This window comes from Amaranthus tricolor, chromosome 4 (assembly GCF_026212465.1).
Source record: "Amaranthus tricolor cultivar Red isolate AtriRed21 chromosome 4, ASM2621246v1, whole genome shotgun sequence".
In the NCBI taxonomy this organism is placed as follows: Eukaryota; Viridiplantae; Streptophyta; class Magnoliopsida; order Caryophyllales; family Amaranthaceae; genus Amaranthus; species Amaranthus tricolor.
In genome coordinates, this window is record NC_080050.1 from 16,766,907 (window position 1) to 16,838,995 (window position 72,089).

General features: G+C 33.7%; 3 protein-coding genes across 5 annotated transcripts in view; all 3 read left to right on the forward strand.

The window, feature by feature from the left end:
• The first annotated feature begins 20,598 nt into the window (after positions 1-20,598).
• Positions 20,599-22,061, forward strand: LOC130810788 (uncharacterized). Its single transcript, XM_057676914.1, has 3 exons — positions 20,599-21,262; positions 21,357-21,706; positions 21,903-22,061. Exons 1-3 carry the CDS (start codon positions 20,599-20,601, stop codon positions 22,059-22,061), a joined length of 1,173 nt encoding a protein of 390 aa, XP_057532897.1.
• Positions 22,062-39,377: 17,316 nt separating this feature from the next.
• Positions 39,378-48,282, forward strand: LOC130809684 (glutathione S-transferase zeta class-like). Of its 3 annotated transcripts, none has more exons than XM_057675448.1 (9): positions 39,378-39,751; positions 39,955-40,011; positions 45,958-46,043; positions 46,484-46,555; positions 46,905-46,967; positions 47,067-47,142; positions 47,380-47,441; positions 47,527-47,586; positions 48,007-48,282. In XM_057675448.1, the coding sequence occupies exons 1-9, from the start codon at positions 39,643-39,645 to the stop codon at positions 48,115-48,117; spliced, it is 696 nt and encodes a 231-aa protein (XP_057531431.1). In that variant the 5' UTR covers positions 39,378-39,642; the 3' UTR covers positions 48,118-48,282. The 3 variants fall into 3 exon arrangements, with proteins under 3 accessions (XP_057531431.1, XP_057531432.1, XP_057531433.1); XM_057675449.1 differs by having other exon boundaries at positions 46,918-46,971; XM_057675450.1 differs by lacking the exons at positions 39,378-39,751; positions 39,955-40,011 and adding an exon at positions 40,018-44,322.
• Positions 48,283-71,209: 22,927 nt separating this feature from the next.
• LOC130810789 (uncharacterized) overlaps positions 71,210-72,089 on the forward strand; it is a 1,542-nt gene continuing 662 nt past the window's right edge. Inside the window, exons 1-5 of the mRNA XM_057676915.1 lie at positions 71,210-71,218; positions 71,391-71,429; positions 71,513-71,697; positions 71,797-71,938; positions 72,034-72,089. The exon at positions 72,034-72,089 is cut by the window's right edge and continues 415 nt beyond it. Coding sequence (XP_057532898.1) covers positions 71,210-71,218; positions 71,391-71,429; positions 71,513-71,697; positions 71,797-71,938; positions 72,034-72,089 — 431 coding nt within the window. The remainder of the gene's footprint in view (positions 71,219-71,390; positions 71,430-71,512; positions 71,698-71,796; positions 71,939-72,033) is intronic.

Sequence of the window (72,089 nt, forward strand, 5' to 3'; positions counted from 1 at the left end):
TTAACGTTAATATATGGCGGGTTTTTGAAAATACAATTTATGTGGGCAAGGCACAAACCGCAGCAATTAAGTGAAGAAGTGTGTTATTTGCTGCGGGTAGTGAAGAACCGGAGCAATTGCAAGAACGTTTTTTTCTGCGGGTATGAAACAAACCGCAACAATTGAAGCTGCTCATATGTATTTGCTGCGGTCAAGGCCCAAAACTGCAACAATTAATGGTTTTTTTTTTCTAATTCTTTTTCCTACTTATTGCTGCGTATATACGAAAACCGCAGCAAATAATTAGCGACAAATACATTTTTTTCTACTAGTGTTAGAATTGAAAATCATAGTCATATGCTTAAAATTACTTGCTAAGTTGTGAGTTTAAGGGTTTTTAAGCTTTTCTGGCACTTTCGTGCATAAAGTAGCTCAAACTTAGTTTGTTTTGCACGAAACTTGGCACACAACACTATTTGGTATATGTTATTGTGTTGAAATGGTTAGAATTGAAATTACGTTCCTATGTTCTAATATGTTTCTCTTCATACTGATTCAGGTACTCATCTACAATGCATCATTTCAGAGACGAAATTGTCCCCAAGATTGAGATCTCGGATAATGAGCATCATAGTTATGACACTGAAGAGGACCAAATTGTTAGATATGAGCGTATGGCTGAAGACACTCCACCACTTAACAATGATTATGACACTGAAGACGCCCCACCAACAGATGCTCCCATTACCACTATAACCATTGGTTCTAAGAAAAGAAAAGGGCGAGGTCCTACGAAAAACCTCAAAGTCACAGAACTCATGCATTGGGAATACAATGCATTGGGTCAACCCTGTGGGAAATTGCGTAGGCAATATGGAAAACAAGTGGGCCTATGTATTCGTAAGATTTCCATATCATACGCATGGAACGAGGTTCCAGAGCGTTTGAAGAACTCTCTATGGGATGATACTGTGGTAAGCAACTTTACTATTTTTATTCATTTAGTTTCATTTTTAAATTAATTTTATTAAAACTAATAAATATAATTTTTATTTTGTAGAATCTTTTTCACATCGAGAACGATGAAGAGAAGAAGAATGTGTTTCTTTCAGCTGTTGCTGAAAGATTCAGAGATTTGAAATCCAAGCTAGTAACTGACGGAAAGAGTCCAAAAGGCTCTAGGAGAGAGATCGGTTCCTCATCAAAGGTGTCGAGTGGGTCAAAGTCGGTGGCAATCACTCCAATTTTGACTGATGCGGAACTAAAAGATCTCTCGCGAGATTGCAAATGGCTGCACACATGTGCATCTCGCCATGCGTGAAGAGGACCAAATCGTTCTACCCCTGCAGAAGGAATAATTTTGCTTTGTTGAAAGCCCTTTTTTAATTATTGGTCCTAGTGACATTGGGTTATTTTTGAGAGGAGAAATGTTGAATGAAGCTCTTATCTATGTCAACATGAGGTGATGTTCATTATCTTACAATTTATTCTTTATTGTTTAATTGTTTTAATAACTGAATTACAGACAAAATTTTCTTAATCGTGAGTTTAGTGCGACTTACGAGGAACTAAATTCTTGCCAGCCTCCAATAAAAATTGTATAGTTTTGTCCTGAATCGATTTCAGATACTAAAAGCGTAAATGATCCAGATGACGTCAAAGCATACATTGAGACTGCTTTGAATAATAATTTTTCATCTAAACACATGTTTATTATGGCTCCATATGTGGAAGAGTAAGTTTTATTTTTGAAATTGAACTTATCTTTTGACTTTTAAGTTCACATAAGCGTTTGTAGTTTGCATTGGATACTTTTGGTTATATGTCCTTTGAAAAATACTATGCACGTCTTCGACTCATTACATAAAGCTCAAAGCCCGCCTCGCAACACAAAATTCAAAGCCTTGTTGAATGTGTAATTTTATAAATTTTACCAATTTCATAAAAGTGTTATATATATATAAATAGTATTACATTAATATTATTACATGTATTGATATATAAATAGTTATACTTTTCCCATGCGTTTCAGCACAATGAAGAAAATGTGTGGAGAAATGGGATCTATATCCAGAGCCACATATCCAAAATGGACAGCAGTAAAGGTATACAACACTATTCGAAATACGTTTCATTTAAGTATTTTTGGCACTTTCGTGCATAAAGTAGCTCAAACTTGGTTTGTTTTGCACGAAACTTGGCACACAACACTAATTGGTATATATTATTGTTTTGAAATGGTTAGAACTGAAAATCATAGTCATATGCTTGAAATTACGTGCTAAGTTGCGATTTTAAGGGTTTTTAAGCTTTTTTGGCACTTTCGCACACAAAGTAGCTCAAACTTGGTTTGTTTTGCACGAAACTTGGCACAATGAAACTTGGCACACAACACTATTTGGTATATATTATTGTGTTGGAATGGTTAGAATTGAAAATCATAGTCATCTGCTTCAAATTATGTGCTAAGTTGCAATTTTAAGGGTTTTTAAGGGTTTTTAAGTGTTTTTGAACTTTCGCGCATAAAGTAGCTCAAACTTGGTTTGTTTTGCACGAAACATGGCACACAAAACTATTTGGTATATATTGTTGTGTTGAAATGGTTATAATTTGTAATCATAGGCATATGTTTGAAATTACGTGCTAAGTTGCGATTTTAAGGGTTTTTCTGCTTTTTTGGCACTTTCACGCATGAAGTAGCTCAAACTTGGTTTTTTTTGCACGAAACTTGGCACACAACACTATTTGCTATATATTATTGTGTTGAAATGGTTAGAATTTAAAATCATATTCATATGCTTGAAACCACGTGCTAAGTTGTGATTTTAAGTGTTTTTAAGCGTTTTTGGCACTAACATCTATTTTCTCTTAATGCTTTCAACAAGATAAAACCGTTGATTACGGCTACTACACTCTCAAATACATGGACGATCTCTTACAATCCGTGAAGAACGTTGGAGTCAAAAATGTTGATGCTGTAAGTATTTGTTACGTTCTTAAATTCTAATATTATATATTTACTATTGGTAAATTATAATATAATTTAAACTTTTTTAATTATTTCATAATATTATATTGTAGGTTTTATAGGACACTCCAAGGAAAACACGCCCTTTGAGAGAAGAGGAAATGCGCAAATTGAAAGACAAGATTGTCGTATATCTTGCTAATATATATATATATATATATATATATATATATATATATATATATATATATATATATATATATATATATATATATATATATATATATATATATATATATATATATATATATATATATATACATATATATATATATATATATATATATATATATATATATATATATATATATATATGTATATATATGTATTGGTTTATTACGTATTATATATACGATCGAGAGTGTATATATATATTAGTTGGTGATAATTGGTGACAATTGGTGATTATCGGTGATTATCATTGGATTATTACATTGTACATTAATCATTGGATTATTTGTAAAACGAAAAAAAAAACAAAAAAAATAAATTTTCTCTTAGTGCTTTCGACAAGATAAAACCGTTGGTTACGGCTACTACACTCTCAAATACATGGACGATCTCTTACAATCCGTGAAGAACGTTGGAGTCAAAAATATTGATGCTGTAAGTATTTGTTACGTTCTTAAATTCTAATATTATATATTTACTATTGGTAAATTATAATATCATTTAAACTTTTTTAATTATTTCATAATATTATATTGTAGGTTTTATAGGACACTCCAAGGGAAACACGCCCTTTGAGAGATGGGGAAATGCGCAAATTGAAAGACAAGATTGTCGTATATCTTGCTTATATATATAAATATATATATATATATATATATATATATATATATATATATATATATATATATATATATATATATATATATATATATATATATATATATATATATATATATATGCATATATACAAATACATATATATACATACATACATATATATATATATATATATATATATATATATATATATATATATATTTATATATATATTTATATATATATATATATATATATATATAAATATATATATATATATATATGTATATATATATATATATGTATATATATATATATATATATATATATATATATATATATATATATATGTATATATATATATATATATATATATATATATATATATATTATATATATATATATATATATATATATATATATATATATATATATATATATATATGTATGTATGTATATATATGTATTTGTTTATTACGTATTATATATACGATCGAGAGTGTATATATATATTAGTTGATGATAATTGGTGATAATTGGTGATTATCATTGGATTATTACATTGTACGTTAATCATTAGATTATTTGTAAAACGAAAAAAAAAAACAAAAAAAATATATATGCTATATGATGCGGTTCACCCAAAACCGCAACATAGAGTGTATTTTTGATTTTAAAAAAAAATAAGACTATATGCTTCGGTTTTGGGTGAATCGCAGAATATAGTGCACTTTTGTGCAAAACCGCGGCATTTAAAATAGGCCATCCACTGCTATCATTAATGCTTGGGGTCGAAACCGCAGCATATTATGGCCAAAAAACCGTTGCAATTGATTTTTTTCCACTAGTGCCACCACCTCTTTTCATCTCTTTCCAGTTAAACTGCATTATTTTTTATTAAACTTTTTAGAGTTATGTTAATTTGACTTGTATTATATAGTGGGCAATTGGTCAAATTTTGTTTATAAAGGGGTAATTTGCGTTTGATAGACTTTGATGCTAACATTTTCATACAATTGATGCCTACTAAGTACTAATATCTAAATCCTATTGCTCTGTTTTTACAAAAACTAAAAAAATAGATTATAATTAACTTTAATTGTAGAATATTACATTTTAAAAACAATAAATTTAGTAATTTGGGTCAATGATGGTTTTGTATTGAAAATCTTGAATTTATTTTTGTTGATTAACAATTGTTAATGGTGGAGAAAAGGAATGAAAAATGGATATAAAATTGGAAAAAATATTCAATGATACATTAAAATTAGATAAATTAAATAATTAATCCTCATTTAAGTACTGAAAATAAAATCCCACAGCCCCTCTTATTTGATACTCAAACTTGATTAAATAATTAATCAACCTACATCATATTTTAAGCTCAAACTTGAAACAAACTCGAAAACACCATTAATCAACTTGGATATTTGTATGAAAGATTGATGAATATGGCCTCACTTTATGTATGATGAATAGAAACTCAGAATAGAGTACACATTTAAAGTTGGACATTATATGTTGAAACCAGGAAAGAAAAGAGAAAGGAAAAGAAGGAAGAAAGAGATGAAATGATTAGATGGGGTTGGTTTTTGGAAGTACTACATATATTAATATAGAGAAAGAGAAACTTCCGCCTTTTCTTCTCTTAATTTATATTTGTGTCAGTACATAGTATTAATAGGGCAATGTGTGGAAAACGCTGATAAAGACAATGTTTTTCATAAATAAGAAAACATTGTAGCGTTTTTTCCTTCAGCTGACCAAAAACCAATTTCCAACTCATTCGGGTACAAAAACACTGTCCCTGACAACATTTTACCTTAAAGGTTATTTTTGCAAATAGTTTGGGTGACACTTGTTTCTCCAAATACTTTCAAAATTAAACTTAAATAATTACAAGATATTATAAAGTAAATACTTAACAAAACAAGAAATTTGGGACTGAAGGAACTTCTTAGAGCAATCTATATTTGAGCGAAGCGAAAGCCATCATCTATAAGGAATTTCTTTGATCAAACTATCTTCATTGAAGAATCAATTGAGTTGGCAAGATTTGGAATAAGAAGGGGGCCAATGGAAGGAATTGTTCCAGAAACTCCAACATTTAAAGGCATGTTAAAAATTGTTGTAGGTTTTTGTTTGTCTTTATAGGTTTTTTTATTTTCAAAGCGATATCATATATGTCATATATTGTAGGAAAGAAGAATATTTCTTAATAAAGGAGAAAAATTTTGAGAATATTTTCTAAATATTTAAGGGAACTTTTATTATGTAAGTATTTACTTCCTAGTTTAGCTTGTCAGCTCTTGTATAAATATAGGGTTTCAATATCATTTTAATTCAATACAAACCAAGTATTCCAAACCCAAATCAATTTTATTTCCGCATTATTAATTTCTTCATGGTATCAAAGTCATAAGGTTCAGTTCTGGAATCCGATAATTATTTTGGTTCTCATCATCTACCATAGTACCCCACCTATCATGGAGACAATCAGAAGTTCCTCAATAAAAAAAGACCTAAAACCCATGAACCCACACTCCAATTTCGAAGTAGACCAAAATAATTCCCCAGCCCAAACCCCACATGTGGCCCACTCTAAAAAATTCCAGCCTAATTTTTTGCCCTCTTCACAAGGTGTGGGCCTCCTTTGCAAGCCAAATTCTGAACCGTAGATTTTTTATTGCGGGGCTATGGATACAATGACCTTTGACTCTTCTGATCTGCGCTCAAATGTTCCCAGTAATCGCACCTACATTCAAACTACTAATGGGGAGTGTATTAGTGTGACTCAAAGTGCTACTGTTGATATTTCCTCCTCTATTCATTTAAAAAATTGTCTCCTTGTTCCTATCCTATCCTATAAATTTTTATATGTTAGTCAATTGAATAAAGAGCTTAATTGCATTGTTTTATGTATTCTACTAATTGTGTTGTGTAGGATGCTCGGATGGGGAAAATGATTAGACGTGGTACCAAAAAGGAAGGCTTGTACTAAGTGGATGAGGCGACTCAATGTCTAGGTCCCTTCAATTGAGGATCTAAAGCGTCTCTTTCCATCTCTCGATAAATGTATGTACCCTAAATTTTGAAACATGTGCTTTAGCGAGGAGTCATAAGCACCTTCCCAAACACTCCACAACAAAATGTGGTTGCTGAGCGGAAAAACCGTATACTCTTTGAGATATCCCGAGCACTTATGTTTGAAGCTCATGTCCCAGCTCATTTTTGGCCAGAAGCAATTGCCACTGCCACTTACCTAACTAACTGCCTTCCCATTATATCTCTCCACTTCAAAACTTCCTTGGAAACACTACAAACCCATAGGACTATTCCATATTCTTATTCTTTACTTCCTCGAGTGGTTGTTTTGTATATGTTCACTTTCCCAAACAAGCTCGGAACAAACTTGAACCTCATGTTGTTAAATGTGTTTTTATTGGATATGAGGTGACTTATATGGCTATCAATGTTTTGATCCAATCTACAATAAACTCTATATCACCATGGACTGTCATTTCTTTGAGAGTTCATACTACTACCCCCAGCTTAGTCCTCAAGGGGAGACTGTAAGTGATAATGACTTAAACTGGCTAACACATCCTACAACTATTAATCCAGATCTTATAATTGATCATGACCCTACAGAGCAAGTAGGTACTTCCTCCTTCTTAGACTACTTCTGTCTCGTATGAAGCATCTAGAGAGCAATCCGAACAAGAGGTAATTCCTAAGCCTTTGAATGATATTACTAATGATGTTCCTAGTGTAATAGCCCTATTTTTAAGTCTCTTTTGATCTTAACGTAAACAGCTTTGAGTATGGATTAGTACTAGTAACCAATTTAGTTATTTATCCGAAAGTGCCAAATATAATGAGAGCTTTTTTTTTTAAACTTTTAAATTTGAATAAACCAAGTCTTGTTTTGTTTAATGTTATTATCATACTAAAGAAAAATTTTCTAATGTACTAAGTTTTATTAAAGTTTATTTAATTTACTAAAATAATACTTCCTCCGAACAAATTTAGTTGTCCAATTTCCTTATTTGGCAAAGTCTTTTTAGTTGTCCCATTTCTATTTTTGTCAATCTTTTTTTACCTAAATATCCTTAGTTCACACAAGTAATTACGAATATACCCTCATATACCTTACTTACCCAACTACCCTTCACTATTTACCCTTCACTACTTACCTTTTACTACTTACGTTTTACTACTTACCCTTTTTAATGGACCCCACACCATCCTTAATAACCGTGCCCAAGCAAATGGGACATCTAAATTGGTTCGGAGGGAGTATTAATTTCCTTCTAAACTTGGTTGATTAGATAAACATATCAATTTGGTTTCTTATGATAAAACTTTATAGTATTTGCAAATAATTTCATAAACTTTGTTCTATGTGATTTAATAAAAGTAGTTATATTTTTGAATATAAAGAAAAAAAAATATTTATCTAATTAGAATATAGTATGAAAAAAAGGCTTTTATAATGATATTATTGTTATTTAGTATTCAAAAACAAGTTTTGGTTATGGTGTTATATTGTTTTCAAACAAAAGTATACTTTTTCCTAAAAACAAGTATTTCAGAATTTTTCCCAATACTATTATCCTACTTTTAAAATTTTTTTAAAATAGTAAATGAGTATATTGTGACCTCATCTTTTACCACATCATCCTCATGCAGTTTTGCATGGTTTGAAAGATATCCTAATTTACCTAAGCTATACCCTATGTAATTGAGTGCTACCACTTGTAAACTTCTCCTAACACTCTAAGATTTCTATAAGTACCTTATACGCCCTTATATCCCTCCAGAAATGAGAGATCCATCCCCATCTTTCTACCCCTTCATCTCAACAGTTTCTGGCAGCTTATATACCTTAGATAAATCATCCTTTTTCTCCCAAATTCTCTTAATAAGTGTCTCATATTTTTATACTATGATATTTTATACATCCTAAGCTTTCCATTGATACCTCACATGCACATATATAAGCTCTATAAGTCCCTCATCCTCAAGCAAACATTCACAATATGTTGTTCTTTTTTTTGCCAGTTGTATACATGGACACAATTTAAAGTGTTTACCCATCTTTCTCTTCATGCATGTATAAATAAACCTTATAGTGATCTTATACACAAAATTCCTTACATTTTAGACCCAAGAATTGCATCAATTGGAGCATGAAATATTATGTTTTGCCCTTAAATATTTTGGACAACTAAGAGTAAGCTAATTTCGAACACCTTCTGTTTTGTGGATTTTCGATCATATTCTACTCATTTTATGTAACCGCCTCGAATTATAAAGGCAAGCACTAACTGAAATTTAGTATTAATCAAGCGGAAGCTTACTTTTGCCAACACAATTAAGGAGGTACTTAAAGGTCAAACTAATATCAAAGTATAATACTTGAACCAAACCAAAGCAATATAACAGAAGTCTTAACTGTCCAAAATATAGGAAAATTACAACCAAATCGAAATAAGTCCAAAGTTCAAATTACATCCTTAAATTAGTCTAAATCTAAACTAATAGTCTCTCAAATACAATAAAGAGATCTAAACAAAAGGGGAGTCATACTCCAACTCGGGTTCATCTTCCGCTTGCATATCCATTCTCCGTCGAGGTGCCATAGGGGTTTACTCTTAACCATTGGAAAAACATACAAAGCATAGTATCAGCAAAAAGGCTGAGTATAAACACACTGGTGTCTGTCAAACAAGTTATTAAACATTTTTTTATTTGAGTAAATTCATTTTGAAATATGCTTTTTCATTGGATAAATCATATTATGATTCAAATTCAATTCAATGGCTATATAGTCATTTCAATTTCTCATTTTTCATCATAAATCATAAGATCTCAATGGATCCAAATCAATTTCAAACTCATATCATAAGTTTACATGGGTACTTTGTGAGTCATCCTGCGACTCGTTTGGTAGTCGGTCCACCGTCCGCGACATGTTCGACAAGTGTAATACAATGGTATTGTGAACAATACGCGCTCAGCATTGGTGAGTCGTTTAATCATGCACACAACATTTGCTGTGGCATATGCACCCGTCATTTAGGCTAAAACATTTTTTGTACATAATATATATCTTGTAATTTTAATAGCATTTGAAAGCCAAAAATATTAACTTTTTCCATATCATAAACATCTTTTATTTGCACATAGCAAAACATACTTTATTTGCGACTTAACAAAATCAAATCATAATATTTCCCACATGGGTAAAACATGCTTAGCATAATCATATATTATTAAACATAACCTTTATATTATATTGGGGCATCACTAGCATGTATGGAAATGCATTGTAACAAAAAGTAATTAAAGTTCAATACGATATTTTTAAGGAAACCACTAAAATGTTTTGTTTCAATCCTTCTTAAAGTAAATATAACTTAAAAGGGTTTTGAAATTCATTCAAAACAAATAGAATATGATTCATAAGTCTATAAAATCATTATGACAGAAGATTTCATAAAACACTATTTTCTTAAATACGAGATAGTTTTGCTGGTAATAAAATCGATAATTGATTTACAAAGTACATATTAATTCTCCAACAAGGCCCAAATTAATCAAGCTATTATAATGCCTTATTTAAAATGAATTTAAGGTTGTCCCATCAGATTATGATTGGTTATGCGAATTTATAACAATCTTACAATTATTTTCGACAAATTTGGGTATGTACTGTTATTTAAATGGTGTCTTAAATCTGTAAAATTTATAAACCATCTAATTTAAACTTAATTTATACTATGAGGCAATAGGTTATTAATATAATTAAACATTTTTTTATATAGGTCTATTTTTACCCAAATTTAATTAACAATATTACACTTTTTAATAATACATTTTCTATTAATTTGATAAATTAGTAAATAATTAATAATTTATTTTGTAAAATTATACCAAAGTTTCAGAAGTCATATAGCATGTTTATTAGGCCATTTGAACTTATAAAAATCATGTATGATGTTTATTATTTTGTATAGACATTTTATCGATAAATTGAATAAAATAGGTTTAAAATTATTTGAGTCCGAATAAAATATTATAAAAAATTATATGATATTTCAGAAGCTATTTAAGGGGTATAAAGTTTTAAATAACCATTATAAATCATGTGGGGTATTTTTTATAATTAATATCGTTATTTTACTGATAAACCGAATAAAACTGGTTTAAGTCCATATATGGTCACGAAAATCCATATAAATTTTTGAACATGTGTCTACTGTTTATATAAGTGTCTCATAAAATTTTCATGTCCAAAAGAAGTCATTTAGTATTTATTTTATATTTTACCGTCTTCCAACTTACCGATTATTAATAACAGAGTAAAAATTATTAAGGTCCTTAAATATCAACGAAACCTTCCCAAGCTTTTACCAATTTTACCTACTGTCCATATGAGTATGTGATACAAATTTCAAGTCCATAAGTCTTTGTTTGGTAATTATTTTATATTTTACCATTTTACAATTTACTATTAAACAATTTAACGATCATTCAAAAATAATAAAAAAATTCCAAACAAAATATATTCTGGCCAAATCTTGTTGGATACATTATAATATGGTTTTATTAATTATTTTTGATGATGAAGAGTTCATCTAATATCATGTTTTATAATAAGAGTATTTAACACCTTAAAATTCATTAAAATATCAATTTAACGAATAATCTCAACAAAAAGTATCCATGAAATTTTCTTAACATATAGCTACTGGAAATTTCTTTGAAAATGAATTTCAAATATTTTCAAACATATAATCATTTTCATCACAATAACTTTCACAAAGTAGTGTTAAACATGCCTTTAAACATACAATAATTTATAAAATCAACATGCATGATGCCCACAATAATAATACATGTAATAAATTATACCATACTCAAATTTATCATTTTGACATCAGTTTTCAAGATTTAAGAACTTCTCTTTGGGAATTTTATTTTTTTTTTAAAAAAAACAAGTTTATACACAAACTTTCCCAACTTGTTGTTAAATCCTTTAAAAATCACCCCCTGTGACATACCTCGACTCCAAGCCTATATAATTATTCCGTAAGCTCCTACGCGTTTTTAGAAGTGGTTCTAAGTTCGGTTCCTTGCCCTTCAAGTCTCAACTCCAACTCTTCAACTAAACATATTGCATTCATCCAAAAATCAATAATAATTTTTGATTTCTAAAATGCACTTAAATTTTTCTAGTTAGAGTTGTTAGACTAATATTTGTGATGATTTTAACATATTTGGAGTATACTTATTATGTTGAGCAACATACTTAGTTAAGTCCCATAATTTTACTTGAATCCTTTAAGTAACAAAATTTATATGTTTGTGGAAATACATCTTCTTACTTTCTATTATGGCCTATTGTTATAGATTTATAAGTGATGATTTTCTTAGTTTAGAGATAAAATACTCATTTTATAATGATCTTAGTTTATAGAAAGATTCATGTCAAAAAAATGTTTTAACAACAAGTTTTAACAAAAACTAGTGCAATAAAGAAATGAACATAACTTATACTATACTTGGTGGATTTCTTCAAGTTTGGTGTCTATGGAAAGCTCTTAAGATGAAGATTATTTTTATGGGAGATTTGAGTTCATAAACATAAATTTTCAGAAGTTTTAGATGGGTTTTCAAAGGATACTTGACGAGAAAAGAAGGTGTTTTAATTATTGAAAGTTTGAAGGATTCTAGTGTTTGTTCATGGATGAACTTGGGAGCAATGTGTTGGGGTTTATGGTTGAATAATTATTCAGAAAATAGAGTGTTTTTGCTTCAAATATTTGCCTCTTGCATGCTTGTAATGATGCACAAGCTTTGGTTAGAACAAATTGGGTTATTGGGTAGAGTTTTTAGCTTGTGTATGTAAGTATACAAAGGGCTATAAGAGGGAGTAGGACAGCTTTAGCATGGCTGGTTGGGGTTGTTTTTTTGGTGATTTTTGTCCATCATTTGATCTATTATCGTGTAGCAAAGGTTTATCTAAGATAGTTCAAGGTTTGGGTAAAAATTGTTGTACATGTAACAAGTTATGTAACTTGTACTTCATGTTTAAAAATCACTTGTATATGTGTGAAATATTTAATTTACTCCCATCATGGTTATATAATATGTTTGGGTAATAATTAAAATTTTTTTCGAACTGTTATGGGTAGTTGCTCAACTTTAAGTTTTACCTCCAAAGTTTACGTTACTTGATAGGATTCATAATCACGTTACGAATTAACAAGTTTCTAATCATTGTAGAGATTTTTCAAATTACTACCATCACTAATTAAATTATAATTAGTAACGAACAAATATATAAGGAAAATTTGGCGCTAAAAACGACTAATGAAATCTCCTAATAATACGAGTGTTTCATTTTAACACTATAGTTTGTTCTTAAGAATATAGGTCTTCGAGTTATGAGCATTTAGACACATGAATTATGTGATTTTGAGTTCAGAGCTAATAGTTATGAGCATTTTAGTAAGACATGCCGAAAATGGACTTATGATGGCGAGAGATTTGGACGTTAAGTTGAATGTGGAATTTATAATTGGGATTAGAGATAAAGATAGAAAATAGTTTTATCATTTTCTAAGCCAAAATCATCAACTTTTTTAAGGTTCTAGTATTATTATTTTAGGAGTTTGGATTATTATTCTTGAAACCTTGAAGATTATTCTTGGAGCTTATTTTCTCGTATTTTGGAGTTTTTATTTCTTATTATTTCTCTTGCATCCTTGGTGGCTCATGGTACACACTTCTTAACCTTCTTACTATATGACATTTATATTATATTTACTTGAGTATGTGAAAGATATGACAATATGTTAGATTGATCAAATTTTATCTTGCATGTTTACTTAAAGTAAGGATAACACATTTTTTTGTGTTAAAAGTAAAAAAAACTGAAGTGTTTACTATTAGTTTTATATGCATGTTATAAATTGAAAACTTATGATATTTTTATATATATTAATGTTAGAAATGTTATTTATATGTTTATATTTTAAATTTTCAAGTATTGTGATTATTATCCGAAATCGGTATTACATTAAAGTCACAAAAGAAAAATACATAAATCTGAAATTTTTTTATTTAAATGATTTTATTGAGGGATATATGTTTTATTATGTGTATTTTCACTTTAATGTTCATGCATGTAAATTTTATGAAAATCTATTATGTAAAAATGCATAAGAACGGTATTTTGTGATGTTTTTGTGAAGTTCTTGTTGTGAACAAATTTTGTGTGAGCTTAGTAAGTTTAGGAATGTATTTTATATGAACTCCAAATTAGATAAAATTTTGAAAATCATCTAGGTTCATTTCCTTTTAAGTTATTTCATTAAAATGATTATTTATGGAATTTTAAGTAATAAAATTTGTTCTACTATATAATAGGGGGTTAAATATAATTTTAATGGATAAAATAATTTATAAAAACATTTTATCATGTTTCCTATAAGTTTGGACCAGAATATAAACTTTTGGTATTTTTCTATGAATTTTTACTATGTGTTTTACTACTTACCGATAAAACGTAAAATGTTAAAATATAAAATAATTACTAAATGAAGTTATTTTGAGTTATAATTTTTATGAGACTCTTATATGACCAGTAGGATTATAATTTGATTGTTGGATAAGTTTATTTGACTATCTATGAACCATTGTAAATTTTAAATAAAACGATAATTCTAATAACGATAAAATATGAAACAAATACTACATGGACTATTTTGGACTTGAAAGTTTTATGAAACACTCCCATACACAATAGGATCAAATGAGGACCCTTAGACAAATTTTGCGTGGACCTTTGAGGACATTAATAATTTTATGTCGGTTTATCAGTAAATTGACCAAACAATTTAGTTAGAATCCATAAGCTTGTTTTTCTTTAACTTTATGGTCTAAAACTAACTTCATATAGCTTCTGGACCTCTAATATATTTTAGATATATTTTATTGGTTATTATGAATTTTTAATTAATTTACATGTTTAATCGATGGAAATTCCTTAATAATGATTATGAAATACTTTCCTTTAGTTTTATAAGTTTGTATAGTGTTGTAGATAACTTAAATATCCTCTAGAACCTTTTTATAATTTATGAAATTTTATTTATTGATAATGTCTTAATTCTTGAATTAGTAAATATGTGGACTTTTCCCTATGAGGATGTTGACTTGGAGTTTGACTACACTAGGGTCGACTTATATCAATGTGAAATAGATAACATGGAGTCTTGTTTGAACTTATGTGTACTTGGATGAATGACTCTGATAGTAAGGAAATGTCGAACCATGGACCGACGTGTAATCTGGCGCTCGTGTTTCCCGGCACGTAGAAATGCGGGGTTAGACAGGGGGACCGACAGATTCCTATCTTATAGAACTCGAGCATAAAAATTGATAGAGCGACGGCTTCCATCACAGTTAGAGTTTGGAATATGTTCCTCTTCTAGCCAGACCCTTACATATATCAGAAAGTCATTATAATGTGTGTTGTGCAAATGTGATTTTAGATCTAAGTAGATCCATTGAATGAACCTTATAGTTACCAAGTGTAAGTGACTATAGCAAAGATATTTATTTACATTCATGTGATGAATGTGAAAAATTGTTGAAAGTATTCGAGGACTGAAAATGAGAAACGAGAACCGAGGAACTTAAAATCAAGGATTGAAATGTAATTTGCATATCTTGTGAACATATTATGATTGTCATAGTATTACATTGTTAAGGAGTTTGTACTTGGCGTTAGGCGCTGATTCCGATTCAAACGACTGTCATCCGTATCATGCATGACAGTATTTTGCAGGAGGATTTAGCTTCAAGATAGATCCAGGCTGAAATATTTATTTTCTTATCAAGGATTTAGTTGCACTTTATTTTACTTATTGGTGACTTTGTATTTATGCATTTATTATGTTTTGAGAAAACAATATGTGTTATTCTCTCTATTCTAATATTTTAAACTTATGTTTTTAAAAGATTTAAAATTTTAATGGATTTTAGCAGTTTGAAATTTAAGACTTTCACATTATTTATTGTAAACATAATTATCAGTGTGAATTATATACCGAAACTGTTGCGCCTGTTACACCTAGTGTTGACTCACCTCGCAGATATGAGTTACCCCTAAGGAGTACGAGGGGTATTCCACCAAGGAGATATGATCTTGAGTTTGAAGCACAATGATCTCGATACCCTATCAATCAGGGTAGTGTTGATAACCCATCCCAGACAACTGTTGCTTTTAATACCTCTCTATATTCAATTTCTATATCCCAAAACACTTAAGAAGCACTCTAGAATGCGAAATGGCAAAGGGCTATGGAAGATGAGATACCATCCCACAAAAATGACAACACATGAGAGAAATGTATGTTACCCAAAAAGAAGAAAACAGTAGATTGTAAGTAGGTGTTCTTGATCAAATATCATGCTAATGGGACCATTAAGAGATACAAAGCCCAAATTATAGCTAACAGGATAGACTACTTAAAAACTTCTCCCTGGTTACCAACATCAATACAATCAGAGTCTTGTTCTCAATAACTATAAATAAAGATTGGTCGTTATACCAGTTCGATGTAAAAAATCCCTTCCTCTATAGTGAAATTGAAGATCAAGTCTATATGAAAGCACCATCGGGGTTCTCAAATAAGTATGGATCAGGAGAGGGTTGTAGACTAAAGAAAGCATTATATGGCTTGAAACAATCTCCGTGAGTATGGTTTGGTAGGTTTACTACAACAATGGAGAAATTTGGTTACAAGCAAAGTAACTCTGATCACACTTTGTTCTTGAAGAAAGAGAAAGGAAGGATTACCTACTTGATAATCTATATTAATGATATGGTCATCACTAGGAAAAAATAAAGAAGAGATCACTGACCCAAAGAAGTTGTTTATGGCGTTTGAAATGAAAGACCTAGGAAACCTAAAATATTTCCTTATTGGGATTGAAGTTCTAAGGTTAAGATGGGGAATCTTCATCAATTAGAAGAATTATATACTTGATCTCATAACAGAAATTGGGATGCTTGATTGTAAGCCAGCTGAATCACCAATTATAGTCAACCATGGGCTTCAAACGATACAAGATGGAGAATTAACTGATAAAGAACAACATCATAAGTTGGTGGGAAAACTCATCTACATATCCTATACTAGACCCGATATTTCATATGCTGTAAGAGTAGTTAGTAGATTCAAGCATCTCCATAAGTACCACACATGGATATAGTGATGAGGACTCTTAGATATTTGAAGGGTATTAGTAGCAGAGGGGTCATCTTTAGGAAAAATGATCAACTTGATCTCATAGCTTACACAGATGTAGACTAGGCAGGTGATCAAGATAGTAAAAAGTGTACCTCAAGGTACTTTACCCTGGTAGGAGGGAATCTGGTCACTTATAGAAGTAAGAAGCAGAATGTAGTAGCTCAATCAAATGCCCGGGCAACGTTTAGGGGACTCACTTTACCCTGTTCAACATGATCGAACGAAGCATGTGGATATAGACAAACATTTCATAAAGGAGAAACTTGAAAAGCAAGTCATCAATCTTCCATTCGTACGATCTAAAGATCAACTAGCAGATATTCTCACAAAGGCAGTCACAGCTGAGGCATTCGAAGATACCTTTGTGCAAATTAAGTATCGGTGATCCGACAACCTAATTCGAGGGGGAGTGTAGGAAAAAAGAATATTTTCAGAATAAAGAAGAATATTTTCAAAATATTTTCTAAATATTTTAGGGTACTTTTATTATGTAATTATTAACTTCCTAGTTTAGCATGTCAACTCATGTATAAATATAAGGTGTAACTATCATTTTAATTCAATACAAACACTAGTGGAAAAAACCTCATTTACTGCGGTTTTTTGGCCATAATATGCTGCGGTTTTGGCTCTAAGCATTAGTGATAGCAGCAGATGGCCTATTTTAATGCAAAAAAGTGAACCATATGCTGCTGGCCTCCCTAAAACAGCAGCATATAGTGTAAGACTATATGCGGCGGGCCTCCCCAAAACTGCAGCATATAGTCATAAACTATATGCTGCGGTTTTGGGGAGGCTTGTAGCATATATATTTTTGTTTTTTTTTTTTGCTTTTTTCGTTTAATACTAATAAATAATCCAATAATGTACAATGTAATAAACAATGATTAATCCAATAATCCAATGATAATCATCAATTATCACAAATAATCACCAATAATCTCTTTGTAAACTCTCGATCGTATATATAATAATATGTACATATACAAATTATAGTCCTAAATCTATACTAATTACATTATTTACCAAGAACAAAAATTAGCAAGATACGCGGCGATCTTGTCTTTCAATTCGCGCATTTCCCCATCTTTCAAAGGGCATGTTTGCCTTGGAATGTCGTATAAAACCTATAATATAATATAAAATTAAAAGATACATAAACATTAGATTTTACCAATAATAGTAAATATAATATATATATATATATATATATATATATATATATATATATATATATATATATATATATATATATATATATATATATATATATACATATATATATATATATACATATATATATATATATATATATATATATATATATATACATATATATATATATATATATATATATATATATATATATATATATATATATATATATATACATTATATATATATATATATACATATATATATATATATATATATATATATATATATATATATATATATATATATATATATATATATATATATATATATATATATATATGTATATATATATATATATATATATATATATATATATATATATATATACATATATATATATATATATATATATATATATATATATATATATATATATATATATATATATATATGTATACATATATATATATATATATATATATATATATATATATATATATATGTATATATATATATATATATATATATATATATATATATATATATATATATATATACATATATATATATATTATAATTTAAGAACGTAATAAATACTTACGGCATCTATGTTTTCGACTCCAACCTCCTTCACGGATTTAAAGATATCGTCCATGTATTTAAGAGTGTAGTAGCTGCAATCAACGATATTATAAGCTTGTCGAAAGCACTAAGAGAAAATAGATGTTAGTGCCAAAAAAGCATAAAAACCCATAAAATCGCAACTTAACACGTAATTTCTGGCATATGACTATGATTTTCAATTCTAACCACTTCAACACAATAATATATACCAAATAGTGTTGTGTGCCAAGTTTCGTGCAAAAAAAACCAAGTTTGAGCTAGTGTATGCGCGAAAGTGCCAAAACCGCTTAAAAACTCATAAAATCGTAACTCAACACGTAATTTCTAACATATGACTATGATTTTCAATTCTACCCACTTCAACACAATAATATATACCAAATAGTGTTCTATGCCAAGTTTCGTGCAAAACAAACCAAGTTTGAGCTACTTTATGCGCGAAAGTGCTAAAAAAGCTTAAAAACCATTAAAACCGCAAATTAACACGTAATTTCTAGCATATGCAAATTATTCACATACAAATATACAACTACATACATTAGTAAATTATTCACATTCAATCTACCCTAAAAATCCTAATTAATCAAAATTATTCACAAATATACAAGTACATACACAAGTAAATTATTCACATTCAAATATACAAGTACATACGCAAGTAAATTATTCACATTCAAATATACAATACATACCTTGGTAAATAGATATGATAATGTTGTTTTTAAATTTGATTATGCAACCTACAATGAAAAACAAAATCAAAATTAGTATAAAATCAATTAATTCCCTAAAACATAATGAAATTTAAAGAACTTAAATTTAAGCTTGAAAAAATAATACCTTGACTAAGAACAAGAATAAACTCTTATTTCGTGGGTTTTTGAAGGAAGCACCAATGGTGGGTTTTAAATGTTAAAGAAGAAGAAAAGGAACAAAAATGGTGGGTTTATTTTGAAACGTTCGTGGGTTTTTCAAAAGGAATAAGAAGAAGGAACTTGAAGCAGAAGAACGAACTTGAACAAGAAGACAGTATCAAAATCTATGAGCTTCTTGGAAGCCCAGAATACTTGGAACACGGCAAAATTGTTGGGTATTTCAACAAATGACGAAGGTGCTGTTATAACTGGTCTTAGAAAGTCAAAAAGGCTCCTTATCATGGACGGTAAAGCCGTATAAGGGTTAGAGATGAGTAGGTAGACTGGAGCGTTTTCTTGTTTTGATTGTGATATGAACTATCTTTTTTGGAATATACGCGGAATTGGGAAAGGTGAGAAGAGCATATCTATTAGGAACTTAGTGGAAAAGAAAAATATATCCTTCATGGGTGTTGTGGAGACAAAGCATAGACGATCCATTAGGGAGTCGGATGAAGAGGATGTGGGATAATGATGAATATGATATATGTGAAGTATATGCAAGTGATACGAACGGTGGTGGTGTGACTGCTGCGTGGGACACGAGAACCTTTAGTGTCTCTAATAAACATACTGGTAGTAGATGGATCCTGTTAGAGGGTTGCATTATCAGACATAACTTTGAGTGTTGTGTGGGGGTGATTTATGGGCCAAATGATAGAGTTGAAAGATATGTTGTATTCGAGGAGCTGAAGAGTATGGTGGTAGCTATCGATAAACCGATGCTTTTTTGGGAGACGTCAATGTCATATTACACTCTGGGGAAAGAATTGGTTCCTTTAGATGCGATATGAGCATGAGAGAGTTTTCGGAATGGATAGTTGAGCTAGGCTTGATTGATATTCCCTTACATAGAGTAAAGTTCACTTGGAGGATAAATGACTCGAAAAGTAAATTAGATAGAGCCCTGTGTTGTCAAGATTTGTTAAGGAATTTCCCGAATTTAATTTTGGTGGGCCTTAAAAGAAGCTTCTCTGACCACAATCCGCTGCTATTGACATTGGAAGCTTGCAACAACTGGGTTCCCAAACCGTTCAGATGCTATGATGCTTGGTTCTTGAATTCAGAGTTTAAAAGCTTCCTCAACAATGAATGGCGAAACCTCCCAAATGAATCCCTGCACAACAAGTTGAAAATCCTTAAGGGCCCAGGCCCCCTGAAAACATGGCGAACAGAAAACTTTGATATCATGGATAATAAAATCTCGGAGCTGGAATCTGCTGTACACGATCTCAAAAATTTGAGTGATAACAGGGATCTAAACAACATGGAGAGGGCCAAATTGTTTGCCGCCAATAGCGTTCTTAACCTGTGGCTCATAAGAAGAGAAAGGATGTGGAGACAAAAAGCCAGAACATATGGTTTCAACATGAAAGATCGCAACACAAGATTTTTCCATGCGTCCACAATATTTCGAAGAAAAAAGAATGAGACTATACAGACTAAACAATGGCAGAAACGTACAGGGTGTCCCAAACCTCGAAGCTGAAATCCGAAGTTACTTTGCCAATAGATTCTCACAGGTTCAAACTCCGAAGTTTGATTTTTCTCTAGGAAACCACTCAAAAATCACGGATGCACAAGTAGAATTCTTGGAAACAACCCCTTTGAGAGAGAAAGTTAAAAATGCAGTATGGGCATGTGGCATTGATAAAGCCCCGGGGTTTGATGGGTACAATTCCAAATTTATCAAGGAAATGTGGGATGTCCTTAAGGATGAAATCTACGATTTTGTCCTCGATTTCTTTGTGACCGGTTGCTCGTTGCGGCACCTAAATGTTACCTGGGTTACCTTGATCCCAAAGGTTGTTAACCCTATATTCATCGACGATTACAGGCCTATCAGTATGGTGGGTGCTCTCTATAAGATTATCTCTAAAATCCTTTCCCTCTGCCTCAAAGAGGTGATTGATCCACTAATCGACGAATCCCGAAGCGCCTTTGTGATGAACAGATAGATTCTAGATGGTGTTTTGATCGCAAATGAGTCACTACGATGGTTGAAAAAAAAACAAGATCCCTGGTACTCTTCTAAAACTAGATTTTCAAAAGGACTATGATTCAGTAAACTAGTCCTTCCTGCAAATTGTCATGATTAAGTTAGGATTTGGTCGGAAATGGATAAGGTGGATTATGAACTGTGTTAGCTCTGCCTCTATGTCTATCATTCTAAATGGCTCACCCCTGAAACCATTCAAGATGGAAAAGGGCTTGAGACAAGGGGATCCTCTGTCACCGTACCTTTTTATCCATCAGTGAAGCCCTGGTGTGCCTCCTAAAAAAGGCAGATGACATGAACATGATTGAGGCCGTACAGATGGGAAAAGATAAGGTAAGTCTGAAAGATCTACAATTTGCTGATGATACTGTGATATTTGCTCCTAGAAATTCCATGTGTATTAAAAATTATTTTACAATTCTAGATGTTTTTTCTATAATGTCTGGTTTGAGTCTGAACTATAGTAAGTCCTGTTTTATCTCTTGGAATTCGTTTGATCATGATTAGGCTAGGGACATTGCCAGAAGTGTTGGGTGCCTCCATTCAAAATGCCCTTTTACCTACTTGGGCTTTCCTCTTGGAGACAATATGCATAGATGTTCTGCTTGGAAGCCAATGGTGGAAAAGATACAAAATAGACTATCCTCGTGGAAAGCAAAAATCTTATCTAGAGTAGGGAGACTAACTCTCATCAAAAGTGTGCTCAACATCTTACCAGTATACTATATGAGTATGTTCAAAATGCCGAAATCCATTTCTCTGAAAATAGTGAAAATTCAAAGAAGATTTTTCTAGGTAAGAACAAATGGTGAAAAGTTGGGCTGTCCTATGGTTAGATGGTCAGATATAAAAATTCCAAAAGAATTGGGAGGCCTTGGGGTAGGTAACATCATGCATAAAAACTTGATCCTACGTACTATTCAAATGGTGGTGGCGCTATTCTGAGTCCGATAATACTCTATGGAAAAGAATTCTTATGTTTGTAAATGAAATCAAAGGGTTAGAAGCTTCGACGAAAACATTTAGCAAAGCTAGAGAAGGTACGTGGTCTCATATGCTGAGTAATGATGCCTACACATCCAAGATCAGATCGATTATCGAAGAGGGTATGATTGTAAAAGTCGAAAATGGAAATACTGTGCAATTTTGGCATGACAGATGGTGTGAAATTGGACCATTAAAAAGGGTATTTGCACGATTATTTACATTATCTCTTCAAAAAAACCTCCTCATAAGTCAGATGGGGACATGGAATGAGGGAGCTTGGTCGTGGAACCTCAGATGGCGTAGAACCATGTATGAATGGGAAATTGATGAAGCTTTAAGACTCAAACACCTCATTGAACAGAAAATGTCGAATACAAAATTGACGGATGGTGTATACTGGAAACAGTCTGGTAATTTGTGCTTCCCTGTAAAGAGCATCGTTGCGAAAATGTATGATTCACATGCTTCCAATCTTTCGAAAAACATTGTCAATATTGTATGGCAAAAGTTTATCCCTCCAAGAGCACAATTGTCTATATGGTTGGCTAATCTAGAAAAACTAAAAACAGGTGATTTTCTAGTGGAAAAAGGGATCATTAATTCCCAGCAGGCCGTTTGCCCTTTCTGTAGCCTGGAAACAGAATCAAATTCTCACGTTCTTTTTACTTGTAGATTCTCTTGGAGTTCTTGGATGAAAATGTTAGAATGGTGGGGCCTTTCAGGTGTCCTCCATAATCGATGTGAAAACTTCAGTATTGAGTGGTTTGGTCTGGTGAAAAGTCGAAAGTGCAGAAAACTATGGGGTCTTATCCTAGGCTGCGGTATATGGTCGCTGTGGTATGAAAGGAATAAAATAAAATTCGATATGGGATCTCCAGAGCTTAACACATTTGTTTACTCTTTAAAAATCAGGGTTGGAATCTGGGCTAAGGAAATGCTGGGTTATACCGGAGTCGCACCCCATGATATTATTCATAATATAGACTCTATCTTGATGCAGGCTTAGTGGTACGTAAATGTTAGAACAAAAGCATGGGTGGAAAACGTCTATGGCAAGTCCATCGTACATATGGTTTAGGTGTGGTGTAAGGTGTAGCATTTAGTATAGCCTAATAAGGTGTTTTTTGCTGTTTAAGCAATGGATTGAAACTCTGGGGTATTGCATAGCCCACTCCTATGCTGTTCTGGGTGGCCTGTCCCATGCTTCCCTCTTCCTATGGCTTTTTCCCCTCTTGGGGTTTTTTATGCCGACGGGAGCGGTGCGACCTGGGTACAGTGTTTTTTCTTCGATATATTAATATATTCCTAATTCTCAAAAAAAAATTGAAGAAGACAATAGCACTAGAAGAAGACAATGGAACTTGAAGAAGATGTTTTCTGAAACAGTAGCAGCCGTTTTCGAGTGTTTTATGAAAATTCTTCGTATGGGTTTAAGGGTATAACGTTAAAAGGTGGCATTTTCTAATGCTTATTTGCTGCGGGCTAAATACAACTGCAGCATATACTGATTAATTGTTGCGGGCAAGGGAAAACCGTAGCATATGCTTGTGATTCTTCAATTAATTGTTGCGGGCAACGGAAAAACCGCATCATATATTTAATTTTTTTTTCAAAAATAATTTTATGCTGCTTTTTTGTAAAACCGCAGCATATTTTGCGCAGCAAATGTGATTTTTTCCACTAGTGAAACCAAGTATACAAAACTCAAATCAGTCTCATTTTCGTATTATTAATTTTTTCATATACTCCCTATGTTCCTTAAAATTGTTTTCATTTACCATTTGGCACTAGTGGAAAAAACCTCGTTTGCTGCGGTTTTTTGGCCATTTTTTGCTGCGGTTTTGGCCCCCAGCAATAGTGATAGCAGCAAATGTCCTATTTTAAATGCTGCAGTTAAGAACCACAGCAAATAAAGGAATTATTTGCTGCGGTCAGAGGCAAAACCGCAGCAAATAATTAGGGCATTATTTGCTGCGGTTTTTCCCCTGACCGCAGCAAATACTTCAATTTTTTTTTCTTTTTTCGTTTTATCCTTATAATAATCCAATAATAATACAATGTAATAACAGTGATTAATCCAATGATAATCACAGATAATCAACAATAATATCTTTGTAATAATAAACTCTCGCTCGTATATATAATAGAATATTATGTACGTACATATATATATATATATATATATATATATATATATATATATATATATATATATATATGTATGTATATATATATATATATATATATATATATATGTATATATATATATATATATATATATATATATATATATATATATATATATATATATATATATATATATATATATATATATATATATATATATATATATATATATATATAATATACATTAAAGTATAAAAAATAATCTATACTATTTACAATTTATCAAGGACAAATATTAGCAAGATACGCGGCAATCTTGTCTTTTAATTCGCGCATCTCTCCACTTCTCAAAGGGCGTGTTTCCCTCGGAATTTCGTTTAAAACCTATAATATAATATAAAAATAAAAGATTAATATAGAAACATTAGATTTTACCAATAATATATTTAATTAAGAACGTAACAAATACTTACGGCATCTATATTTTCGACTCCAAACTCCTTAACGGATTTTATAATATCGTCCATATACTTCAGTGCATAGTAGCCGCAGTCAACGGAAGAAAAAGGTTGTTGAAAGCACTAAGAGAAAATAGATGTTAGTGTCAAAAACGGTTAAAAACGCATAAAATCGCAACGTAACACGTAATTTCTAGCATATGACTACGATTTTCAATTCTAACCACTTCAACACATTAATATATAACAAATAGTATTTTGTGCCAAGTTGCGTGCAAAACAAACCAAGTTTTAGCTAATTTACGCGCGAAAGTGCCAAAAACGTATAAAATCGGAACTTAACACGTAATTTATAGCATGAAACTATGATTTTAAATTCTAACCACTTCAACACAATAATATATACTAAATAGTGTTGTGTGCCAAGTTTCGTGCATAACAAACCAAGTTTGAGCTACTTTACGCGCAAAAGAGCCAAAAACGCATAAAATCGCAACTTAACACGTAATTTCTAGCATATGACTATGATTTTCAATTCTAACCACTTCAACACAATAATATATACCAAATAGTGTTGTGTGCCAAGTTTCGTGCATAACAAACCAAGTTTGAGCTACTTTATGCGCGAAATTGACAAAAACGCTTAAAAACGCATAAAATTGCAACTTAACACGTAATTTCTAGCATACGACTATGATTTTCAATTCTATCCACTTCAACACAATAATATATACCAATAATTTCTAGCAAATCTGATACAAATGTGGTTGTATGAAATGAAGATACCAAAGGAACCCACACAAGGCTGCATACAGACCTCACGACACAGCAGCAAACTAGTGACCAGACCACCTTGCACGACACGTAGAGACTAAACCTATGCATCCAGGACCTAGGCTAAAGTGTAAATGGAATCTTGGTACTTGGATCTAGCTTTCAAGGTCCTAAAACCATTCTAAAAATACCCGTGGACTCCTAGAAGCTGAGCTGAAGGAGGGCTGCTCGACAGTTTGCTATATCAGAATTGTCTAAGTGATTGTGGTTGTTTCGTGTTCTTTTCATGATCATTTGTAGTTTTTGTGATCCAAGTATGGATCTAAATATGGACAGCCCACAAATCAAGACAAACCAAGCCAAGACAAGCCAAGAAGAGTACACAGCTGAACAACCTACTGGTTTGATACTTACTGACTTGATGACTACCCCCACTGCTGCACCTACTGATTTGAACGTGTCAAATAAGGAAGGCTAGATTCAATCTAGACCAAACATGAATGTCCAAACATGGAAAATTCAGCAAGAAGCAATGAGGAACATCAGAGCAACATTTGAGCAAAACAGAAACAAGTATTCTGTTCAACTGGCCACAGAACAAACAAAACGACCATCCGCCTATCAGCCCACCTTGCACAGCACTGATGACACTACCTACTACATAGATGGACGTGGGAACTTGGAGGATGGCATCTCTGTACATGGACCAAGAAGTCAAGGTCCAAGAACCATGTTGATAGTACTCACAGAATCCACAAACTCAGCTACAAGGTCCCCTGCTCGACAGTTTTGTAATAAAGCCGATACTTAGAATATATAGGCTGTTTTGTTTTCTGTTCTAATTGGACATGGAATGTACGTGCTTGATGATTAAGCACGGAAGTATTTATGTTTGTTAGCGTCCTTAATCAGCCCCGGTTTCACATCAAAACCAAGTTTGAGCTACTTTATGCGCAAAAGTGTTAAAAACGATTAAAAACGCATAAAATGGCAACTTAACACGTAATTTCTTGCATATGACTACGATTTTCAATTCTAACAACTTCAACACAATAATATATACCAAATAGTGTTGTGTGCCAAGTTTCGTGCAAATCAAACCAAGTTTGAGCTACTTTACGCGCGAAAGTGCCAAAAACGTTTAAAACCGCATAAAATCGCAACTTAACACGTAATTTCTAGCATATGACTATGATTTTAAATTCTAACCACTTCAACACAATAATATATACCAAATAGTGTTGTGTGCCAAGTTTCGTGCATAACAAACCAAGTTTGAGCTACTTTACGCGCGAAATTGACAAAAACGCTTAAAAACGCATAAAATCGCAACTTAACACGTAATTTCTAGCATATGACTATAATTTTCAATTCTAAGAACTTCAACACAATAATATATACCAAATAGTGTTGTGTGAAAAGTTTCTTGCAAAACAAACCAAGTTTGAGCTACTTTACGCGCGAAAGTGCCAAAAACGGTTAAAAACGCATAAAATCGAATTTGTGTACCTTTATTGCTGTCCATTTTGGAAATGTGGCTCTGGATGTAGATCCCATTTGTCCACACACTTTTTTCATTGTGCTAAAACGCATGGGAAAAGTAATACTATTTATATATCTATATAACACTTAATTAAATCAACTTGGTAAAATAATTAATATTACGTACACATTCAACAACGCTTTGAATTTTGTGTTACGAGGGGGGCTTTGTGGTTTTTGTAATGAGTCGAAGACGTGCACAGTGTTCGTTAAAGGACATATGACCAAAAGTATCCAATGCAAACTAGAAACGCAAATTTAAAACCAACAAATTAGAGATTAGGTGACTTTAAAAATCAAAAGATAAGTTCAATTTAAAAAATAAAACTTACTCTTCCACATATGGAGCCAGAATGAATGTGTGTTTAGATGCAAGGGAATTAGTCAAAGCAGTCTGAATGTATGCTCTGACGTCATCTGGATCATTTACACATTTACTACCCGAAATCGACTCAGGACAAAACCATCAAATTTTTATTGGACGTTCGCAAGAATTTAGCTCCTCGTAAGCTGCACTAAACTCACAAATAAGAAAATTTTGTTAGTAATTCGGTCATTAAAACAATTAAACAACAATGCCTAACTTGTAAGATAATGAACATCACCTCATGTAGACATGGAAAAGAGCTACGTTCAGCATCTCTCCTCTCAAAAATTGCCCGATGTCACTAGGACCAATAATTACAAACGGGCTCTCTAAAAAGCAGTATTGCTCCTTCAGTAGGTTCAGAATGAGTGGGTCCTCCTCACTTATGCGAGATGCACAATAATGCAGCCATTTGCAATCTTGAGAGAGATCTTTTAGCTCCTCATCAGTCAAAATTGGAGTGCTTGGCATCGACTTTGACCCAGTCGACACCTTTGCTGAGGAACTGACCTCTCTCAAAGATCCGTTTGGACTCTTTTGCTATTTTAATTTATACAATTAAATTAGTGTGAGCATGCAATTAAAAAAATAAAAAAAATAAGGTACAAATGATTCTTACCATGTTAGTGAATCGGACCCAAGCATATGGCCATGTGATGAAACTACCTAGAGCGTGTGAGAGTTTTTCAAGGCTCCATGCTGGCATTGGAACCGGGAGTGAGAAATCTTCAAACTGCTTTACAATAGTTTCCACGGCCACACTGATGTGGCCACTTGTAACAGGCATTGAATGCACTGTTTGGCCCTCTTTGTTTGGCTGGGCCACACCATATGCAACCACAGTTAAGTCGCCATCACTAGCAACACCTAACTGAGGCAGCAAAAGAGAACAAGGAGTCGTCTCCTGAAAATTGTGTCGTTTAGTATAATAAGCATCATAATAAAATATTAAAACACGTTGCAGTTTAAATTAATAAGTGCTTATATCTTTAAAAACTATGTACCTGTAGCACTGGCTCTGGAGTTGGCTCCGGATTTTGAGCAACGTAGTTTATGTTCTCCGGTGTGGGGTTTTCCCCTTTAGGGGTATTAGTAATGAGCTGGGGTGCTACGGGGGTAATGGGCTCGGGTGTTGGCTCGACCAAAGCGTTAGGATCCCCATGTTGACTTTCCTGATCCTCGACAATCAGGTTTGCCATGTCAACAATGGGTGCTCCCATCTTCTGCAACACGGCGGCCAGCTTGGCGAGAACGTCCTTCGTAATCTCCGCTCAGAGGGTTGCTACTTCATCTCGCAGCGCCGTTCGGGATTGAGTAGCAACATACTCTTTGCCGAATGCCTTCTGTAACCCCATGCGAACGCCTCCTTTTGCGACTACCCGCCCACTGTGGTCTTTCCCTAAGACCATATGCAATGCGTCAACATTACCTCTTAGGGTGAACTCCCCCGTAGCTTCTTTTTCCTTCCAGCCCATCTGTTCAAATAAAAAGTGACATATATAGCAATTAGTATAAGTACATCAAAGCCAAAGAATACAAAACAAATCAAGAATATACTTAATAATTTCAAAACTCACCATAGCATCAGCAACCTTCTTCGTTCCCGAATCATTAATGGTAAATTTACCACTTGCATCTCGGGAATGAAGCCCGCAATACCAATCCTGCACCCGATCTCCAGCAGGAGTATTCACGGATGCGGAGGTAGTCGTAGATGAGGGTGTGGATGAACTTTGATTGGGGTATAAACCCGCATCCACTCACTCTTTTCGGACCTTATCGTACATTTTCTGGCCCAAGCGATGGTAAAACTTCCTTTTGCTTGCAGAATCAGAAGCTTTACCACGCTTTTCCTAATTAATCAATAGAAATCGAATGTCATGTATTAGTTTAATGACTGAATCAAAAGAAGTAAATTCAAATTGGTAAACTATAATATAATATGAAATACTTACAACTTCTATGGGAGTTGTTCTTTTGGCAACAAAGGCCTCCCAATCCCTCTTCGATATGTGACCCCATATTTCTTAGGGCATCTTCGAAGGTGATTGCTCTCCACCTTTGTTTCCCGTTTTGACCTTTTTGGTCGTACGGGCACGCCTCTTCGTAATCCAGCCAGTTACTAGCTTGGATTTGAAATCTCTGAATCTTTCAGCAACAGCTGAAAGAAATACATTCTTCTTGTCCTCATCGCTCACGATGTTGAAAAGATTCTACAAAAAAATTTATATTTATTGCTGTCAATCAAATTAATTTTAAAATGAAACTAAATGAGTAAAAATAGTAAAGTTGCTTACCATAGTATCATTCCATAGAGAGCTCTTCAAACCCTCTGGAACCTCGTTCCATGCGTGCAATATGGAAAGCTTGCGGATACATAGACCCACTTGTTTTCCATATTGCCTACGCCATTTTCCGCAAGGTTGACCCAATGCGTTGTATTCCAAATGCATGGGTTCTGTGACTTTGAGGTTTTTCATAGGACCTCACCCTTTTCTTTTCTTACTGGTAGTGGGAGCATCCATTGGTGGGGCGTCTTCAGTCTCAAAATCATTGTCAATCGGTGGAGCGTCTTCAGCCATACGCTCGTATCTCACAATTTGGTCCTCTTCGCTGTCATAACTACGATGCTCATTATCCGAGGTCTCAATCTCGGGGACAATTTCGTCTCTGAATAGATGCATTGTATATCAGTACCTGAAAGTGTATGAATAGAAACATATTAGAACATATATACTTGTTTATAACAAACATATTTAACCAATGCTTATAACTTTATCTTATAAAATTAGTATAACTTTATCTCTCCCTAACTCAACACTCTTATTGAACATATCAATTCCTAACTTTCCATAAGCTTCGCTTAAGCGACTACATACCTGGTTTAGTCTTTGGCTGCCGAGTACTTCTTCCATCCACCCGGCCTTGTCCCCCACTAATAGGTCGCTGAAACCACTGAGCAGTGTTTCCATGATTACCATTTCCGTACTGCAGGTTGACTTGCCTTTCGGAGTTATTCAAATTCTGCTACCGGTGCTGCCCACCCGGCTGTTGACTCCCACTCCCTTTCTTGATGTAACATTCATACTCCCTATGTCCCCTCTTGTAGAAAAAATTACATTCAACAAAATTCCCATCACAATCCTTTCCAAGATGGTTTCCCCTACATCTCCTACAGAAATACTTCCTTTCATTGCTATTTCGGTCCAGTAATTGCTTAGCAGGCTTGGCGTCTCCCCTAAACCCAGAATTTGTACTAGACCTACTTCCCTGAAAATTTCCGAAAGTTCTAGCTTTCTTCTGATAAAAGTCCGACGAACTCCCTGATGTCTGGCCTGCAATCTCTTTCCTTTTCTCAGGGACCTTACCCTTCTCTTTTTCCTTCTTCTTCCTCAGAATGTTCCCTATTTGAGACGCACGTTTGTACATTTGTTCCAGGGTGTTATAGCGGTCGCTCTCAATATGTTTTGAATGTTATATGACAATCCCAGTTCAAATCGCTGCATCTTTTTCTCCTCAGTGGGAACATCGTCAGGACAGTACTGAATATATTCCATAAACTCTCGGTAATATTCATCAACAGTCATGTCTCCCATCTCCAAACGAGCGAACTCGTTTAACTTATCTTTTCTCACGTGCAAAGGGTAGAATTTCTCTTGCATAGCCCTTTTAAACAAATCCCAATTAAAGAATCCATCAGCTTGGTCTAATAACCAGATCTACTATTTGCCCACCAATAGTCGGCTTCACCAACCAAATAAAACGCAGCCTGGTTGACCTTCAGTTCCTCTGGGCATTCAACCACATCAAAAAGTTTGTCAAATTCCTTTAACCAGAGTTCGAGTTCCGATGGTTCCCCCTTACCATTGAAATTCCTTTAACCAGAGGCTAATTCCGACACAGATCTCTCTCGTGGAGTGCCACATCCGTAAGAGCTCTTACTAAACTCCTTAGTGTACGGTTGGCACTGCTTCTAGACAGTCTTTTCCTAGAAATCGGAGACATCTTCTGCAAGCAAAAGAAAAGGTACTAATCACAAGAATGTCCTAAGGTTCGAAAGTTTTGGAGAGAGAACAGAGTTTGATGAGTTTTTGACTTAACATTTAATTACTTATTTATTAGTACATAGGTGTATTTATTCATATGTATGTATATATATATATATATATATATATATATATATATATATATATATATATATATATATATATATATATATATATATATATATATATATATATAATATATATATATATATATATATATATATATATATATATATATATATATATATATATATATATATATATATATATATATATATATATATATATATATATATATATATAAAACTTAATAAAATACTGTAAAAGTGTTTCAAATATATAATGCACATCACACCTCATTGGAAGAAGAACATAATCTTATTATAATATTGATATTCCCTAATACATCATAACTGATTCAAGCAAAGCATTTACATTATTCATAGAAGATAATAACTTAAAAGAAAATAACTAAAGGAAAGGTACTTAGAAGAGAAGTAAAACATTTAACGCCAAGCATCCAAAAAGTCAATAGTCTTGTCGTAACTTGCTATATCAAAGTCTTCATCATCCCCGTCTTCCCCAGAATCCGAGCTGGAATTCGAATATGCTTCTTCTGATTCACTGTCACTATCCCTAGGGTGGTTTGTTGGTACTTCCTCTTCAGGGTCCTCCTCCTCTGACCACCCCCTATCATACCCAGTGTCATAGTCATACAAATCATAATGCGACCCCCAATTCCTTCTCTCATCTTCGCTGGAAATCTCTATATAAGTAGGTGGTTCCCACAAAGGCTCCCACATTTCAATATCACTCTCAAATTGAATCTCGGGTTCCACTCGTGGCAGATCAGGTAAGATCTGTTCCTCCATTGATTTCGCAACTAGTTCAGGTTCATACCCTAAGTTGAGTTCTCCCTCTTCCAAGGGTTCTTCCTCTTCTAAGGGTTCTTCTCGATGATTATCCCCACTAGGCTCCCCCTGTGTAAGTCCTACTCACCTCCTAGTCTCGGATAAATGATACAACCTATTTAGGTATTGCTCTAAGTCGTAACATACCCTTTCGGCTTTTGTTTTAACCATCAGCATCCTTTCCCTATAATCCCGGATACTTTCACCATCCCTTATCCTCCAAATATCATCATTAGAGACTTCTCTCCAGACAGTCTCTAGGTTAAACATCGGTGTTTCCCTAGATTCCCTAGGGGTGTGCGAGTCCATAGGTGTTTTTCCCTTATTCATATTTCCTGATTCTACACGAAAGAACTAAAATAAAACATTACTTATCACCTAACAACATACAACACAAACACATATCAAAAAATTTACGTCCTAAGGACTACTTCCCAACTCTCTACTAAGGTTGTTTATTCCTTTATCATATGAGGAACATTGGCTTTGATACCAATTGTAACGGTCTGGTTTAAGTGACCCGGAAATCCATATGAAAATACAAACTCTGGTTCACTCTTTGGACTCTAAAGAAGACTTTTCTCTAGGATCGTCAACGTTCCGTCGATAAAGAAATATAGCTAAAACAGAAAATAGTACCAGCGTGAAAGAAAATAAATCAGCGGAAGCTCTTACGTACAACTCGAGAGCCTAAAGGCCTCTAGACAAACTAATTGAAATAAGTGGAAGCGAAAAGAAAACTACACTATCTCCTGTTACATAAGTACAGAGTTTCTCCCTACTCATAATCCAATAAAAAAGATAATAGCATAGGCTTGATGATTATGGGTTCTAAGTTGAGACCTCACTCCAGACCCCACCTGCAATCAACCTACTAGTCGTCGTATGACAACACACAGTAGGTTCCAAAGAAACAAACCCATACACGTCAGAGACTTTATACAAATATCAATCGGGTTAAACACAAGCAACATGTTTATCCTAGCATGCATAGGCTCTAATACATTCATTATTAATTAATCTCAACTTGTAACGTTGCCCGTCCTGTTCGGGTCATTCAAGTATAAATCATTCAGTATTAGATAATTCCAACTTGTAACGTTGCCCGTCCTGTTCGGGTCAATCAAGTATAAATTCAAATCTTTTTGGAGCAATACACTTGGGAGAGCTAATCCCAAGGCAACCACCGACCTAAGACGTTGCCCGTCTTGTTCGGGTCGTCAAAGGCTAAAGTATGCATACCCCAATTGTGACCGCAATGATCCAAAACTGCCATGGGAACAATAATTGTAATAATCCAAACCAATATGTTAACCCCTTTGGGTAACATAATCCAACCAAACATCAACCCCTTTGGGTGACAAACACATAAATTCTCAATTTCCAATTAATTTCTTTCAAATTATGTGAAGTGTCTAATCCTTATGTGATTTACAATGCCTCGATTAGAAGTGAAACAACACTACTTGCACAACCACATAAACAGTATGGTCTAAGCGTGTACCTTTAAGCGCTGCAACCAAACGATATTTAACCACGATAGAAATTTCGCCCTCTTATAAATCGAGGTCCTAAATATCACACACACACACACAAAACAATCACGTATTAGAACGTGTTTACACATTTAATCCACTCCATACTACTAAGACATCACTAGGATTTGATAATTTTAAATGTTTTCATCAAATTCCTAATAGTTCCAATTTGTAAATTTTAACCAGAAACTTAAATGATCGATTTGGACAGTTTAATAAATTCAAATGAAAAATCCGACTTCACTGTTGCATTCGGAACGCGTCAATTACCTTGGGTACCAAATTTCATAATTTCTAACATCCAATTACTATTTTTAATTATTTTAAGCGTTTAACGAGTTTTTGACGCATCGGTACATAAAACAACGGAACACAACTAACATTTTCAGATCGGCACCTTTACTGAGAAAGAACTGCTGCTGCCCGAAAATTTTTTTTTATCATTATTATTATTATTATTATTATTATTATTATTATTATTATTATTATTATTATTATTATTATTTATATATACATTATTCAAATGATTAACCTTTTAAATCCCATGACCAAAATACATCTAACAAGGTCACATTCACAAAATCATTCAAGAAACTTAAAATTTCATAAATTATGATAATTAAATTAAATACATAATTCTCTTGACAAATTAAAATTTTGTAGAGAATCATAAAACCAAATCACCCTTTTAAATCAAAAGGTATATGTATAAACACAATATTTCAAACAAATCAAATTTTGCTAAAGGATTTATAATCTCTTGAATAACTACACTACTTGGTCTGTACCATTTAAATTTCATCTAACAATTGGAAATTTTGTTAGAGAAAAGTAAACCATAAAAAATTATTTAAATATCATTATAACTTTAATTCTTAATTCTTATAACAAATTTAAATTTTGTTGCAGAATATTGATCAAGAAGTTCTTTTCTTAATCCTTTTAACAAATTAAAGTTTATTAAAGGATTATTAGAGAATATTTTCATATATAAAAGAAAAATATTCAATCATAAGTCATAGGATATCATCATACATAAAATATAATTCTTTTTAGAAATCTTTGTATATAAAATCTATAATTAACAATTCAATTAAATTTACCCTTTGATCAAAAGATTGGATTGAACAACAAGAATATTTTTTTTCCTTTTGAATGTGCCGAATTCAAGGAGCAAAAAAAGGGAGAAAAACTTCTGAATTTTTTTTGTTTACTTGAAGTTTTGAAATGGTGAGAAAAATCAAAGGAGTTTAAGGATTAATAGACACTTAAGATAATGATCATAATTGTGCCATAATACACAATTATGAGAGGAGTTACAAGACTCCTCCCATGCCTATACCAACTGGCCACCCCCTCAATTTCCCCTAATTAATTTTTTAAAAATTAATTAATTAATTAAGTAATTATTATGATATTGTTAAAACAGAAAAGAAATGTCACGCGATGACATCGTACGTGATAAAACTCGTTACCGTTAAAATTTAATTTACTTTATTCTTATAATTATATATGTAAAATAGTATAATTTAATAATTTTATTTATTTTTATCTTATTATATTTTCTTTTTAAATCCGATAAATTACGGGGTGTTACAACACATGGGCTAATTTGGTTGTTTTTGAATCCTGCTTTCATAAGGTATTCACTCAAACGATTATACCATATTCGCCCAAATTGCTTTAATCCATACAATGATTTCTTTAATTTTATAGAAAACATTTCTTTATTGGTAAGTTTAGTCCTTCGAGGACCTTCATATAGATGTCTGTGTCGAGTGACCCATATAAATACGCAGTTACGACATCCATCAATCTCATTTATAGGCTTTGAGAAACTGTTAAACTTACTAAAAATCTAAGTGTGGTTGCATCAACTACTGGGGAATATGTTTCTTCATAATCAATTCCTGGCATTTGAGAAAAACCTTGAGATATAAGTCTTGCCTTGTATCTGACAATTTCATTTTTCTCATTTCTTTTTCTTACAAATACCCATTTGAAGCCTACGGGTTTTATGCCTTTTGGAGTTTGTAAAATTTGCCCAAAAACTTCTCTTTTTTCTAATGATTTTAATTCTGCCTCGATTGCTTCTTTCCATCTTGGCCAATCAGGTCTTTTTCTTTATTCATTTATCGATATTAGCTCAAGATCATTTTCATCATTTATTATTTCAATAGCTACGGAATAAGTAAAGGATTCATTTGGAATGATCCTTTTTTGATTCCATTTTTTCTTGGAGAAAATATAATTTATTGAGGTTTCGTAATTTTCATCCTTTTCATTATCGGAGATGTCTTGATTTGCTCCTTTATTTTCATTTTCATTTTGAGTATCATTTGGTGCACCTTCTTGTTTTCTCAGTTTTCTTGGTTTTAAATCTTTTGAACCAAGTGGCCTTCCACGCTTTCATTGCACAATAATTTCATCACTTTTTGCCTTTTCATCAGGAATTTCTATTCGAGTAGGAGTATTTGCTGCTGGTATATATGATTTTGTAACTTTCTTAGTATCTGTGAATGCATTAGGTAATTGGTTAGCAACACTTTGAAGATGAACAATTCGTTATACTTCTTGCTCACATGATTTTGTTTTGGGTCTAAATATTCTAAATGTGTTGCTTTCCAAATAAGTTCCATATTTCTTTTTTGTAAGTCCACATTCTCTCCCCCTAAGGATGGGAATATTGTCTCATTAAAGTGGCAATCCGCAAATTTAGCTTGAAATTGATCACCAGTTAATGGCTCAAGATACCGAATGATTGATGGAGATTCAAAACCGACATATATTCCCATTCTTCTATGTGGACTCATTTTTGTACGTTGAGGGGGAGCAATGGGCACATATACAGTGCATCCAAAAATTTTCAAATGTGAAATATTTGGTTCATGACCAGCTACTAATTGCATTGGCGAATATTTATGATAACGTGTAGGTCTTAGCCTAATCAATGATGTTGCATATAATAATGCATAACCCCAGGCCAATGATGGTAATTTTGATTTCATTAGAAGTGGTCTTGCAATTAATTGCAATCTCTTAATTAAGGATTCAGTAAGACCATTTTGTGTGTGAACATGTGGCACAGGGTGTTCCATTTTAATTCCAATTGACATGCAATAATCATTAAAAGTTTGAGATGTGAATTCGTCGGCATTGTCCAATCTAATACCTTTTATTGTATAATCAGGAAAATGATTTTTCGATTTGATGATTTGTGCAAGTAATTTTGCAAATGCATTGTTTCTACTTGATAAAAGGCTTACATGTGACCATCTTGTGGAAGCGTCTATTAAGACCATGAAGTACCTAAAAGGTCCACATGGTGGATTAATTGGCCCACATATATCTCCTTGAATTCTTTCAAGAAATATAGGAGATTCAGTAACAATCTTATTTACTGATGGTGTAGTGATAAATTTTCCAAGAGAACAAGAGGTGCATAGCTCATTTGACTGAGGAATCTTAATATATTTTAGTGGATGCCCGACTGAATTTTCTTTTATTTTATACATCATCCCAGTGCTAGGATGACCTAAGTGGTCATGCCATAAAGTGAATAGCTCCTTATTGTCTAGTCTTATCACATTTATTTCAATCGGGCGTATATGAGTGAGATACAACCCCGATGAATATGCTGGCATCCTTTCAAGGATAATTTTCGTTCCATTACTTTCTGTTGTAAGGCATAAGAATTCTTTTTCATTTATGGTTTTGGTTTCCATATGGTAACCATTTTGCCGTATTGCTTTGAAACTGATAAGATTTCTTCGAGATTTACTCGAGTATAGTGCATCATTTATTTCTAATTTTGTCCCCATAGGGAGTATGATGCATGCTTTTCCAGTGCCTTCGATTAATTTTGCTGAACCTGATATGGTATTGACATTTGCCTCAAGCAATTTTAGGTTTGAAAAATATTCTCAATTTTTCAATATCGTATGTGTTGCTCCACTGTCCAGGAGGCAATGAAATGTTGATCCATTTACTGACATTTCGTTTTCTAAGACAAGAGAAGAAAAAAAATTATATTATTAATATAAAGCCATAATACTCAATACATAAAAAAACATAAGTAGAGAATTACAACTTATTAAATGAAAAACAAGTTAGATAAACAGAAAATGCATCTAGTCATCTCAAAAGATGTAATTATCTTCTTTTTAGGGATCAAGTTTTTGGAGGTTTACATCCTCATTACAAAATAATATTAGTCAGTCCATATAGGCGGCTGAAAACGTAAAAACGAACATAAAAATTAAACGACATTATTAAAGTAAATTTCAGAATAAAGTTAATAAAATGTCATTATTCTATCATTCTATGGATGAATTTCAAACAATAAAATGAATGGTCAATAACACTATCAATAATAGTGTTACATCATTGCACAATACAAGTAATCTTATTCAATGCAACATGATGGTTTTAATGAAACATAAGAGAACTTGTACTCTTTAATCATTGATAAATAATAATGATATTGTTTTTTCCTCAACAGTTTCTATTCATAATAGACTTGGAAATAAAGTTGTAGGCGTAGTGTTTGCTTATCTTTGATGTGAAGGTGGAGTAAGTGTCGACCTCGAGTTATGTTTTTCTAGATTCGATGAATGTTCTTGGAAATGATCAAAAGTTCATGGTTGCTTTGTTATGAATTTTCAATTTGATCTAAAAATGATCAATTTAAACCTTAAAATGATCCATTAAATGAATGTTTTTTGAAGATAATCAAGAGTTTATGACTGCTTTTAACCTTAAAGATATTAATTATGACCTTAAATAGATAAGTATTGAGTGCATATTAATGAAAACTATTTTTAGACTAATTAGGCTATGTCTCTCATAATAAAGCAATCTCGCACAAAACGAGATGTAAAATTAGTATTTACAAGATAAAATCAATGTTTAAAACCTAAAATGATCGGAAAACAATTATAAACAAAATAAGTAAATCGAAATGGTGTTGAGTTTTGCATTTGTATCAACGGATTTTGACCGGTAGAGTATTGGACTGTTCATATCAGAGTCTACCAAGTCCATAGCTACTCCTGCAACTTGAAGCACACCAACTCTTTTGATCATCAAAAGATGGAAGATGCTCCATCCTTCACATCTACTTCTACTTCAACTAGAGTGCTTTACTCTTTCTGGTTAAGTTCTTGTTCTTGGCGTGTTCGATTTGCTTTAAATTTCAAAGGTTTTTTCTTTTTTCTTTCGTTTCCTTTATTCATTCATGCTTTCAATTCTAATTTTCTGCCTATTTTGAATATAATTTCAGCTAGTTTAAGTTTGGTATGCAGTTAATATCCATTTTTTTAATGTTCAATTTTGAGTATTTCGGGTAAATTCTGTTCAAGATGTAAGAGTGTTAAGACTAATTTCAGGTTGATCGATTTGTAGGACTTGAGTATGAGTATAAATCTGTTGATCTTTTCGAAGGGGAGCAGTTTAATCCAGGTAAACTCATAGAGTTGTAGCCTTTATTAAGAACAGAAAAGTATCAAATCTTTTATTATTCAATTTTCAGAATACAAGAGTATGTTGGTGCTTGGTAACTAACAGACCACACGAAACACACTGGACATAACAGTTTTACAAAACTTAGTTATGACTAATACTCGAGTAAGGAACATAGAGTAAAAATGTTGTAACGGTCGCTACTGTGGTAACGAAACGGTAATGCGGCATCGGGAGTGATGCACTTATCGTAAAGCCTAAAACATCAACGATATCCCATGATACGACCAAAACACAATTTTCTTACACCTAATTTACAACACGGGGAATATCCGTATTGTTTTTAAAAACCTTTACAACGTGGCCGATGCAATGCGATGCGACTATGGTAAGGAATCCAAGAAATAGGATGCCTAACAACCTTGTAAACAACATAACAAATCTACATCCTTGTTTTAATATGATATGCAACCTAGTCCCTAGATCTGATATGTGCTTCTTAGCTAGCTGTTTCACGGTCTGCTGGTTGGTGTGTTGCTGGCTGTGCTTTGACTATGCTTGTGGCTGTACATGCTACTCCATATTGCTCCTTTACTGCATTGTTTGTGCTGTTTCACTGCATTATTAACCTGGGGGATGAGGGCTGAGATAATAACCACGTATCACAACATCCCCTCAAACTTGGGATTAGTACATTCCTAATTTTCTTTACAAATGTTTTAAATGAACAAAGCTCAAGTTTTTAATAAATATATCAGCTATTTGGTTGTGTGTTGGTAAATAAGCCAATTGTAATAACACTTCTATATACAGTCTTTATATGAAAAACCGGCTTCCTTGCAATATATAGTTGAGTGATTATCAGAAAGTAGTGTAATATGCTTTTGAATACAAACACCTAATTCCTAAAGTAATCTAACTATCCGAGTAACCTCTAATATATTATTTAAAGTATGTAATTATGTTTTCTCATGAGAACACCCAAGTGTTTGCATGAACTGACTCAAACTTTGTACTATATAGAATAAATCTAGGTGCTTTTGTTAGTTAGGAAATTCAACTTTCCAACTATAATTCCGTATAGCATTGAAATCTTCAGTTAATTTGGTATTAAGTAGTAATGGTGTGTTAACTACTAGCCAATAACTCCTTAGTAAATTAATGATGTGTTAACACCATATCGTTAGCATATATCTCACTTCAATAATTAGGAAGTGATGTAATTCATCAACATATACAGTACAAGAACAATTTTGTAGTTTGTTTCTTTAAAAACAAAGAGTAATCATTTTTGAATTGTTCATATCTTTTGAATTTTAAATCTTCAAGAAGTTTAGCAAACCATTGACGAGAAGCTTATTTCAAGCCATATAATGAGTTAAGCAAACAAACTTGATAAGAAAATCTTGAATCACCATGATGTTATGCACAATATTTCTATTTTCTACAAAACCAGATTCATTCTAGGAAAGAATACTAGGTAAAACCAATTTCATTCTTGAAAATACGATCTTAGTGATACACTTGTTTGGTTCATTTGGCAATCTCTATGGTACTTTTATATTAACTTCATGTGAATTCCATTAAGAAAAGCATTATTAATATCTAATTAATGCACTTTTCATTTAGAACTTGTTGCAATAGCTAATATACACCTAATAGTTGACATTTAGAACTGGATTATGGATATTGACAAACTTCTTCATATGAACTAGATTTATTAAACTGCTTATGTTTTTGTAATTTGCACTAAAAAGCACTAGATTGCACCAATGCTGATCTATTGCACTCATAATTCTACAAATAGCTTGGCTTATTGGTAATCCTATTTGGTTTCTTAAGGCTATTTGGTCATTACTGATCTTGTCGTGTGTGATTAGGATTATCCTTATTAGATCACGATTCACCGGTTTGTGCACTTGTTTGTTGACCAATAATATTATCACTGTTATAATCACTATCAGCATGTAACATAGTATCTTTAAAGATAAAATATTCACCATCACTAAGTAAGAAAATTTTCTTAATTGTTAGTAGCACTATTAATCGAAATGGGAAAAAGTTTTCATGAAATCTCAACATTCTAGAGGTAAAATCCAACTTGATGATTAAATCATAGAGTTTATAAGTTTTTTGGTGTTGTGCATAAACAATAATTACGCAAGGATGTGCTTTAGGATCAAACTTAGTCCTATCTTTTTTGAAGGTGAAAACAAGTTACAAACAGCCAAAAGTTTTTAGCATAAATTAATATGACTTTGAGCCAAAACAATTTTTCATTAAGAGTTATTATTCCAGAAACAGTTAAAGGGATTTTGTTAATAAGATGAAATGCACATTGCACACAATCTCTTATAAATTGCACTTTGGATTAAAAATTCAAGGCTTTCGAATCTTCTAGCAAATGCCTATGTTTTATTTCAACACCGGTTACTTTTGGTTTATCAACACAACTAGATTGGTGTATAATTCCGTTTTCAAGGAAAAAATGGAATGCATCCTCTTCAAATAACTTTTTTGGATTATCATTTCTTACAATTTTGATTTGTTTCTCAAATTGATTTTGCATATATTGATAAAAATGTTTAATACTCCATGTGCTAAGAACTCACACTTATATTGACTCGAACATGGCTTTTATTAACTAGGAAAAAGCATAGACAACAAAGCACTTAGAGAAGTACTTTGGTGTACAATGACAAAGAAGGGTATTACTAAGAAATACATTGATATAGTGCAAGATATGTATTGAGAAGTAAAGACAAGTGTTAGGACACATTGAGGGGAAACAAAGGATTTCCCAATCACAATTGGCCTTCATTAACGCTCAACCCTAAGCCCTTTTTCTTTTGCAGCAGTCCTAGATGATATTACTCGTTCAATACAAGGTGACGTGCCTTGGTGCATCTTATTTGTTAATGACATTGTTTTGAGTTGTGAGAACAAAGAAGGGCTGAATGCTAAGTCAGTATGATGGAAACAAGAGTTGGAGTCATGAGGTTCAAATTAAATTGGAGCAAGATATAGTACGTGGAGTGTAACTTTAGCACAAATGAGATAAAAATGAACACTACAAAGCTAAAAGAGAAAGAAATCGCTATAAGTGGATGCTTTAAATATGTTATTCCATATTTCTATGTAGTAGGGAAATCCAACAAGATATGACCTATAGAATTAGCATGAGTGAAAAAAATGGAGAACGACTGCTGAAATATTATGTGATTGAGGTGTGACCTTAAATTTAAAGGGATCGTTTTATCGAATGACTATTAGACCTACGCTACGAAATGGATCAAAATGTTAGGCTTTTAGTAAGAATCATAGTAGAAAGAGGGAAGTAGTGGAAATGTGAATGCTTTGATGGCTAAATAGGTGTACCTTGAGCGATAGAATTCAAAATAAAGATTTGAGTACGGGTTTAGGAGTCGCAAATATTGAGGAAAAGATGAAAGCAAATCGTTTAAGATGGCTTGCTAATGTCAAATATGGGGTATGAGCGAACCGATAAGGAAAATAGAAAGTTGGAGCTCAGAAGACTTATAAAGAGGGCGAGAAAGATTGAAAATGACTTGGCGGAAAATAGTTTAAAAGAATATGAAGGATCTAGACTTGTAAATTGAGATGGCAGAAAATCAAAGTTAATGAAGAAAAATTCATGTGGATGATTTTAAAGCAAATATATTGTTTCCTAAAGCCGACTCCCTAGATTAAGGCTTTTGTATTTTTGTTGTAACATTTGATATTTTTGCAGAATCAAAAAAATCCCAGGGAATATAGAGAAATGATCAAAAATTGTTACAAACATTGTGCATTTTAATCTTGAGACATATTTCAATGGACCTTATACATCAACATGTAAAAGCTAAAATATTTCATTTGTATGAAACAGGCATTTGTTTGAAATCTTTACTGTCAAACAGTAAAAACTAGTAAAAAAGGTGAGTTAGAACCGCTATAAAAAGATAAAAAAAAGATTATTAATTAAAAGAGAAATGAAAAGACAACTTATTACGTTTTTTTGCTTTGTCGTTCCCAATTCCCGACGTTCTTCTATTAAAAAAAGTGATATGTTTTCCATCTTTCCTTCTTGTTCACGTAAACATTATAATGACAGCATAATCTTCCTCTTTTACTTTTCTTTTTTTCCATCTTCTTCTGTTTTTCTCAACTAATTTAACAATGACGGCTGAAATTTATGGGCGCACTCTCCGACGATTTGGTACGCGTCCCAAGGCGATTCGGTTCGGTGTCGTTCCATGTTCTTGGTCGAACGTTCCCGATCGGAAAACAGTTGGATGTTTTGCATTCCAGGTAACATAGAACACAATGCACTAGCTATTAGACTATGCATAGTAAGTCATAAACTCCCTTATTTCCTTTACCACGAAGCAAAGGCTTCATCGAATACCCAAGATATAACAAGTATTGATGGTGAAATCAATACTTTTTATATCAAACACTAACTTATGAACATAAATTAGATTGTATTGAAACTTGATACCTACAAAATACTTATTTGAGCATAGCTATCATGTTCACTTTACGGAATTTAAATCCTTTTATATCTTCCCCGATATAAATACCTTATGTTCACTTATTGTTCATAACTTGAGATAACATTTGTTAAGGTTTCTCTTACATATTATTTGGATGGAGGGAAAGAGAGCAAGGAAGGAGAGAGATTTAGAGGGATGGAAAATCTTTTTTTTGGATAACAAGTGGGGAGAGGGACGCATTTGTAGGGGTATTTATGATAATCGTAAGTGTAAAATTTAAGTTAGAGATAGAATAAACTTAATATTATTGGCTTGGTAACTTGATAAAGCTCTATCCCTTACATTTACATGCATATTCTTGTTAAATATTTTCTAAATTATGTAATACATCACCTACAAAATTGTGTACAATCCTCATATTCAAGAAATAAAAACTTAAATAATGCTCATCTATTTCCCTTCCAAAATTTTCCAAATTTGGAAAGATTTTTGTTTATTAGAAGTAAAAGGACATAAATCCTCTATTCCTCGGCCTTCCTTTCCTTTTAAACTCAATTTCTATCCAAATAGGGGATGAATTTTTTCTTTTCGTTCCAAGTTCCATGCCTTATTCCTATCCTTAATACATATTTTTTGTTCCCTATCCTCTTCCACCCCTCTCCCTCCTATTCCTTCCCCTCTTTTCCCTTCTAAGTTGCTATCCAAGAGCATTGCAAAGAAAGAATATAGAGGAATATACATATTCTCTTCAGCTTAAGCATCTAAACACAATTATCTTCTTGTTTTTTCCGTTTCCCAAATTGTGGGTTGTTTCTCACTTTTATTCTTCAGTTTCATGTTATTGTTCTTGCTTACTTCTATATTGTTCTTACTTTGATACATTGCACAATTCTTGTTTGTGAGCAACTAAACTCTAGGTTAAGTAGCCCCTTAGTACTAAAACTATAAATGAAATGAAAGGGAAATAATAGATGTATCAATTACAATTAGAAATGTAAGAATTTTCTATATTGCTTTGTTTGAGACTTTTGCTTGTCGAGTTTAGAATTTGGTTGTGATATGCTTCATTTCAGGCATGCTGTAATGCTTACATTTTATAGTATTTCCATCATTTGTTATCGATCTTATGCTTGCAACTTAAGGTAATTTTTTTTTCAAAGTTTACCTTTTGCACTATAGAGTATGCATTGGTAGTTTTTTGATGTTTGCAAATCACCCAATCCTAATTGAAGCTCTTCAGATGGAAACTGATTATTACAACAATGTCTCGTAAATTAAGTATTGTGTTTGGTTATGCTTAGTAGTGAGGAGTCAAATTTAGGCTATTCAACTCTCCTTTGCTTTGAGTGAGATTCACATTTACTGACCTTGAATTTTGCAAAATTTTGAGTAACTTAAATTTTTACAACTATAAAACATTCATTTACAATTGTGATGTGTTTACTTGTAGAATTTGAGCAGATTAACCCACTTCGTTACGTTCCAGTTCTAATTGATGACGGAATTGTGGTTTCAGACTCCTTGGCAATCCTTATGGTTAGTTGAACATTTTTCTAAAGTAAGAAATTCAAGCCTCATATAGTGGATGTCACTCTTGAATCGTGAATCTTCACGAGCAATGTCAAAATTAGCTTTTTAATTTTAACAAGACAGAAAAGTTATAATAGTCTAATGCAACTATTGTCAAAGGATATTTCTGAGATAAGAAAAGGGTGGGTGAAAGGACGAGAAAGAAGAAAACAATGTCAAATGATAATAAAGAAGAGGCACATAGAACTGTTATAGATGAAGAAAAGACGATGTTAATCTATTTTAAAATATAAAAACAAGCCGATACTCACTTTCAGTGAGTGTACCAGAAACTCATTTTGTTAAGAGATGTTTGTTATGACGAGCTAATACATTGTTTTATTGTATATTTTCTTTCACATTATGGTTCAAATCATGATCGTTTGTGCATGTTTTGTCTTGTTTAGTACCTAGAAGATAAGTATCCTGAGAATCAACTTTTGCCTATTGATCCTTGCAAACGAGCTCTTGCTCTTCAGGTAATTCTTAATGTTTGTTCCTTTTGAATTTTTATCATTTCTTTTAATCTCTTTTTCTTGCATGCATTTAACCTCTTATATCCGGGATAGGAATGTAGTTCCGAACAAGTAGGATGTTTTTTTTGTGGGTGTATTTGATGATTCATGCTTCTCAGATAGCTTTTGCTGTGGGAAACATTTGTGTTATAAAAGGAATTATCAACTAATCACCTAAAAATAATGCGACTGGAAACGGGTGAATCAATGTTTTCCGTAACTTATGACCAAGTACAGTTGCAACTCAATGTATTTAGGTCATTTCTCCCCCAGCTAAACATCTGTTACAAAAATGCTCGTATTAATTTTGAAGGCTTGTAACATAGGTTGCCAGCATCGTCAGCTGCAGCATACAGCCACTTCACATGAACTCAGTGTTAGTATGTTTCTTGAGTCTTTGTTTCACTTGTTCTAACTTCTAATATGACATAACAGGTTCTTTAAATTAATTTAGACATCATTGTTTTCTTCATAGGAGTCTATTAAGAAGAAAATTAGTGAAGAAGACAGTTCAACATGGGCTCAAACGGTCATCAATAAGGGCTTCCTTGGTATGTGCTCTTTATTTGACTTCACTTTTATGTTTGATTGAGTATTCAAATTCAAGTTTCATGTTTTATCATTTTAACCCGATCAAAAATTGCGTATGCCAACATTTTACCATTGTGATCCCTACAAGGTTAAACTTGTGCTTCTATCATATAAGGTCATCAATGGCTTCTTGTTTCATTAGTTTTGGGTAGTCTTCAACAGAAGTAATGATATATGTTATTTATGTTTCTCGGCAGCTCTGGAAATGTTGCTGAAAGATTTTGCTGGCAGATATTGTATTGGAGATGATGTTTCCATGGTTTGTACAACTTTCATTATGATCTTATAATTATATTAATACAGACTACAGCAGTTTTTAATTTTTTTTACTTGATAAATTTCAGGCAGATGTATTTCTGGCACCACAGATTTCAATTGCAATGAGCAGATTTAATATTGACATGGTAATTTTACGGCCCGTTTGGTTAGGGGTGTTAAATAATAGTAATGGGAATGATTTATAGTGTAAAATTTCATCAAAAGTTCCATAGCATTCTCATAGTAATGAAACTTTGATCACAAAAAAGTTATTTTGTTTACAAATTTCCATTACCAACTAATACCACCTCTCCCAGTGGTAATGCATAGAAATGAATTTTATGAAGAAAATGAGATGATTGAAGTTGGACAAGCATAACCATCAAGGTAGCCAAGACATTTTTCAACCAAAATTACACTAGTTTTTCATTCTCATTGCCACCGTTTATTACCACCTACCAAATGGGCTGTTAGTGTATTTCATTTTTTGGTGATCCCCCGGACCCCAACCTTCGAAGAAATTGTGTTTGGGATGTTATGCTCACATTTTACAAGTTAAAATGCAGTCAAAGTATCCAACAATATGCAAGGTGTATGAATCGTGCAAAGCATTGCCTGAATTCCAAGCATCTGTACCTGAAAGACAACCTGATGCGAAAAAGAGTGTGATTGCTTAGCTTTGAGTTTTAATGGTAGTTAGTATGGTATCATTGTGATCAATGATGGGTGTGTATGTTTTACATTGTACATTTGTGTTTAAATCATCATCTTGCATTATTCTTTTTTAGGGTGCGTACTGTATTTTGTGAGTTTTAATGAAATGGAGATATCCGTGTTGCTCCCTTGCACCGTTTAATATCATCGATAAATTTCCAATTCAATACTATTTTAGATGATATAGTTAGCAATCAATTATAGTCACAAAATTTAAAAATATTCATTAATTGTAGCCGCTGAAAGTGACAGTAAGAAGCATGGCAAAGAAACTTTATGAGTTCCTTAAAAATTGAACTGAAGTCGGGCATTTAAAACATTTCTACAATGAAAGTTGCTACATCTTGAAAGGGGAGGAGAAAGATACTTGTGCCATGTGGTAGATACGAAGGCTCTACAGCTAGAACTGATGCGGGTTATTGTAGTCAACAAATTTCTAGACGTTTTTTCAAATGTGTTACCTGGGAGAATCAAAAGAATTGTTAAAGAAATGATACATATGTCCAAGTGTATCCCTATGGGGCACTCCTGTTAGAGGTGTTCAAAAATACCCGATCCGTAGACCCGTCAACTGAAAGTAGTGATGGCAATGGGTTGGACTCGGCGAATTATACATACTCCAACTTTGCTCCGGATAATTGTCGGACTTTTTTTTTAGTCCACCTCCACTCCGAGTCAGATTATGCATACTCCAAGTTTACCCCGACTTCGACTCTTGGACCTCCAACGGAGTCGGATTATTATCAAACTTTATCGTTGTGATATTGTACTCATGATTCTAAAGCATACAAAATTAGCAACATTTTTTGGAAATTCAATTTAACAAAAAAATATGTACTTTGAATTCAAGTTTAACAAGAGATAGTCCTACTACAAAATTTAACAAATTTTTCTCGCATTTTCATTTGTCGTATTTTATTTTTCTTGATCTGATTTGTCATATTTTGATTGATTAATCTAACTAAAGGTACCAAGTTTATTCTAATTACAATTAATATTAGAGAGAACTTGAATTAGTCACATCTAGATTTTTAAAGGAAACAAAATATTGGGGTAAAAGTCAAGTTCAAAGTCGGATTTCCTTTGGAGTCGGAGTAGGGTCGGAGTGTTAGATTTTAAATAAGGTCCAACTCCGGTCCGTCTCTAACTCGGACTCGAATCGTATAGTCGGATTCGAAGTCGGAGAACTTTTTCCTTGGACTCGAATCAAATTATTTTCCTCGGATCGAATCGGACTAGGGTTGAATTCAGACTGAATTGCCATCCCTAACCGGAAGCATTAATGGCGGGTCAATTTAATAAAAAAACATAAAATTCTGGCTCAGGTAACGGGCTACATGTTAACTTTTTTCGGATGCCCGTTAGACCTATATCCGGGTACCCAAATAAATTAGGTCGGGACACGGAGCATTAAAATAGGTACCCGACTAACCGGGTACCCGGCAAAATGCCGAGTACCCGGTTATGTAAACCCCTAACTTCTGTACTTTTTTCTCAAGAAAAATGTTGGGAGCATGAGTGATGTAAGTGTGAGTAGAACACACTTAGATTTAAAAGTTTCTAGTTTTCTTTTATAAAGAAGAATAGACAAGAATGATTAGATAAAAAAGAATAGTTGAAGAAGATTGATAAGAGCCAAATCACAAGAGAAACTCAACGATTTAGGATTTAGGCTAGAGACAAGAACACACTCAATCTCCCCTAGAATCAACACTCAAGACAAACTCAAAGTGAAAATTGGAATTACTATTTCTTTGACAAACACAAGAAGAAAAGCAATGTGTAACCTCAAAGTTTACAATAATTAATCAACAACTTGATTTTTTTCATTTCACAAAACCTCTTTATATAAAGCTAAGTATAAGCTTCTAGAATGCCTACACTTATAATGAATACTTAGATTAATGAACAATAAAAGCTAGAGAATGAAACACTAAAAGTCTAGTACATGAAGCATCAAAGGTCTAGAAAATGAAGCACCAAAAGTCCCGTATTAAATGTACTAAATATGTTGATTATAAATAAATCAACTATTTATAGACTCTTCATTTCTACCTTCTTTTATTTTAAACTTTAATAAATTAAGACTTAAAATGTTGGACAACGAAGAGTAACTTTTGGGCCAGCTACATATCCCCAACATAATTCCAAGTTAAGCATGTGGCAAATTCCTGCTTATAAAAAAATGATTTCAACCCGAGTGTCTCAAGAACCAAAACAACGGGTTAGTGAAAACTAATGCTCGATCTTGGATCAATGAGACTTTGTATAGATTATTGGGAGCGGAACAAGATCACACTTTAAAATCGATATCCGTTGCTGAGGATAGATGACTTTTTGATCAATTGCGGGAAACATGTGTTTTTCTCAAAAATTGACTTAAGGTCTGAACATCACCAGATAAGGATTAAGAAAGAGGGCATACATAAGACAATATTCCATACCAAACATGGTCATTATGAGTTCGTCTCGATGCCCTTCCGACTCACCAATGTCTCTCTAGCTTTCATGGACTTAATGATAAGGACTTTAAGCCATATCTAGAACAGTTTGCGGTAGTTTCATAGATGCCAACTTTTTTTACTCTAAGACAAAGAAGGAGCATGAGGTGCATTTAAAAGAAATATTGAGTTTGCTAAGACAAAATGAGCTTTATGCTAAGCTCAAGAAAAGTGAGTTTTGGTTGGATACAATGTCATTTCTAGGTCATGTGGTTTCAAAAGACGGTGTTGTAGTGGATCCCCAAAAGATTAAAGTTGTAATTGAGTGCGCCAGATCAAGAACTCCTACGGAGGTGAGAAGTTTTCTTGGATTGATTGGGTACTACTGTAGGTTTGTGGCTAACTTTTCAAGAATAGCTATACCATTGACTAATCTTATAAAGAAGACAACAAATTTCTAATGGACAGATGCGTGTGAAGAAGCCTTTCGAGAATTGAAGAAAAGATTAACTAGTGCACTTGTGTTGGCAGTTCTCACGAAAAATGACAATTTTATGGTGTATACAAATGCTTCTAAGTATGGGTTAGGGTATGTTTTAATCCAAAATTACAGAAAGATTGCTTATGCTTCCAGATTGAAGATTCATGAGAAAAATTATCCTACCCATGACTTGGAGTTAGCAACTGTAGTGTTTGCTCTCATAATTTAGAGGCATTATTTGTTTGGAGTGAGATTTCAGTTGTTCACTAATCTTAAAAATCTTATGCACTTATATAATCTGAAAGACATGAATATGCACCTACATCGATGGTTAGAATTTCTTAGTGACTATGATATGAACTTAAATTACCATCTAGAAAAGCTAATGTTGTAGCAGATGCCTTAAGTAGTAAAAATTTCATGTCGAAGGAGATATAGAGCAGAAAAAAATAAAGAAACTAGAGATATTAAATGTCTTGAGTGTACAACCTATTTGGTTTATGAGATTATTGCAGCTAACGTAATGATGTAAATTTGAAGAAACTTCGAGGGATGTCAATGAAGAGAGACAAAGGCATTCAGGGTGCATGACCATAGTGGTTTGAGATTTCAAGATAGATTGTGTGTGTCCGCAAATGCTGAGTTGAAGAAAAAAAATTTGAACGAGGCTCATAACTCTTGGAATTCTTTACACCATGGTGAGACTAAGATGTACCAAGATTTAAAGTCATCTTTTTGGTGGAATGGGAAAAAGAAAGAGATAGCTCTTAATATGGCCAAGTGTTTGAATTGTAAAATGGTGAAGAATTTGCGTCAACGACCAATAGGATTGACACAACCTTTGGATGTTCTCGAGTAGAAGTAGGAGTCAATATGCATGGGTTTTTGTGATGGGTCTTCCGACTACGCAAAAGGGAATGAATGAAATATAGGTGGTGGTTGATCGTTTGACTCAATAAACTCATTTTTATCTATGAAGAACACTTAAAAGTTAGGGAAGTTAGCCGACTTGTTTGCTAATGAGATTGTCGGTTGCATGGGGTTCCTAAATCTATAGTGTGTGATAAAGACCCAAGATTCGAGGCACGATTTTAGAAGAGACTTCAAGAGGCCTTAGGCTAAGATTAAAGTTTAGCACTGCATTTCATCCTTAGACAAATGGGCAAACATGGTGTACGATGCAGACGTTGGAGGACTTGCTGAGGATGTGTGCCTTGGATTTTAAGAAGAGTTGGGATGAACATTTGTCCTTGGTAGAGTTTTCTAACTGCAATGGTTTTCACTCTAAGATTGGCATGGCACCTTATAAAGCATTGTAAGGGAGGAAATGTTTTACTCTATATATCAACGTGGGTTGAGATTGGTGAAAGATTGATCATAGGTTCCGAACAGATTCAAAAAACAATTGATAAGGTTCGAATAATTCAAGCTGGAATAAAAGCAACTCATGATAGACAAAAGAGTTATGCGGATAAGAGGAAGGGACATAAGGAATATGAAGTTGGAGAGTGTTGATTTTATAAAATATATCACCAGTGAGAGGTGTGAAAAGTTTTGGCCAAAATGGGAAGCTATGTTCAAGTAGTATATAGGGTTACCTACCTTTAGATATGGAACGGGTTCATAATGTGTTTCATGTTTCTGTGTTACAACCTTATAATCATGATCCTTCATATGTGATTCAACACGAGCCCTAAAGACTTTGAGATGATTTGACCTAAGAGAAGAAACTAATAAACATACTTGATAGACCCGACAAGGTCTTGAGGAATAAGACATTACCTTTAGTGATACTTAATAGACGCGACAAGTTCTTGAGGAATAAGACATTGCCTTTAGTGAAGGTTTTGTGGTGAAACCATACTATATTTGAGGTAAATTCAAAATTGGAGTTTGATATGAGAGTCTATTATTCTTACCTTTTTTTTATTCTTAAGGTGAGTTTTGGGGACAAAACTCCTTTTAAAGGGGAGTGAGTATAAAACCCCTCTATTTTATAAATGTTTTGTTATCATTGATGATTTTGTTACATGTTAATGGTATAATTTATAGTAAGACCAGTTAGCATTATAGTATAATAAACGGATAATTTGATATGGTCGATTCCAATAGTATAAGTTGACGTTTTTGGGAATAGCTCATTACACATTTAGTCATTGCTAGCTATATAACTTTTGAATTAATCCACATAAGACACCATTCATTTAATGTACCTATAAAGGGATATTCTACATGGTAGGCACAAACTATTGCAAAAGGACAATGGTAGCAAATATTTAAAAAAATTCCACAAAATAGCATTGTACTTTTGGAAATCAAGCTGCCGTAACATTGGAAATCAAAAAACGTTTAATTTTCCATTATCTTAGGAAATTTCTTTTTATCCCTTGTTCTTCTTCATTCATCTTCTCATTCTCCTTCTTCCCTCCATGTTTTTTCATCCAAGCCCTCATCTAGTAATATTACTACTTGGCAGTTCATCTCTTTCTTTGCAAGTTTCTCCTTTGGGTACTATCAAGTTCTCTTAAAAGCTTTGCCACATAATCACTTAGCACACTGATTTCAACTTAGGTCACATTTGTTTCTCCTCGGTCCAAGAACCATTTTCCATCATGCTTGTCCAATTATCTCTTAATTTAGTTTTTTTATGTATGACTGATGGCCTAGAGGGGTAACCTAATTTCCACACCTTGTAATGTTTTGGTAAAGTACAATCTATTTACTCAACAATCCACATTTCACAAAGTAATTCAAGAAACTATTTTCAAATCTGCAGAAAAATGCAAAAAAGATTCAAGGAATTAATGACAACTTAAGGAAGAAGCCTTTTTCTAAAGGAACTCAGAAGTCAGAATTTTGTTTGTGAGTCCGAAAATAGACAGTTTTGGTGAAGCTAGTAACATATTGTTAAGCTTTGCAACGAAAAAATGGGGATGGTGAGAGGAGAAGAAGAAGATGGATGAAAGAAGATTAAGGGAAGAAAAAGATGGAGAAGATGAATGAAGAAGAAAACAAGGGCAAAAAGGAAATTTCCCAAGATAACGGAAATTAAACGTTTTTTGATTCATAATGTTACGACAGCTTGATTTCCAAAAGTACAATGCTATTTTGTGGAATTTTTTTAAAATTTGTTACCACTGGCCTTTTGCAATAGTTCATGCCTACCATGTAGAATATCCTACCTATAAACAATGATTAAATAATAATAATAATAATAATAATAATAATAATAATAATAATAATAATAATAATAATAATAATAATAACAATAATAATAATAATAATAATAATAATAATAATAATAATAATAATAATAATAATAATAATTATAACAATAATAATAACAATAATAATAATAATAATAATATTAATAATAACAACAACAACGACAACAACAACAACAACAACAACAACAACAACATCAACAACAACAACAACAACAACAACAACAACAACAACAACAACAATAATAATAATAATAATAATAATAATAATAATAATAATAATAATAATAATACGAGCAATGGGTTTGAAATTTTAGTCGAGCCGGTTTGTGAAATGGACTGTTCTATAGCTCAGGAGAAGGTGTGCTCGGCTGACTATGAGATGGCAGGTTGTCTGCGATTAGTGTACTGGATAATCAAACAGTGCTGGGTGTTACCATCTCACTAATGCGTAACATACTATCTTGGAATGTAAAGGGGCTAAATGTGGCTAGGAAACAATTGGAGTTGGCTAGTTTCATCTCTAAGAATAATATTAATCTCTTTGGCCTCATTGAAACTAAGATCAAACATTCTGGGCTTGGTCAACTCTATCATAACGTATGTCCGTATTGGTGCTTAACTAGTGACCTATCCCCTCATAAAGGTGGTAGAATCATTGTGGGTTGGGATCCTGCTTTGTTGAAGGTTAATGTTCTTCTGTGTTCTAGTCAACTTATTCATCTGGCTTGCACTCCTGACAATGGGAAGTCATTTTCGTGTTCCTTTATTTATGGTTTCAATGATAAGAATGAAAGATTGAACCTTTTTCATCACCTTGTTTCCATCTCATGTAGTGGTCCTTGGATTGTATTAGGGGATTTCAATTGTTTAGCTAACCTTGATGAGAGACTAGGACAGCCTGTCCGCCTCCATGAAGTTATACCACTGAGGCATTATATGACTCAATGCAATCTCCATGACATGAAGAGCAATGGTAGGTTTTTCACTTGGAATAATAAAAAAATGTTCAAAGAGGGTTTTCAGCAAAATTGATAAGGCCTTGTGTAACTTTTGTTAGGAGGATGCTTATCCTAATGCGGAGGTCTCCTTTCTACATGATGGTAAATTGACCACCCTACCGTTTTGATTCATTTCTATGCTTAGGCTCGTGGTAGGATTCCGTTTGAGTTCTGTAACTTTTTGGCTTCCAAACCTAACTTTGTGGACATTGTTAAGGAGAAATAGCAACAATGCATCATTGGTCATAAAAGCTTCTAGATACATTAGAAGCTTATCATGTTGAAGCATGTGTTGAGGCATCAATTCTGGCATACTATAATCCAATTATCTCAATCAAGCTGATAAGGATCTCCTGGCTGCTCAGAAGAGGGTGCATTTTGACCTTACTAATAGAGATCTTCTAGAGAGGGAGTTGAACTGTGCTTCTACTTTGAAAACAGTCCGGTTAGAGTATGCTTCTCTAATGCAACAAAAGGCTAAGGTGAACTGGTTGAAATTGGGGATGATAATACTACTTTTTTCATCATAGCATTAAACACAAGGCTTCTCACAGTAAGATCAACACGCTAGAGATTAATGGGCAAACTGTGAGTAATCCTGGTTTATTCAAAAATGCTTTTGTTTCTTTTTACTCTGACTTGTTATATACTACTTTGTTGAACAGACATAAAGTAAATATGAATGTTATTAGTGCTAGCCCTAATCTAATTGCGAATATGAGGGATAGTCTTGATTTGTCTTTTAGTACTGAGGATATCAAGAAAGCAATGTGGAGCCTTGATGGTAATAAGGCCCCTGGTTTGGATGGTTATAATAGTAAATTCTATAAGTCTGCTTGGTCCATGGTGGGCCCTGATATTGTTGAGGTTGTACAATTGTTCTTTTCAATTGGAAAACTTTTGAAGGCTTAGAGTGTCACTGCTATTACTTTGATTCCCAAAGTTTCTTGACCCTTTTCTCTAAGGGACTATAAGCCTATTTCTTGTTGTCATGTCATTTATAAGTGTATATCTAAACTTGTGTGTATAAGGCTCAAATAGGTCCCAGGAGGTATTATCAACCAGTCGCAGGGTGCTTTTGTCGCGGGAAGGAATATTGCTTATAACATTCTCCTTTGTCAGGATTTCGTAAGGCATTATACCATGAAGAATTGTTCTCCCAGCTGTTTGATAAAGGTGGACTTGCGTAAGGCTAATGATGCCCTTTAGTGGAGCTTCATCCAGGACATGCTTGTGGCCTTAAATTTCCCTCATCATTTCATCAAGGTTATCATGTCTTGTATCTCTTCCACACAGTACACTTTCTTGGTGAATAGGGATCCCTCTAATATCTTTCAGCCTAAGAGAGGCCTACACCAAGGTGACCCCATGTCGCCCATGCTTTTTGTCATTGGGATGGAGTACTTGTCGAGGATGTTGACTGTTGCAGGGTTGAATGACTCCTTTAGATTCCACCCCAGGTGTAGGAAGCTAAAGCTTAACCATCTATGTTTTTCAGAAGACCTTATGCTCTTTTCAAAAGGTGATAGCAATTCGATTAAACTTCTGTGTGATTGTCTTGATAAATTTGCTATGGTCTCTGGCCTATATGCTAATAAATCCAATTCTACTATTTATCTGGCTAGTCTCCCTCAACCACTAAGGGATCCCATTGTTGTTTAGATGGATTTTCCCCTATGCAGTCTTCCCTTTAGATATCTAGGGATCACCTTAACCTCTAAAAAGATCTTTGCTGTAGATTGTGATGTTCTTATTGACAAGATGACTGCTTGCCTTTGATTGTGGTATTGTAGGAAGTTCTCTTATAATGCTAGGTTGCAACTTGTAACCTCAGTTCTTATGGGTATTACTTCCTACTGGTGCCAACTGTTTATTTTGCCTCGGGTAGTCATTAAAAAGGTTAACAGCTTATGTAGAGCTTTCTTGTGGCAAGGTGATATTCACAATAGCTCTAGGGGTAATGTTAGCTAGAACAGAGTCTGCCAACCCAAGCGGAATGGTGGCTCTAGTATTCGAAACCTCGATGTTTGGAACATTGCTGCCGTGGGTAAGCTTACTTGGCATCTTAACTCCATGCAAGAGTCTCTGTGGGTTCGACAGGTTTGGGTGTGTGTACAAAAGGGGGCTAATTGGTTGATTTTCAATCCACCAATAACAGCCAGTTGGTCTTTGAAGAAAATTTGTGTTGTTAAAGATAAAGTTAAAGATAAACTTCATATATGGATGCTTAAAGAGAAATATCAGATCAGTGAGGTGTATAAGGATCTTCTTGACTTAGCCGCTAGAGTCAGATGGGACAAGGTCGTCTAGAATAGAGCTTCCAGCTCTAAGGAACGGTTCATTCTTTAGCTTATTATGTGTGGGAAGCTCAAAACGAGGGATAAACTTGTCGCGGTAGGGGTGTTAACCACCAAAGTCTGCCCTATGTGTAATGCCTTTCTGGAATCTATTGAGCATTTGTTTTTTCAGTGCTAATGTAGTATGCTTTGCTTACACAGATTACAAGAGCGGCTTGTAGTTCGTCTTCCTAGCACTGTCCATCAGCTTGCCATTCAAAAGTGGAAGGGATCGAGAGCTAGAAGATCGTTGATTCTTACTTGTCTTTGTAGCCTTTCATATATGATTTGGAGAACTCATAATGAAGCTGTGTGGCAATTTCTCATGAACAATATCGACACTATCATCAAGAAGATCATTCACGATGTGAGGATTCGACTTGTTAGCCTTTATCCTTTGGAAAGCTACCAAAGTTGGTTTTTAGACCTTTTTGATTGTTACGTATATATATAGAGTTTGTTTTTTCTGATTTGAGGTACTTTCCTATCTTTATGCATATGAAAAGTGAGATGGTTCAACCTTTCCTAGAAGTGGGTCCCATTTTTATACTGATGCACTGTAAAGAGTTGGTTAGCCCTTTGTTTTCATATTGTATGTCTTGGTTTGTTCAATGAAATATTTTCTTTGTTCAATAATAATAATAATAATAATAATAATAATAATAATAATAATTTTATAGCCAAATAAGAAGCCTAATGGGAAAAAGCCTTTCAAATTCTATAATCATTGGACTATGAAAGAAGATTTCATATATGTTGTCAACCAGATATGGTGCAAAGAAGTTGATGCTTTTAAGAATTTTCAAATTCATCGAAAACTCAAATGGTTGAAGTCTGTTCTTAAAAACAAGTTTCATTCTCTCTCGCTTCAAAGTTATTGTACAGAAGGCTGAGGAGCAACTCTTACATGCTCAAAACCAGATGCAATCTGATATATCTATGTAGAGTTTTGTTGACTTAGAATGCTAAGCTCCTAAGAAACTTTAAAATGCCAACGCTGACCTTGCAGCATATATGTCTTCATTGGCAAAAAAACATATTTGCAGAAATATGGGGATGAAAATAATCATTTTTTTCATCAAATTATAAAACAAAGACATATCTCAAATTGCATCCTCACCCTCAATAAGGAAGGAAATATCATCAATGACTACAACATAATTCAAGAGAAGTTCCATTCTTTCTATAGTGATCTTTTATGCACAAAGATGAATAATAGAAGGAAGCTCAACCTGAATATTGTTAAGGAAGGGTTTGTGTTGTCTGATTCTCATCATCAGCTTTTTTTCACTCAGTTTCTCCTTGGAGGAGATTAGGAAGACCATTTGGAGTAACTCTGATGATAAAAGCCTTGACATTGATGGCTATAGTAGCAAGTTCCTTAAGGCCGGTTGCCCAATTATTGTAGATGATGTTATTGATGCAATCCAACAATTCTTTGTCAACGGAAAAATGTTGAGAGCTTGGAACACTACTGCTATCAACCATATCCCTAAGGTTTTAAATCCCGATTCTCCAAGTGATTATCGTTCTATAGCTTGTTTCTATACTCTTTACAAGTGTGTGACAAAACTTATATGCAGCAAGTTAAAGATGGTTCTTGGCACCTTAATCAATACTTCACTAGGGCTTTTGTTGAAGGCTGAGATATCTTTCATAATATCCTCCTCTGTCAGAATATCGTGAAACACTATGGAAGGAAGAACTGTTCCCTAAGTGGTCTCCTAAAAGTTGATTTAAAGGAAAGCTTATGACACAATGCAGTGGGATTTCATCAAAGAAATGCTGATAACTCTTAATTTCCCTGCTCATTTCATTAAGATGGTCATGGTATGTAACTCTACAACTCAATTTTCATTGATGCTTAATGGATGTCTAGTTAATGTTTTATGCCCAAAAAGAGGTATTAGAAAAGGTGACCCCCTATCCCCCTTATTTTTTTGTTGGACATGGATTACTTATCCAGGATATTGAAAGCTGCTGGTACAATCGAAGGTTTCAACTTCCATCCACGTTGTAAGAAACTCCAGTTGAACCACTTGTGTTTTATAAATGATTTGATGTTATTTTGCAAAGGGAATTTGTTTTCTGTGTAGGTGAGCAAACTGCCTTGAGTAATTTTGCTGATTCCTTAGGTCTGACGGCAAACTATGCAAAGTCTGCCTTGTTGCAAAATATCAGAACCTTAGAAAACTAATCTTGCTAAGTTTTGTCACTTCAATATCGGATCTCTTCGTTTTAAATATCTTGGAGTTCCATTGACTTCAAGAAGACCATCAGCTATGGAGTGTGAACATCTCGTGGAAAAAATGACAACCAAGATTAGGGGTTGACAAGTTCATAACTTAACATGTACTGTTAGATTGGAACTTGTTAATTCTGTGTTGATAAATGTTACAAAACTTTTGGTGTCAGCTGTTTAGCCTAAAAAAGTCATAAAACAAGTCAATTTAGTTTGCAGATCTTTCTTATGACATGGTCATTTGGAGAGCTCGGCCCCTAGTACTATTAACTGGGATAGAGTTTATAAACCGAAACATGAGGGTGTGTTAGGTATCCGAAATTTGAAAACTTGGAACTTGGCAGCAATTAGGAAACTGGCATAGCATATTTTCTCTATGCGTGATTCATTGTGGGTCAAGTGGAGTCATGGTGTTTATATGAAAGGAGGTAATTAGGAAGTCTTTAATGCCCCTATTATATCTAGCTTGTCCATAAAGAAGATAGTTTTGGTTAAGACAAGCTCAAGCAGTGAGTCTTTAAAGAAACTTATTCCATTTCTGAAGTTTATAACAAACTTTTTGAATCTAATACCTATGTTAGGTGGGACAAGTTTGTTTGGCATCATCACTATGTCCCTAGAGCAAGATTTATTCTATGGTTAATTATGAATGATCGGTTGAAACAAAGAACAGACTCTTTGATAGTGCTCTCACTTCTGACCCAATATGTCCAATGTATGGAAAGGAATCTGAGACAATATATCATCTCTTCTTCAGATGTGACTTTAGTATCCAATGCCTAAAGGGTATTATGAGTTATTTAGGATTTAATTCTTATTATTAGGCCTGTTTAAAAAAACCCGACCCGCTTGACCTGACCAATTGACCCTCCGACTCGCATAATAAATGGCGGATCATTTTTTAAATAAAATTGTAATGTACGGGTACGATATCCGACCCGCTTTAACTAAGTCGAGTCCTGGGCCGCAAATCAGTTTTAACATATACCCGCTGACTCGGTAATAAAGGGGTAATTATTTTTTTAGAATATCAAACAAGGGCATTATTATTTATCGCCACCCTTTTCATTTTATCGCCACCCCTATCTTAATGAAATGACGAAAATGCCCCTGGACTTAAAATTTGTTTAACACACTTAAATCTTACTTAATAACACTTTTAGCACTTTAAAAACATTAAATCAAAAGTTTTAACGTAATCTCGAACTTTTTTTCGCGACCATATATATATAGAATTTTCAGTAACGCCCTTGCATAATATACGAACTCAAATATGGTAATATCTCTCTAAAATCTCTAAAAAAACGCTCTCTGAGTTTAAACAAGCTAAAACTTGCAATCGATTTACAATGGCTAACGAAAGCGACTATGAATCCGACTGGCTACGTACTCTAATCGATTCGAATGAGTGTTTTTTTTTAAAAATGAAAGTCGCAAAAAACGTGCGACTGGACCATGGCTGAGTTGCTTAAAACGTGCGACTAGATCGTGGTTCAGTTGCACGTTTTGTGCGACTTAGCCAAAGTCTAGTCGCATGTGAATCAATTTTTTTTTTATAATTTTTCATTATTATTATTTAAATTATTTAAATAATTTTTTATTTAATTTGTAATTTATATTATTATTATGTAAATTATTTTTTAATTTATATTATTATTATTTAATATACGTAGTATTAAATTATTTTATTTTGATATTATTATTATTTAAATTATTTAAATAATTTTGTATTTATTTTTTAATTTTTATTATTCTTAATTAAATTATTTTATAGTTTATATTATTATTAAATAAATATTTTAAATTTTTTTATTTTTAAATTTAAATAATTTATAATAATAATAATAATAATAATAATAATAATAATAATAATAATAATAATAATAATAATAATTATTATTATTATTATTATTATTATTATTATTATTATTATTATTATTATCAATGTTATCATTATTATTATTATTATTATTATTATTATTATTATTATTATTATTATTATTATTATTATTATTATTATTATTATTATTGAACAAAGAAAATATTTCATTGAACAAACCAAGACCTTGGACGGTGAGGGTGTGTCCTGGGGAAAAAGGAAGACATAACCACATGTTCTTAGTGTACAGAGATGGTCATGTAAGGGTAAATATGTTGAATATAGATATTCGGCAGCATATACGAGAGCTTAGTGCAACCGGCATGCAACCTGTGTTTATTATGACCTCAATTAGACAATCAATTAGGACAGAAGAGATGGAGGGTAGGACTCCCCTTCAACACTATCTTTATATGGCCACATAGCATAATTACGTGGTTTGGACAGACTTCGATAATGTAGTGGAATTCAGCAGTTTATTAGTTGCAAATCCTACGTCCATCCAGATGATACGTACGTGGTTGTATGTTGTGTTGATAGATACAACATACAAAACAAATAAAGTGGCCGCTGTATGAAGTAATTGGAATGACGCCAACCAATCACAACTTCTTGGTTGCATTTTGTTTGATGCGAGATGAGGCGGTTGTTTCATATTTGTGGGTGTTGCAGGCACTATAAGAAAACTTCTTTTTAGCAACAAGTTTTAGCAACGACTATATTTTTTTGGTTGCGAAAAATACAAGTTGTTGCGAAATCCGTTGTTGTTGCTAAATAATCGTTGCCATAAAAAAACTGTGCGGGCTTTGAATTAATTAATATTTGTTTTTTGCAACAATACCAGTCGTTGCTATAAAGCATTATTAGATAACGCAACAACACGAGTCGTTGCGAAAAATTATTTTATGTATTGCAACAACAATGTCATTGCAAAATATTCTCTATTTTATTTCTTCTCTCTTTTCCTTTTCTTTTAATTTGATTAAAAATACCCAAACCCTTCCCTTCTCCCTCACTTCGATTGAAACCAAAAATCAGCCAAACCACACTCCTCAATTGAACACATCAAAATCCAAGAACACCTTCTTCCTTCTCGCCGTTTCCTCTTAAATTGGCTGATTTCTTGCTTGAATTCTGCTGATTTCTTGAGGGTAGATCCGCATCTTCTTCTTCCTCTCGCTAAAACTCAGAAGCAACAATTGCATCCGTATGTCCTTCCCTTCTTCTTGTGCCATTTTTTTTTGAGTTCCGATTTACATGTTTGATGATGTCTTGCCTTCTCCTCTGCCTTAGTTCTTGAAGAACCCAGCAACAAACAACGAATCTACCCTCAAGAAACTCAAATCAAGTGCAGCAGCCATGGCCGCCTTCTTCACCTCGATTCTCTGAACAACACAATAACAATATTCCTTCTTGCCTTCGATTTTCGAAGAAATAAGGGGTAGTTGGGTTCCCTTTGATTGCTGGGGCGTGAATTTGAAGCAAACAATCAACTTCTTGTTCTTCCTTTGAAATAGACGCCCAATTCTTCCTGCAAATTATGGTAATTGTTTTATCTATTCAATTCTTTTGTAAAGCGTAAATTTCAACCTAATTTTACTGAAATTTTGGGTTTTAGTGATTGATATTAGTTACTGAACGTTCGATTGGGAACCTTTGTGGTTATCCACTGTGCCCCAATTTGTTGCCAAAACACCCTAGAAAAGGGCAGTACCGGATTTCAATGAAAGAGCATAAGTTTTATGATCTTCATAAGACATATTTGTATTGTTGTACTAGTTGTTTGATCAACAGTAAGGCGTTTGCCGGGAGTTTGAATGAGGAGAGATGCTTGGCTCTTACCCCGGGGAAGATTAAAGAGGTATTGGGTTTGTTTGAGAATGTGTGTTTAGGAAAAGAAGATGAAGCCGAGAGTGAGGAATTAGGGTTGTTGAAATTGATTATTAAGGAGAATGATGAGATAAGAGGAGGAGTGGTTCCAAGTCATTATCGAATTCTTCCATCAAAGGTGAGATGAAATCGTGAATTAAGATTTTCTTCGTAGATAAATAATTTCAATTGTTGAATTGTATTGTTTGTTTAGGTTTTGAATTCGAACATTGAAATTTGTTGTTTGTTTGGTTAAGCACTTAAAGCTTGCATTGTTCTATGTAATTTGGGAAGGAATCTTGGGTTTTGCAGGAAATGGCTATAAGATTCATGGATTATAGAGGATAAGCTTCATGCTAATGATGTCCATTTTTTGCCTTTAAACAAGTATTTGATTTCCTTTATCGGTATTCTCTGTTTCAAAATTCAGGCTATTCTGTGTATTCTTTATATCACAAGGTGATTTTGGGCTATATTTCTCGTCTATCAAGCTTGGTTTCTGTTCTTCTCAATATATCTTAATTACGTTCAATGTTCTTTTTAATGTAGATGTGTGACATTTGTTATGTGTATGGCATATTGCCAATGACATAGAGAACATGGTGGACAAATTGTGTGGCGGGATAAGAAATCAACAAGGGCAGATATTCAGGAAAAGTAGATGGAACCCCTTGGTTAAAAGTTTTACACTCGCTATTTTTGCCTTGGAACAGTTGCGGCTTGAGCATAACCGTATGTTAGATTTGGGTGATTATGTATTTGGCAAATGCGATTGTGCACTTCAAAGCACCCATGGATTTTCGTTTGCTTGTTATTTCTATCTGTTGCTCAGGTCACAAGGTTGTTTGTATTTGGATCACACTCATCCATTCTGGAGAACTTTGACGTACACAGAGGTAGGTGCTGACACTAACGAAGGAGTACGGTACGCAAACGCCGACGACAAAGAGTACTTTCAATCGTTGGTCGATGAAGTCTTAAAATCCGATCCCGCAGTTGTACGACGCTTGTCTCAGGTAATTGAAGATGAATTACACCCTGATGGAGCCAATATACCTGAGCCTTGTGCAAGTCCACCGAGAAAGGGAAGACCAACGACAAGCAAAACCCTTAAGAGAAATAAAAGCGCATTTGAAAATAGCAGATCATCTTCTCGGGGTTGAGGGTCTAGGTCTTCATCCCGCGGGAGATCTAGTGGTCGAGAAACACAATTCTCAGTTAGGATTAAGTTTAGTTTCAACTTATTCGGTACATGACTTTCCTTTCCGTTATTCACATTAGTTTATTATTGTTGAATCTTACTAACCTTAATTTTAATAATTGCAGATGGTCCAGTAGGTCGTGATTTTTCACTGTTTCCACGGCCCAATCACATTCCACACATTCTCTCTCCTCACTTGTTTGATTGGATTGATGTTATAGGTGATGGTAATTGTGGATTTAGAGCTATTGCCGTCACAGAGTTGGGAGGCGAGGAGGCATGGCCTCTTTTAAGACGTGCAATGTGTATGGAAATGCAAATGAACAAAGAGCAATACCCACGCGTGTATCTATCGGCAGACACGTAAGGTAATTCTATATTAAGTATTGGTTCACACAGCAATGGACCTACACTATTTATTCACTAGTTGGAAGCACCGATGGCATTATACTCTGCAACAACGTTTCTTAACATTGACATTGCTCATTATGGTTCTACTGAAGGTAATCCAAACTACAACTGTTTAATTCTTCCGTTAAGGAAAGCAACGGGTGTGCATAGTGTAAATAAAGTTATACATATATGTTGGGTGAATAGAAATCATTATGCTCAACTATTAATGAACGATGATTCATCTCCACTCCCACCAGTCCAGCGATCATGGAGAGAAGCAGTTAACAATTCTTCTAGACATTTAGAAACACATTTTCGTAGCAAGATTTTGCTTTGGAATAGACTATACGGGCCACAACCACTACAAGGTAATAACACCGCTGAAGATGTTGTCAATTTAGATAGTCCATAGTGTAACCATTGTGTACATCAATATTTAGTTTAACTATATATGTAGATGGAATTCAACATATATAGAATTGAATATGTAAATCAAAAATGTAAAAAGCATTGATGTAAATTAATAAAAGCAATATGTATAGAAGTTTACAAATAACACAGTACTCCAACATTTGGCAAATAAATCTCTAATATCATCAATGTATAGATCAACAACCTGTCTTTCCTGGGGGCTCATATTCACGACAGGAGGCAATCTCAGCAATGGAGCGACTCGACTCGGCCATTCATTTGAATTGTAATAAAAAAAAGGTGTCAACAAGATAATAAACAACATTTAAATAAAACAAAGACATAAAAGAAAACAAATAAATTGAAACACTAATGTATTCAACTCTGCTATTAGTTGGACCAAAACCGGCACTCGGTCCTTCGCCGGGGAGGAGATATGGGTGGCAGGACACTCTGAACCAGTCAACATAACTAGTATCAGTCTTTGATGGAACAGATGCCTCACGAAGTCCCTAATCACCAACGCGGGCACAATAGGGGAACCTACTCCATGCCTCCGTGTAAATAGGCGAAGAAGCAAAGGTCATGGAATAGGTACCCTGCGCTGGTCATAGAGTGTGGGTAGGTTTCATAGGAGTGAGGGAAATAGCTTGCACAAAACCCAGCTGTCGCACTGTCCTCCCAGGCAAATACACCTCGACGATATCAAAACAAGTAATACCCCCAATATAGGCGGTGCGTGGGTGCTCATTTAACAAAGCCCTGGGAGAAGTAATGTATGGAGTCCATTCTACCTGCATACAAGCGAAAGTGTGATGTAATATACAATACCTGAGTTTCCGTCAAGGAGTCCAATATACTCCTACAGTCTCTTAGTCTGCTGAGCTCAAGACCTGGCTTGGGCTTAGACCACATCTCTGCCCTAGTCTTATTAGGCCCATCTACTTGACGAGGATGGGGGCGGAAGGCCGGAAAGTACTCGTAAATCCATGTCTGAAGCAATGTGAGACAACCAGCAATGGTCTTGCAACCAGCCCTAGACGCCATTCCCAGTTGTCGATACAAGTACGCCTGCGTCACCGCACCCCAAGCAATCTCATCCTAATCGGAATTGACGGTTAGTATAGGGTGAGGTCACATGCCAGTTCTGGTCTTATCCGCCAGTAGTGTAGAGCCGACAATAGCCATGTAATAAGTTGTACATTGCGTCTCCATAGCCTAGGATCGATGGCACATCTGCATAACTTCACCAATGTTGATGCAACTACTAGTGAATATCCTTTTCCGTCATAGCTCCGACATGGGCTCCCCAAACAGACCAGCAAGTGCGAGCTTCCACTCACCGTCTGCAGGTTCAGCCGATAGTGAACCTTCAATACCATTGTCTAATATGCATTGCACGTTGTGCAACATAATCGTCATCTCCCCCCAGGGCATGTGAAAGGTGTTCGTATCCGGATGCCACCTCTCCACGAAGGCCGATATCAAAGCACTGTCCATGTGCTGGTGCATAATGTATGGTAGCCAGCCGAGGGGAGTAGCAGGTAAAACATCGTAAAGCGCATCAGACATATCCCGTAGTCCGATGATCGCCTCCAGCGGCTTCTTTCTACTATGGCACTCCAAAATCGGAGGCGTACGCTCAGAGCCCTCAAAAATAAATTTAGCTATATGTCCCCCATAGTTGGGTATCAAGCGCGTATCAGTGACAACCCCGGGTTGGGGCGATGTGATCAACCAGCCCGTTCCAACGGACTGTGAGCGTCTGCTCCCCCGTGGCTGCGCATTGTCAACGTGGCTATCTCCGGCCGCTTCAGATGCGCCTGCAGAACTAGGGCCTGCACGTGTAAATTTACCAGCATGCCCGCGGACAACAGTCCAATCCACTGCGCGACCAGTAGAGCCTCGGTACTCATTATCATCATCATCATCATCACTAGAACCCCCCCCCCCCCCCCCCCCCCCCCAACTACTCTGCAGGCTAGCCTGGTCATCAAACCGAGTGCGCACTTGGTGCAGCGTACTCGACCGTTGGGCCTCACTGTGTCTAGCAGCCTCTTCCTGCCTAGCCCTTCTAGCAGAATCCGTAACCCCCCTCTCATGAGGGTCCCCTCTGAGTAAGGTAGGCCTAGAACTATTCCCGCTTAACAAGTGTTTAAAAAAACCCTTTTCCTTTTCCTTAATTACCAGCCATTTACTTTAATTTTGATAATTTAATTAAACTATTAATAATAAATTAAAATAATCAAACTTTACGTTAAATTAACTACATGAACAAAAGACAATAATTAAATAACATATTAATTCCCGAATGACAATCGATTAATTTAATTAACATTTAACAACATAAACTAATAAACATTTCAAAAAAAACTATTACATTAATAAACATTTAATTAATATATAATATTAGCTAATAATAATAATTATTATTATTTTATTATTACTATCATTATAATTTTTTTTCAAAACAAATGATTATAATAATAATAATAATAAGGGAGATTATCAGTGGTACCCTGTATTATAGCAATTTATCAATGGTACCCCCGTTAATTCTAAAGGTACCCCCCAACTATATCGCTAATTACAACCGTGACACTATTGTAATTTTTTCCGTTAAATGCCCGTTAAATATTATAAAAAACCAACCATGGTTAGTTTCTGATTCATTTGCTTTCCCTCTTCCTTTTCCCTCCTAACCCTCACTTGCTTACTCTGTCTTCATCATCATCTTCCTAGGTTGATTACGCCATTGCTAAAGCTTCATCTTTCTCATTTCTACTTTTCTTGATGTTGGTAAGTTCCCTAACCTTTCCTCTTTTTTTTTTCCTGTACATGCAAGATGTTGGGTTGTTTGAAATATTGCTCTAAATGTCGAGTATAATGTCGCATTTTTTTTATATTATCGTCTTAAATGTTGTGATCATTAGGGTTTTTTCTTGAATTATGTGGTTTAAAAGTGTTCTGAGTCGTTTTTGTAAGGAATAAACCCTAAAAATTAGGGCTTTTTTGAATTTTGAATGTGTTGGGCATTGGATGCTTGATGTTGGATTTTTTTTTTTTGTGTTAATAGATTGTAAATGGATGATAGTGTGGTGTTGAAATTTGTATACAAGGGTAAAAAGACAGAAGTTTGTGTTGAAGATGTCGACCTAGTTAACTTGTTAGACATGATCATTGATTATTGGGATAAGGCTGAGAGGGAGGAACATTTGATGCCTGAACATCCCAGTTTTAGTTATGTATAGAAAAAGAAGCATGTTCAACTAGTTGATGATAAAGCATAAGTGTGATTAGGAAGAACACACTTAGATTTAAAAGTTTCTGATTAAAAAAATAGAAGAATAAGTAGATAAGAAAGAATAGTAGAAGAATATTGATAAGAGCCAAATCACAAGAACAAACTCAATGATTTGGGGTTTTAGGCTAGAGATAAGACACACTCAATCTCCTCTAAGAATTAAAACTCAAGACAAACTCAAAGTGATAATTGAAATTACTATTTCTTTGACAAACACAAGAAGAAAATCTGAATTTTTTTATTACAATACATTCCTTTATATAGGGTGAATACAATATTCTAGAAGCTTTCAAATACATCCCCCCTATTTCGGTCAATACATCTCCCTTTGTTGGTCAACAAATTCATGAATTAATTAGAGTTCATGTACCAAAAATTCTTCTAGAAAATACAATGAACTTGCTGATTTCTAGAAACTAAATTCATCCCCCCCTTTAAAATAAAGAAAATCAGGGCCAAAATTCGTAAGTAAAAATAAAAATTAATATTCTGGACCAACATTGCATATTGATGCCACCCTTGCTCTTTTGTACCATGCAATTATTTGTTATCCCATACTAAGCATGTGAAAAATTCTGGTTTGCGAAAAAAAAGAATTAAACCCGAGTTTCTCAAGAATTAATGCAACGGGCTCATGAACACTCGATCTTGGATCGTTTCCTCCTTCTTTTGAAGAGTTTGTCCTCAAACTTGAATCATCCAAGTAAACAACAACAAAATCATTGATAAAAGGACAGAGAACCTCATTCATCAATCTCATAAAAGAACTGGGAGCATTGCAAAGCCCAAAAGGCATCACTAACCACTCATACAACCCTTGTTTTGTTTTGAAAGCTATTTTCCATTCATTCCTTTCCCTTATTCTCATATGATGATAACCACTTCTTAAGTCTATTTTGGAAAAGACTAAGGCTGCACTCAACTCATCAAACATGTCTTGCAACCTAGGCATTGGAAAACAGTATTTGATGGTAATGTTATTAATGGACCGACTATCTACACACATTCTCCAAGTCCCATCTTTTTTGGGCACCAACAGAGCAGGAACGACACAAGGACTAAGACTTTCTCTCACATAACCCCTTTCAATCAACTCATTCACCTACCTCTCTAAATCCTTACTTTCCTCTAGGTTGCATCTATAAGCAGCTTTGTTTGGCAAAGATGCTCCAGGAATTAAGTCAATGGCGTGCTCAATGCCTCTAATTGGAGGGAGGCCTTTGGGCAAGTCATCGGGGAACACATCTTTGTACTCTTCTAATAAATCTTTTAGGGATGATGAGTTATCACAAGAAGTACTCTTGGTATCTTTTTCCCTTACAACCAAAGCATACCCTCCACCATGCTCTTCCACTAATTTCTCAAACTCATTACAAGTTACAAGATAGTTGCTTTTTTTCTTTTCTTTTTTAGCAACTTTAGGGGGGGTAAGGGAATTAATTTAACTTTTCTACCATCCCTAGTGGTTACAAGATGTTCATTACACTTACCTTCGTGCTCCGAGTTGTGATCAAAATTAATATTTGTTATCCCATGCATATTGATGCCACCCTTGCTCTTTTGTACCATGCAATTATTTGTTATCCCATACTAAGCATGTTACAAATTCTGGTTTATGAAAAAAAGAATTAAATTCAAGTTTCTCAAGAAATAATGCAACGGGATCATAAACACTCGATCTTAGATCATGATGATAAAGCATTGTTGGGGATGTTTAGTAGAAATAAGGGCAAGGACAGTATTTCTATCCATGTAGGGGACTCTAAACTTAATGCCCTGTTAGATAATGCTAGGAGGCTTAGGGAAACCTTAAAGCAGAATGCACAGAAGAAAGATTTGAGACCCAATCCTCCCTCTCTAGAACCTGATGATGAACATGATGATGATGATGTTATGATAATTCCAACCCCTAGTGAACCCTATGAGAAACCGCATGTCTTGAGTGTTGAGGATGATGTGGACCCCATTCCAACTCCTGTTATACCTGAGGAACATGCTGTTGAGGATGATATGGATGTTGAAGATGATTTTGATATAGAAGTGGACCCCATTCCAACCCCATTGCAGATTGTGAAGCCCAAGGGCTGGAAACCATCAAAGACTGAGTTTAGGCCCAAATTGCCTGTTTTGAGAAGGAGTAGCAGACATGTTGAGATGAACACACCATCCCCTGGCAACATCAATGATGTTATCATTGAAAATGTTATTGAATGAGATAAACTTAGCTGATGAAGTTAATGATCAAGCAAATGATATTATCCAGAGTCAAGGTAATGATGAAGGTAATGTGGAGAAGACAACACCAAAGAGAACAAAAAGAAAACTCTAAACAAAACCCCAAAGACAAATGCTAAGAAAAATTCTAGTTTGAACAAAAAAATCCCAAAGACCACTATGAAAAGAAAGGGAATTAAGAAGACAGTTATTAGATAGTCTACAAGACTAGTGCAACAGAATAAGGAGGCTGCTGTTGCATTTGGAACACGATCCTTGGTCAGTGAGAGTGATGATGAATCTTTCAGTCCAACCATGTCATTCCACAATAGTGACAGTGATAGTGTGTGTTTGGTTGATAGTGGAAAGAGGCTGAGGTAGAGGATGGAATTAGGATGGAAGATGTTGATGCAGATCATTTTGATCCATTTGAAGGACCAGTTTGGGATGATCAATGTGATGACTTTGATAATTATTTGACTAAGTTGTATAAGAATAGGGAATTGTACACAGACAAAGGTTTTGGGAACATTGTGATTAAGGAGTGGCAATTGTTTACAAATAAGTAATATTTGAGGGATGTGATTAAGGATTATTGCATACAATCTGGTTTTTCAGTGATTGTTGATAAAGCAAACAAACTTAGGTACACAATTAGTTGTAGTGAATCACATTGTGAGTGGAGATTGCATGCTTCTAGGCTGCTTGATGGTGTTACTTGGGCTACCAAAAAAAAAATTCAAAATACTGAACACACATGCTTGGGGTTAGAAACCGAAAACCCTATGGTAATAGTGAAGTGGGCATGCTATGCCTTACTGGAGGACATAAGGGCTAATAATGACATCCTAGGTAAGGCTTTGAATGAGCTTTTGTGGTCCAGATATGGGTTGAGATGGCACAACCAAGCTTGTATAGGGTGAGAAACATGGCCTTGAG

What these genes read in the sequence shown, in the direction of transcription:
- LOC130810788 (XM_057676914.1), top strand. Translation starts at nt 20,599, where the DNA reads ATGAGAGAGTTTTCGGAATGGATAGTTGAGCTAGGCTTGATTGATATT. An exon ending in GACTAAACAATGGCAGAAAC is followed by an intron (nt 21,263 to 21,356) that starts GTACAGGGTGTC and finishes ATTTTTCTCTAG; the next exon opens with GAAACCACTCAAAAATCACG. An exon ending in TTTCCCTCTGCCTCAAAGAG is followed by an intron (nt 21,707 to 21,902) that starts GTGATTGATCCA and finishes GTCATGATTAAG; the next exon opens with TTAGGATTTGGTCGGAAATG.
- LOC130809684 (XM_057675448.1), top strand. Translation starts at nt 39,643, where the DNA reads ATGGAAGATGCTCCATCCTTCACATCTACTTCTACTTCAACTAGAGTG. An exon ending in CCACTTCACATGAACTCAGT is followed by an intron (nt 46,968 to 47,066) that starts GTTAGTATGTTT and finishes TTTTCTTCATAG; the next exon opens with GAGTCTATTAAGAAGAAAAT. An exon ending in GCAGATTTAATATTGACATG is followed by an intron (nt 47,587 to 48,006) that starts GTAATTTTACGG and finishes GTTAAAATGCAG; the next exon opens with TCAAAGTATCCAACAATATG.